Here is a 71455-nt window from a genome sequence, read left to right as displayed (position 1 = left end):
ACCGCCAGGTTTTTATATCGCTAGGTACCCCGATATACTACCCAATAATGGTTTTAACCCCCTGATTGCCGCTAGTTAACCCTTTCACCCCCTTTTGCCAGTGTCACTAAGCGATCGTTTTTCTGATCGCTGCATTAGTGTCGCTACAGTCGCTAGGTAGCTAGTTATTTTTTTAGGTTCACTGCCAGGTTTTTATAGCGCTAGGTACCCCGATATACTACCCAATAATGGTTTTAACCCCCTGATTTCCGCTAGTTAACCCTTTCACCCCCTTTTGCCAGTGTCACTAAGCGATAATTTTTCTGAACGCTGCATCAGTGTCGCTAGTGTCGCTAGGTAGCTAGTTATTTTTTTAGGTTCACCGCCAGGTTTTTATAGCGCTAGGTACCCCGATATACTACCCAATAATGGTTTTAACCCCCTGATTGCTGCTAGTTAACCCTTTCACCCCCTTTCACCAGCGATCACAGTATAAGTGTCACTGGTGACGCTGGTTAGCCAGTTAGTTATTTAGGTTCCCCGTCAGGTTTTTATATAGCGCCAGGGACCCCCATATACTACCTAATAAAAATTTGAACCCCCTGATTGCCCCTAGTAAACCCTTTCACCACTGATCACCGTATAAGTGTTACGGGTGACTCTGGTTAGTTTGTTTTTTATAGCATCAGGGCACCCACCATTTATTACCCAATAAAGGTTTAACCCCCTGATCACCCGGCGGGTGATATCAATTAGGTTTTAGGGTCAGGGTCTGCGTCGCCCCAGGCAGCGCTAGGTTAGTGCCAGTACCGCTAACACCCACACGCAAAGCATACACCTCCCGTAGTGGTATAGAATCTGAACAGATCAATATCTGATCTGATCAGATCTATACTAGCGTCCCCAGCAGTTTAGGGTTCCAAAAAAACGCATTGTTAGCGGGATCAGCCCAAATACCTGCTAGCACCTGCGTTTTGCCCCTCTGCCCAGCCCACCCAAGTGCAGTATCGATCGATCACTGTCACTTACAAAACACTAAACACATAACTGCAGCAATCGCAGAGTCAGGCCTGATCCCTGCCATCGCTAACAGGTTTTTTGGTAGCATTTTATATTCAAATCCGGAAGGCAGTGCTTGGTTTTCGGGGTCCCGTACGTGGCTAGGCTCCCAAAAAGTCCCCCACATGTGGTATCCCCGTACTCGGGAGAAGCAGCAGAATTTATTTTGGGGTGTAATTTGACTTCTGCCCATAGCATGTGTGAGCAATATATCATTTAGTGACAACTTTGTGCAAAAAAAAAAAAAGTTTGTAATATTCCCGCAACTTTTGGCAAAATATAAAATATTCCATGGACTCAACATGCCTCTCAGTAAATAGCTTGGGGTGTCTACTTTCCAAAATGGGGTAATTTGGGAGGGTTTTGTGCTATTTTGGCATTTTATGGCCTTCGAAACTGTGATAGGTAGTGAGGAGTTAAATCAAAAATTTGCACCCTTAGAAATCCTGAAGGTGGTGATTGGTTTTCGGGGTGCCGTGCGCGACTAGACTCCCAAAAAGTCCCACACATGTGGTATCCCCGTACTCAGGAGAAGCAGCAGAATGTATTTTGGGGTGTAATTTCACATATGCCCATAGCATGTGTGAGCAATATATCATTTAGTGACAACTTGGTGCAAAAAAAAAAAAGTTTGTAATATTCCCGCAACTTGTGGCAAAATATAAAATATTCCATGGACTCAACATGCCTCTCAGTAAATAGCTTGGGGTGTCTACTTTCCAAAATGGGGTCATTTTGGGGGGTTTTGTGCTATTTTGGCATTTTATGGCCTTCGAAACTGTGATAGGTAGTGAGGAGTTAAATCAAAAATTTGCACCCTTAGAAATCCTGAAGGTGGTGATTGGTTTTCGGGGTGCCGTGCGCGACTAGACTCCCAAAAAGTCCCACACATGTGGTATCCCCATACTCGGGAGAAGTAGCGGAATATATTTTGGGGTGCAATTCCACATATAACCATGGCATGTGTGAGCAATATATCATTTAGTGACAACTTTTTGTAAAAAAATTTTTTTTTTTTTTTTTTGTCATTATTCAATCCCTTAGGACAAAAAAAATAAATATTCAATGGGCTCAACATACCCATCAGCAATTTCCTTGGGGTGTCTACTTTCCAAAATGGGGTCATTTGGGGGGGATTTGTACTGCCCTGCCATTTTAGCACCTCAAGAAATGAGATCGGCAGTCATAAATTAAAAGCTGTGTAAATTCCAGAAAATGTACTCTAGTTTGTAGACGCTATAACTTTTGCGAAACCAAAAAATATACGCTTATTGACATTTTTTTTACTAAAGACATGTGGCTGAATAAATTTTGCCCTCAATGTATGACTAAAATTTAGTTTATTCGATTTTTCTTATAACAAAAAGAAGAAAATATCTTTTTTTTTCAAAATTTTCGCTCTTTTTCCATTTATATCGCAAAAAAAAAAAATCGCAGAGGCAATCAAATACCATCAAAAGAAAGCTCTATTTGTGGGAAGAAAAGGACGCAAATTTCGTTTGGGTGCAATATTGCATGACCGCGCAATTACCAGTTAAAGCAGCGCAGTGCGAAATTGCAAAAAGACCTCTGGTCCTTAAGGTGTTTATTGGTCCGGAGCTGAAGTGGTTAAGCCCACGTTGTAGCTGTCTTTCGGCTGTCTTTTCGTATGTGACCGTAAACTAGTTACGCAGGATCTTGCTGGCAGCAAGTGGTCCCTCCTGCATTTCAACTTATACAGGCATACATGCGTTTATGTCCATATGATTCGGGATGCATGCCACATTCTGTGCATGTGCAGCTGGCGCCTACACATTGTTGGTGAACTACATTGTAAATTTGTAATTTATGTGGTGGCGGCGGTGCAGAATGACCTTGGCCTTCTGTCATTCCAAGGTCATTCTTCCCCGCCTCTACATGAACAACTCACACATATTTAAAACGAAACCTTTTTCTGCAATATTCGGCTCTAATCTACAGTTTTACCCCGCAAATCTTTTTTTCTACCCAGCATCATTCAACCCATTTCATCAGAGCCCAGGATGTCCTGGACCCCACCCAGGCTTTGACTGGACAGTGAAAGAAGAAGCAGCACAGTAATGCGCTCATCTCTCTATCACTTTCCTCTCCCCTCCTATCAGCATGCTTCACTTCAGCACATGAGCTAATTGGCTCCTTGTGCTGATTATTCATCGATCATCATACACTCCAGCCCTGCTCCACAGGGGATGCAGAGAGGCCGATACCAGGTTAAATTTAGGAACTTTAGGCACTGGTTGTATTAAAAAAATAAATAAAGATAATTATCTATTAATTAATCCAAAGGAGCATTGATTTGTGTCTTTTATATATGCCTGTAGTTCAGATTTAAAATGATTGTTAATCCACTGTACTAACATAGTCTTATCCGCTCTGTATCATACTAACATTTGTCCCCGTGTCTGTGTAATGTAAAAAAACTGCAGATTTGTACCTGTATAAGCTGCACTCTGAGCGCTCAGCTGACATGGCAGCTCCCTTGTTTCTCCAGCTCAGAGATAAAGTGGGCGGGGCCGCGCCGTCCTGCTGACGTCAGCAGATGGAGGAGGGGAAGAGAGGAGAGAGAGAGTGCTGACAATCAGCTGAATGTCTGGAGCCATTTATACAATGCTACAGAGGGGAGAAGATTTATTATCAGATACAAGAGGAGCAGGACCAGGGGGGAGGGGGAGGACACAGACGCAGGAGAGCTGCAGACAGGAGAGCTGCGGCTGACCGAATGATGCAAATAGACCACGGTGTCGGGGCTCAGCAGCCATGATTATTGTGGTCTGTTTGCAGGGGGGGAGGGTATAGCCAGGCAGGATCAGACAGGTGTTTTAGTGTATACAGAGGGCCAAATGACACAGCACAAGCACTGTGCTGTCTAACATGCTTTAAAGGAACAGGATCTGTTTTTTTTTGTTTGGGTTAACAAACGCTTTAACTATCTACAAAAACAGGAAGGAGACTTGCGATTTATCACAACTACCATGCTTGGCGTGGTCGGTCGGCTCTGTTGTAAGAGGCACTTGTTCCACTTGAGATTAAATGAGTGCAGCCATTCTGAAGGCTTTTGAGAATTGAGATCTAGCGCCAGTGTGACCGATGTAAAACTGTGTGCGGGGGAGTCTGGAAAGAGTGGGCTCTCTCACTACATAGGATGTTGTTTAAAGACACACTTCACATCACTTGACAGTTTAATAAATCAGTGCTAGAGAACCTTAAAGTGTTACTAAACCCAGGACCCGGAATTCCCTATATCTGTCTCCTACAGTACACAGAACATGGAAATGCAATTATTTTAGTAAATATAAACTGTTAAATACCTTTTCTCATCAGCGGTATATAGCAGTCTTGTGACTTCTATCAGTATTCAGCCGAGCACTGGTTAACCACTTAAGCCCCGGACCATTTTGCAGCTAAAGGACCAGGCTCCTTTTTGCGATTCGGCACCGCTTCGCTTTAACTGACAATTGCGCAGTCGTGCGACGTGGCTCCCAAACAAAATTGGCGTCCTTTTTTTCCCACAAATTGAGCTTTCTTTTGGTGGTATTTTATCACCTCTGCGGTTTTTATTTTTTGCACTATAAACAAAAGTAAAGCATCAATTTTGAAAAAAATACAATATTTTTAACTTTTTGCTATAATAAATTTCCCCCAAAAATATATAAAAAAAACATTTTTTTTCCTCAGTTTAGGCCGATACGTATTCTTCTACATATTTTTGGTAAAAAAAAAATCGCAATAAGCATTTATTGATTGGTTTGCGCAACAGTTATATCATCTACAAAATAGGGGATAGTTTTATGGCATTATTATTAATATATTTTTTTTACTAGTAATGGCGGCAACATTATGGTGGACACGTTGGACAATTTTTACAAATTTTTGGGACCATTGGCATTAATACAGCGATCAGTGCGAATAAAAATGCATTGATTACTGTAAAAATGTCACTGACAGTGAAGGGGTTAACACTAGGGGGCAGTGTAGGGGTTAAGTGTGACCTAATGTGTGTTTTTCACTGTAGGGGGGCGTGGCTTGGCGTGTGACATCACTGATCGTCGTTCTCTATGACAGGGAACAGACAATCAGTGACAAGCTCACTTGGAAGCACGGGAGAGGTTTGTTTACACTTACTTCTCCCCGTTCTTCAGCTCTGTGGCCCGATCGCAGGACACTGGCGGCGATCGGGTCCGCGGGTCCCGTGGCCACGGTCATGGAGCTCAGGACCGGGTCGCGAGTGAACCGCCAGCGCCGCGCACGCGACCCACAGCTGGGCTCTTAAAGGGAAACATACCTGTATGTGCTTGTGCCCATCAGTGCTATTCTGCCCATGTATATCAGCGTGAGACAGTCCTTAAGTGGTTAAGGTGTGTAGGAAGAGTGTTCATTCTCCTCTCTGACTGTCCTATGGGGCTGCATGACTCCTGACCCTCTGCCTGGACTTTGCTGATTGGCCCTGTGCTGATCACATGCACTCTCCCAAGAAAACAAAAAAAACAACTGAGCATGTGCAGAGACGGTGGAAGAAGGGGAGGATCAGAGAAGACAGGATCAAACAGCCTTTTTTACACAATGCGGAGGATTATCCCTTAGGTTCCACAGTGAGTATAACAAGCATGCTTTACTGCACATACAGACTGATTTTACTGTTGTGGGTTTAGTAACAATTTAACATATTGTCTCAATCATTAAAGAACTAATATCAGGCAAGAGATCAGCGATAAATAATATTACAATTTAGGCCTACTTTAACCTCTTGGCACCATCCATATGCAAATACGTGGCCTATCGGCACCTAGGTGTTAAGGCTGCATATTTGTGTGAATTCCGGTCAATAGCGCTGTGCACCTGGCACAGTTACCAGCGCATAACCGAAAGTTCCTTATTGCAAGCAGCGATCACGTGACCGCCGTGACAGAGAGTCACATGATCTTAAACCCTGCCCACCCGCATCTTAAACCTTAATGGCCCTGAGCAGCAGGCGTGAAGAGGTAAAAGCACCCCTGGGTCAAAGCAACAGGATCACCTTTCTAGCGTTGCCTACAAAACCTTTTTTTGCGCTGCCATCAGGAGACATTAGTCTTCATCAAGCTTTAAAGTGATCTATAATCTTAAGGTTAAACCTTATGGGCTGCAGGATCCCCCAAGTCCCCTCCCCCTTTTTTTCTTACCTGAGCCTGATCCGATTCAGCGATGTGCACAAGAGCAGCAGGTCATGACGCTATCTCACTCCTTATTGGGCAGATTGATAGCAGCAAGAACCAGCTGCTGTCAATCAAATGCTAAGAGGTGGGGGTGGGGGCCGAGCCGCCCGCTATGTGTCAATAGAAGCAGGCAGGGTGGCTCAGAAGCGAGCACACACAGGCACCCCATGGAAATGGAAAGTGTTCTCTGATTGGACAAGATGGAAAGGTGGGGTAGTGACATCACCCTCTACATCTTGATAGAGAGATATCACCGCTCCAGGTAGGTCAAACAACAATGGAAAACCTTCTCATCCAGCTTGGAAGCCCAGGTGCCGGAAATGCATATAGCAATCAAAAACAGGAAGAAGGACAGCTGCACTCAAAAAATGCATCTTCTGAATGGCACCCATGCCAAGCAGGTGACCTCCTGTATTCAGAACGCAGGACAGCTACTCACTATGTGACCCAGAAACTAGTGGGATTCACTGTATTCGCTGTGCCTACAACAGTGACTTCCAGATTCCAGGGAACCCCACAGGTATAGTATATGCATCGCTACATTGATACAAGCTGGGCTAATTCCCCTTTAGAGAAAGAGTTCCCAGTATTGACTTGAAAGTTGATTTGTGACATAATACACCCCCCTTGCATTGATGCCACTCCCCCACCACTATAAGGCGCTCTCATCTTCTCCCCAACACTCTAGGCTGTGGGTGGGCACTCGCTTCCCAATATACAATGCAGAACTACCGGCCCTGCATTGTACTTGATGACACCGGTGTGCAACTGCTGGCCCGAGCGCCTTACAGAAGAGGCATCTGGGAATCGGTAACACAAATGGAGGGAGAATGCCAGAACAAGGAATAAATTAAAGGAGTTGTAAAGGCAGAAGGTTTTTTTTTTTTTATCTTAATGCATTCTATGCAATAAAATAAAAAAGCCTTTTGAGTGTAGCAGCCCCCCCCAGCACCCCCTAATTACTTATCTGAGCCCCTTCTTTCTGCAGCGATGTCCATGAGTGTCTAGGCCATCTGGGATACTCGTCCTGATTGGCTGAGACACAGCAGAGTCGGCGCTATTGGCTTCACATGGCTGTCAATCAAAGTCAGTTAGCCAATCAGGGGAGAGAGGGGACGGGGCTGGGTCAGGGCTTCATCTCTGAATGGATACACAGAGATCTGACTCGACTCGGGTGCCCCCATTGAAAGCTTCTGGCTGAGGGGGCACTCGATAGGAGGGAAGGGCCAGGAGCAACAAAGAGAAGAGGCAGCTCCGGGCTGCTTTGTGCAAAACCAACTGCAACAGAGCAGGTAAGTATTACATGTTTGTTATTTATTTTAAACAAGACTTTACAATCACTTTAAAGTTAGTTGTAAAGGGGTTGTAAAGCTTTGTGTTTTTTCACCTTAATGCATCCTATGCATTAAGGTGAAAAAACACCTTGCATTCTCCACCCCCCCCCCCCCGAGCCCCCATTTTACTTACCTGAGCCACGAATCTCCGTGGCCGTGATCCCGCGTTGCTTTCTCCCAGCTCCCGTGGGCTCTTCATTGGATGATTGATAGCAGCACAGCCATTGGCTCTGGTCGCTGTCAATCAAATCAATGATGTGGTGCGCCAGGGGGCGGGGCCGAGTGGTACACTCGGCGGCTATGGCTGCCGACTGTATCACATGGGAGCTCACCCGCAAGCTAGCCCCCTTGGGAGAGCGCTTCCCAGAGGGGGGTTAGCTCTTGTGGGGAGGAGCCGAGACAGCCGCCGAGTGACCCCAGAAGACGAGGATCGGGGCCACTCTGTGCAAAACGAACTGCACAGTGTAGGTAAGTATGACATGTTTGTTATTTATTTTTTTAATGAACCTATACAACCCCTTTAAGCAACACAGCGTACTGCCCCACCCCTAGACCTAATAAGCATTTTGTGTGTTTTCCGTGTCATTCCCAGATTTTGGAATAAAGATGAATGGAAAACAGACCAAAAAAATTCCAGCGCCAACGATCATTTGTTCTGGCTACAAGTACTTTTATTTTCAGGCAAACAGTCAGCGTAAACGTCTCCTGTCTATGGGTCGCCTAATGTGTGTGGCTAGAAGAGATCCATCCCCAACCCAAACTGGACGGCGGTGAATTTGGATTTGCCAAGCTGTCAGAAATCCTGAGCTTTAGCAAATCTCTCCCAAGTTCCGTATGCTATCTGAAACTATTTACATATTAATCTTCTGCTGAGAAAAGCTGCCCAGATTTCTGCCATCCATTGCAAACTAATTATTATTTGGAAAGCGTTGATAAAGGATTACCGCGCCGGATAATGGCTAGTCAGCGGTCACACTAGGCTGTTTTGTGGGCCTGGAGGAGGAAGGCACGCAGCGAGATCGCCAGAAGTACTTCCAACAATAAAAAGAGGCAGCAGAGTATGAAAAGACATTTCTTTTGTATCCAAACCGTTTTTATCTACCTGTTAAATATCAATGTACCAGGAGGGATAAGGTATGGTGGATATAAAAAGTCTACACACACCTGGTAAAATGTCAGATTTTGTAAAAAAATGGTACAAAGATAAATCATTTCCGAACTTTTTCCACCTTTAAGCTGCATTCACACTACGGCGCTTTGAATCGCGGGCATATTTGCCGCAAATCTGCCCTTGATTTGACAGCGCAGAGGTGTGAATTACAAAACACGGACTCACATTCGAGATGCCATTCATTTGAATGACACCTCAAATCGCGGTGCGGGTCTGCCACGATTGTCACGTGATAAATCGGGCTGCAATCGTGGCAACCCGTATAGCAGGACGCGTGTCGTCCAAAAGTAGCTCCTGAACTATTTTTGGCAGATGTGGGTTGCCCCAATTGCAGCGCGATTTGAGGTGTCATTCAAACGAAAGGCATCTCGAATGCGAATCCCGCATTTGTCATTCACACCTCGGCGCTGTCAAATCGTGGGCAGATCTGTGGCAAATCTGCCCACGATTCAAAATGCAGTAGTGTGAATGCAGCCTTAATGTGACGTATAAACTGTGCAACTCGTATGAAAAACAAACTGAAATGTTTTGGGGGTGGGGGGGGAGTAAAAATAAAAAAAAATTAAATAATATGGTTGCAAAAGTGTGCACACCCTTACACTAATACTTTGTTGAAGCACCTTTTGATTTTATTACAGCACTCAGTCTTTTTGGGTATGAGTCTATCAGCATGACACATCTTGTCTTGGTAATATTTGCACAAGCAGCTAGGACACCCCCCAGTCCTCTGGGACCTGTCATATGTCCCAGAAGACTTTGGGAGGAAGGAGGGAAAGGAGAACTAAGGCGACCAGAACGGATATAGGAGTGGGTACCTGTCAAAATTGTATACCTGCTCCTTCCCTCCTCCCCAAAAGGTCCATTTTACAAACAGGAGCCAGGGGGAGGAGCCCTTAACCACTTCAGCCCCAGAAGATTTGGCCCCTTAATGACCAGGCCATTTTTTCTGATACATCACTGCGTCGTTTTAACTGACAATTACGCGGTCATGCGATGTTGTACAAAAACAAAATTCACGTCCTTTTTTCCCCACAAATAGAGCTTTCTTTTGATCACCTCTACGATTTTTTTTTTTTGCGCTATAAACAAAAAAAGAGCGACAATTTTGAAAAAAAAAAAGCATGTTTTTTAATTCTTCCTCAGTTTAGGTCAATATGTATTCTTCTACATATTTTTGTTAAAAATGGCATTTTTTTATACATTTTATTTTACTAGTAACGGTGGCGATCTGCAATTTTTTTTCTTGACTGCAACATTGCGGCGGACAGATCGCACACTTTGTTGGGACCCATTGACATTTATACAGCGATCAGTGCTAAAAATAGCCACTGATTACTGTATAAATGTCACTGGCAGTGAAGGGGTTAACACTAGGGGCAATCAAGGGGTAACTGTGTTCCCTAGATGTGTTCTAACTGTGGGGGAAATGTGGCTGACTAGAGGAGGAGACAGATCATTGTTCATACTTAGTATGAACACACAGTATGTCTCCTCTCCCCTGAAAGAACCGGGATTTGTGTGTTTACACACATAGATCCCGGTTTTCCCTCTGGCATGAGCAATCGCGGGTGCCTGGCGGGTGCGCATTTTCGATCCAGCACTGTGCATGAGAGCAGCGGCTCTCTCCTCCTCCCCCATGTTTTGCTGAAAGCCATGGGAGCTATTGTCAATCAAAGCCAGTGACAAGGGATTAGGGGGCAGGCTGAGTCCCCCTGTCTGTGCCAATGGACGCAGACAGTGAGGCTTGGGAGCAAGCCCGCACAAGTGTCCTCATAGAGGGCATGTTTTCTATGGGAGCACTCTCCAAACTGGAGGAGTCAGGAGTGCCAGGAGAGGACCTGAAAAGAGGAGGACGCACAGAGTGCAAAATTATTACATGTCTGTTTTAAAAAATATATATATGTATAGCTTTGCACTCACGTCCAAATCATTCCCCGCATACCAGCTAAAAGCTTTCCAGGGATCTCAAACTTGCATCCCTCCAGCTGTTGCGAAACTACAAGTTCCATGAGGCATTGCAAGGCTGACCATTACAAGCATGACTCCCACAGGCAGAGGCATGATGGGACTTGTAGTTTCACAACAGCTGGAGGGCCGCCAGTTTAAGACCCCTGCAACACAGAACTAAAGGCATTTTTTTTTATTTTGGAACAAGTAAGGGAGAGTTATAAACCATCTTTTTTTTTTTTTTTTGTATGGCACCACTGGGAAGATCTCCCTTCACTTCCTGTCCCATAGCCAAAACAGGAAGGGCCAGTTCACACCACAGTGCATTTTTTCTGCATTAAATATGCACAGTGTGAACTATGCCATTGGTTTTCAGTGGCATAGTTCACACCAGTGCTTGCAGTTCCAGTGCATTCCAGTTCAAGAAAAAAAAAGTAGAACAGCGTTTTTTTTTGCCCCGGAACTCTGTAAAAAAACATAAAAAATGCACAAAAATGCACTTTTATTTAAGGTTAAGAAAAAAAGAGGGGGAGAAATGCACTGGACTACATCAAAAATGCACCAAAAATGCGCATGTAGAAAACCATCTGGAACGCATCCGGACTGCATTTCTATGGTGTGAAATATGAGAGGAAATCCCTCCAAAAAGGATGGAATCCCTGGTTGTCACCAGTAGTGTCCCGACTGGAAGATTTCCCTTCTATTCCTGCTCCAAAATTTGTGATTTTCTTACCACTTTTGATGGTAATGCTAAATATGAAAAATTGAGAGTGGGAATTTCCCCAGAGGGGGACACAGACAGCAAAAAAACTGACGTGTTCTAATCCCTCTCCAAAACAAAATAAAAAAAGTTTGTCAGTGAAAGGGTTAAACAATGAAAAAGAAAATGGGCTGGCATTGAAAGGGTTAAAAAAACCTTTTTGTTTTAACAAAAAAAAATCTTTTCTTGGCAATTAAAGGGTTAAATAATAACAATAATATTTAAACATTTGGGGGGAGGAGATGAATAACCGTAAGTTCCACCTTTTGGGCGCAACTCTGATTTAAAGAGGCACTCCAGCCTGTCCAAACATCCAGAGCTGTCCTCACCTGAGCCAATTCTTCAATCCCAGCCTCTTCTATATAAATCCACCAGAGCAATCCGGTAGGTTGATATAAAAGAGGCTGGGATTTTAGTTAAATTATAAGAAACAGCAGAGCTGCAGAGTACTCAGCCGCACCCGAAGGTGAAGAAATTGTCCCCTTTCTGCAGTGGCACCGCTGCCACCCCATCCCACGCCCAGCTCCCTGCTGAACTAGTGGAGCCAGGGAAAGTATTTTTTTGAATTGCTCCAAATTCTTTCAGAAGTACGGAGTCCCATTTGCTGCTGTGATGTTCAAATCTCAGGGCTGATAAATAACACACTTTCTTGGCAAAACTGCCATTTAACAAAGCCTCTGCTTAGCTGGTCTGATGATTGACAAACCCCTGCCACAATGTACAGCCAGGCAGGTGACTCCACTACTCCCTGTCGCAACTTCCTTTGTGACCCGCCCACTCACTTAACTATGCATCATCATACTGCTGAAAATACTTGTTGCTGGCTTTCAGTCATGGAATTTCAGTGGGTTGGCATAACTGCCAGGCAAACAACATTTCTATACAAAGGCCAACAACAGTTGTTCCTGTGTCACCGTCATGCCCAGTTTATTTATTGTCCCTGGCACTGGAGCTTTGAACTTTTTTCTTTCTAATTTGATGTTGTATAAAGAAAAATCTATGAAATGTAGGTGAAGATGCTAAATCTGATTCCTCTTCCTTTATTGTAGATGAAGGCGAGATTTACTGCAGACACAGCTCACACGGATGTTAAAGCTCCAGAAGGGGGCCCGTTGAGGTGGGCTGTTCAGAGTGCATCACCCCTGTTCAGGCTCCAGCAGAGTGCGTCGTCCCGGTTCAAGCTCCAGCAGAGTGCGTCGCCCCTGTACAGGCTCCAGCAGAGTGCGTCGCCCCTGTACAGGCTCCAGCAGAGTGCGTCGCTCCCATTCAGGCTCCAGCAGAGTGTGTTGACCCCGTTCAGGCTCCAGCAGAGTGCGTTGCCCCAGTTCAGGCTCCAGCAGAGTGCATTGCCCCCGTTCAGGCTCCAGCAGAGTGCGTAGCCCCCGTTCAGGCTCCAGCAGAGTTTGTCGCCCCATTCGGGCTCCAGCAGAGTGTGTCTCTCTCGTTCAGGCTCCAGCAGAGTGCGTCGCCCCCGTTCAGGCTCCAGCAGAGTGCGTCGCCCCCGTTCAGGCTCCAGCAGAGTGCGTCGCCCCCGTTCAGGCTCCAGCAGGGTGCGTCGCCCCCGTTCAGGCTCCAGAAGAGTGCGTCACCCCCATTCAGGCTCCAGCAGAGTGCGTCGCCCCCGTTCAGGCCCCAGCAGAGTGCGACACTCCCATTCAGACTCCAGCAGAGTGCAACACTCCCGTGGGCCATTCAGGCTCCAGAAGGGTGGGCCGCTCAGAGTGCGTTGACCCAGTTCAGGCTCGGAATGCAGGTCTGATTCCAACCTTTGTGAATATAGTCAGAGCAGGTGAAACTACGATAACTTAAGCCAGCCATAGATGGTTAGATTTTCAACCCGAGGTTGCAGGAAAGAAAAACGGGTAGATTCCCCCCATCAACACAGTCAGTGTTGATGGGGGAATCCATCCCGCAGAGCTATTGTGTCCTCATCGTGGGGTGAGCCACAGTGATTATGGCTAGAGGCTATAGCCGCTGGCAATGTAGCTCATGAAAAATACATTTCAGGACCTGAACCTCAGCTGTGTCTAGCAATGACTCTTCTCACTGAGCTACCTGAGATGTTGGACAGCACCCTGTCTGATCCATTAGACAACCCTACCTTGTGCCCTGGCTTCTGCTGAACCTTGAACTCTTTGCCCCTCCCATGAAATTCCTGCTATAAACCATGTCTCTGCCCTTCTTCTTTGCCAGATTATTGTGTTTTCTCAGTAAGTACCTCGCTCTTGTCTTCCTTTCCTGCTGCCGCCCATATTTTTCTACCATTCGTTATCGACCCTTGGCTTATTCCTTGACTACACTTCTGCCTGATCCCAGCCTGCAACTATTAGTTACTGACCTTTTGACTTGTTTACTAACCATGCTTCCATTTGACCCTTACCTGCTTATCTGCTACTGGACCCCAGGTGGCTCACCTCCTGGTGGGGCGATCCTGAGGACTGCGACCTAGTACTAACATGCAGCTAAATATCGGGATATCGGGGAACTGGAGAAAGTGCCGAGAAGGGCAACCAAACTGATAGGAGGCGTAGAGGAGCTCAGCTATGAGGAAAGATTAGAACTGAATTTATTCTCTCTTGAGAAGAGGAGATTAAGGCTGGGTTTACACCATTGCGAATTGGATGCGGATTCCCCACATCCAATTCGCAATAGCAGGAGATTTTGACTGTCTCTCTATGGAGCCAGATCACATATCTCCGCAGCACGCCCGGTGTGTTTTGCACAAAAACACTGTGCGTCTTTTGGTTAGTTTCAAAATTAGGGCTGAAATCTAACCTGAAACGGTGAACCAGGATGCACGAACCGCTGCTGTGAGACGAATGCGGGGATGGTGTGAACCCAGCCTGAAGGGGGTATGATCAATGTGTACAAATACATAAGTGGTTAATATAGTGAACTTGGCGTTGTTATTCACTTTAAGGTCATCACAGAGCACTAGGTGGCACTCTTTACATCGAAAGGAAAAAAAAAATGAGTTCATCTCTAAATACAGAAAGGTTTCTTCACAGTAAGAGCTGTGAAAATGTGGAATAAACTCCCTACAGAGGTGGTTCTGGCCAGCTCAGTAGATTTTTTCCTAAATGTACATAATATAACTGGGTACATTTATAGGAAAAGTTGATCCAGGGAAAATCTGATTGGCTCTTGGGAGATCAGGAAGGAATTTTTTTTCCCCCTGGTTTAGCAAATTGGAGGATGCTTTGCTGGAGTTTTCACCTTCTTCTAGATCAACTGTGAGTAAAGGATGGAGTATATGGGATTGTTTTTTGGTTGAACCACATGGACTTGTGTCTTTTTTTTCAACCTGACTATGTAACTATGCAAAAGTGCGATAGGTCACCAGGAAATGAGATGGATAATATATGCTCTTAGAACACCTGACGGTGCTCCCTGCATGTTGGGCCTCTGTATGTGGCCAGGCTGTGTAAAGGTCTCGCACGTGGTGTGGTATCGCCATACTAGTAGCAGAGTAGCAGAATGTATTTTGGGGTGTAATTGGAAGTATTCACATACTGTGTGTGGGGGGGGGAAAGAAAAAAAAAAAAAAAAAAGAGTATAACTTCAAAATACTCACCATGCCTCTTACTAAATACCGTAGACTGTCTGCTTTCTAAAAAGGGGTCAATTGGGGGGTATTTGTACTGTCCTGTCATTTCAGGGCCTCAAGAAATGAGATACATCAGGTGTGATCCATTTTTAAATTATTTGCATGATAGTTTGTAGATGTTGTAAACTTTTACGCAGACTAAATAATATTCACTAATGTGGGCTATTTTTTACCAAAGATATGTAGCAGTATAAATTTTGGCCCAAATTTATGAACAAAAATTACTTATTTGCAAAATTTTATATAAAAACGTAAACGTTTTTTTCTCAAAATTTGCACTCTTTTTTTTTACCTATATCGCCAAAAAACCCAAAAACAGTGGTAATTATATACAACCAAAAAAAAAAAGCTCTATTTGTGTGAAAAAAGTGATAAAAATTTTGTTTGGGTATAGTGTTACATGACTGAGTAATTGCCATTAAAAGTGTGTGAGCACTGAACGCTGAAAATTGGTCTGGGCAGCACTTTCACCCCCTTCCTGCCAAGGCCAATTTTCAGACTTCAGCATTGTCGCACTTTAAATGACACTTGCGCAGTCATGCAACACTATTTATTTTTTTAGACAGATAGAGCTTTCTTTTGGTGGCATTTAATAAGCACTGGGTTTCTTTTATTTTTTGCTAAATAAACTTTAAAAAAAAAATGTTTTAGTAGTTTCAGTTATAAAATTTAGCAAATAAGGATTTTTTTCCTAAAGGGGTTGTTGTAAAGGTTACCTTTAAAAAAAACGAACATGTCATACTTACCTCCGCTGTGCAGTTGGTTATGCACAGAGTGGCCCCAATCCTCCTCTTATGGGGTCCCTCAGCAGCGCTGGTGGCTCCTCCTTTTCACGAGTGCCCTTTTGGAGAAGCGATCTCCTTCGGGGACACCAGTGAGGGCATGATCCCATGTCTGTCTGTTGACATAGACAGCAGGACTCGGTTCCTGCGTTATTGAATTTGACAGTGGCGTGCTGCTATCGATCTATCCAATCAGGACACGAGACACCGGCCAGAACTGATATGCTTGTTCCCATTGCAGGAATTACAAGGCTCAGCTAAGTATAAGGGGGGCTCGGGGGTACTGCAGTAATAAAGAAGGATTTTCATAGAATGCATTAAGGTGAAAAACCCCTTCAAGAAAAGGGTATGCCCATATCTCCCCAAGGAATTTTTCTTCTACACTTATGGGCAGTTACCCTGCACAGATCATCAGGGCAGTGATGATCAGTGCCCCGATTCTCAGTATAAACAATGTACTCACTGTGCCCTGTTGGTTATTGGATCTCCTTTCCTCACAGCGTGTGAGGAAAGGAATGGCAATAACTGGCAAGTCTGTTTACATGTGATCGGCCTTAATTGGACACAGCTGATCACATAGTAAAGGGCTGCTTTGATTGGCCCTTTACCATGATCAGCTTTGTCCAAAAGGACAAAGTGGTCACAGAGCGCACCCCGAGCAGGGCACCGGAGCCACGGTTCTGGGAGGATATCCATGGACACCCTCCCAGAACTGGAGAGCCATGCTGTAGCGATCTTTTGGCTATAGCACAGGTGGGAAGGGGTTCATTGTAATGTAAAATCCCTAACAGATTCCTCCATGCACAGAGACAAGGTGGTTGAAGGAATCCCTGCCACTTAACATTGTATTCAGACAGCAGCATCTGCCACTGTCAGAATAAACCAAGCAGCGGCTACAGGAAAATTTCCCATGTCCCTTCTCTCAAGCTGGAATGGTGATATCACACACACACACAATCAGCTGAACTGTCTGAATGATGATGAGTGTATGGCTAGCTTAATGGTGCCACCATCAACTCCCTATTTTGTGGGCTCCTTGAGGGTAGGGACCGATGTGAGTGTGCAATGTACAGGGATAGGGACGATTGTAGACACTTACTCAGGTTGAACTGGATGGACTGGTGTCTTTATCAGTTGTTGATAAAACAATTAACATCCCAATTGATGTTCATCCCATTGTTAGTAAGGTTGAATAAATAAAAATTCCTGTTTATATTCCTCTTTTTATACATGTATAGTTGAATTATATGTGGATATAGTATACCTAAACCTTTTTTTTTTTTTTTTTACCCAAACAAGTTTTATTGGGGAAAGACCGCAAATACAGATGCAACTTACACGTTTTATATATTTTTATTGTAATTTGAGGGCTTTGTTAAACTATTATGCATTTTCAGTGTCCTGTAACGTCATTCTGTTAAAAAGCCACAAGATGGTGCAACGTACTATTTGGCATTAAAGCGGGAGTCCGCCGTTTTTTTTTTTTTTTTTTTTTTTTTAAAAGCCAGCAGCTACAAATACTGCAGCTGCTGACTTTTAAAATAATGACACTTACCCGCCCAGCGCGCCCGCCATGTCAGCACCCGAAGCCGATCTCTCGGGCGCTGCCGCTGCCATCTTGGGTATGGGAATCAGGAAGTGGAGCCTTTCAGCTTCATTTCCCGGTTCCCTACTGTGCATGCGCGAGTCACGCTGCGCAATAAGGATGGTCCCCGCTGTCGCTGGGATCCGTGTTTGCCAGCAGACAGCAGGGGACCTTCGGAAAGGGGCGTAGATTCTGCAGAAAGGGGCATACCTTCTGCAGAATCTATGCCGGAAGTGGGTGCAGATACCTGTACAGGTACCTGCACCCCCCTCCCCCCTGAAAGGTGCCAATTGTGGCGCCGGAGGGGGGGGAGGGTTCCAACGAGCAGAAGGTCCACTTTAGGGTGGACCTCCGCTTTAATAGCCTTTAGCTCTCTTTCACATTTGACATGTCAAATCACATGCCAAATCAGAGCCTATTACCAGTACCATCAGAACTACTTTTGGTGACTTCCGGGGACGATTTCAATAGATGCCTGCACAGATGTCAGACTGAAATGTCAGTTCGAAATTGTGCAAGTTCAGCTGAATGTGCACAATTTCGAACCCACATTCAGTGTGACCCTAGGCTGTATGTTTAAGCCATTTGCTCAATGAAAAAGATTTTAGATTGTAAGCTCCAACAAGCAGAGCTCTCTGATTCCTCTTGTAGCAAATTGTAATGTAACTGTAATGTCTGCCCTCATGTCTAAAGCGCTTCGCAGACTGTTGGCGCTATATAAAACCTGAATAATATTAATAATTTCTATTACTTAAAGCAGAGCTCCACTTTAAGTCCTCCTCCCCAGCTCCTGTTTATGAAATGGATGCCTTTGGGAGGAGGGAGTACTGGATTTTGACAGGTAACCACTCCAACTGCCTTAGACGATTGAAAGCAGAAGTTCTCCCCCCCTCCCCCAAAGTCTTCCAGGGCACATGACAGGTCTCAGAAGACTTCAGGAGCAGTCAAAAAGTGCAGGGCTGCTCACACAAGCACAGTGGTCACCCAGCTGCAAGCTGTCACAGCCAGGGGCTCATAGTAAAGCTGCAGAGGGAGGACACATGGACAAAACAGCTGTGGCGAGTACAGCGCTGGATCATGGGACAGGTGAGTGGCGTTTTTTTTTTAATAATAAAAGGAATGTAAAAGGAAGTCAGCAGCTACAGTTTGTGTAGCTTCTGACTGTTAATTTTCCACTTTTAATATAACTATGAATAACACTAGGCAGTTTTCAATTTTTTTTTTAGTCCTTTTTACCCTGGTTACTACCAGTGTTGTTACTGTGTGTAGAGCATATCAGTTAATATCAGTGTTCCCAGTATTCAGCACACAGGTTAATTTCCAGCATATAAAGCGTGCTGCTGCCATATTGTCACACCTCTGATGACATCAACTGAGAAAATGCATAAGACAGGACCTACCACATCAGCAAGCTGTACGCCATGGCCATTTTTCTTGGGTTTGAAACAAAAGCACTATTACTCCTTGAGATACGGGATCTGATTACTTTATTAAACTACTGATTTTTTTTTGCACATACTACACTATAGAGGAGGTTGTGTTTGTTTTTTTTATTATTGAAGATCTGGCCATATGCTTTGGATCTGTGTCAGCTATTAAAATGATTATTTAAGCCTTTGAGCATCTGTACCATTGGAGTTTTTGGGAGATCTGCATAAGCTTGAGCTTCTGTCACTCTATAACTTGAAGGTCCTTGATATCTTGCTAGCAGCTTGGGTTGATCACCTTGGTGCTAAGTGCAGTCTATCATCACACTGGAAGCCAGTGTTGGGTTCTTCTGTAGTGTATATGGATCCAGTCATCTGAATTCCACTGAATATATGGCCTTTTTATTATTCTCTAGCGCTGCCTACTTAGAATTTTACTTGGTTTGCTGGCTACTACTAATTATGAAATATATTACTAATCTTGGCCAAGCATAGATACTCTTTTTTTTTTAAATGGACACCATCTCTGTTGCCTTCTGATTGCAATGCACTACTATCAACTTTTAAAGGGGGTTTAAGACTTCTGCTTTCACAGCAAGCAAGGGTCCCACCCTTCAGTATGCTGGCAGATAACATCCTTTTCTAATCAGGATATGGCTGCTTTCTAGAGAAGATGAACGTCAAGACTTTACATACCTTTTGCTTTGATGCACAGTGAGTGTATTTAGCCATTTTAAACTGAAAGTGGACATTATTACAGCATTTAGGAAATACCCATCACTTCATTATAGCAAAAGTAACAGATTTGATACTGTACATTCTCTTTACTTTGCTACATAAGCCAGATGGCATTTGTTTCAGTTCTTCAAAAAAAAACAGTATCCCTTATCCTCGGTTTCCAACCAGCGATTCAGCATCACCCCCTGCACTATGGCTGTGATGAAGTTCTGCACAGTACAGGGTTTATAAATAGAGACACTTCGCAGGCAGAACAAGGGCAAGATCACAGAACACTACAACATTCCCATGGGAGGAAAGCAATGGAAAAACCCACCTCCAGAATACCCTTAAGACAGATGCTATAAACAGGACACCGGCACACAGCTATTTTTATACAAAGTCAGAAGAAAAAAAAATTTGAATATTTATTGAACAGTAACAAGCTGGTGAGCTGCCAACGTCCCTAAAGTATGGCATGGACGGAAAGGATGTCCCTTTAACCAATGGGCCTCTCGCAGAAGGCATGGTGCCAGTCAGCAGCTGTTTAAAGGCTCCTTACAAGAGTCTGTATGGCTAGGAGGCCACATAGCATTAAACTTGATACAAGTCATTGTGGTCCGACATGTCCCACTCGATCAGCTCCGAACCGTGAAACCACAAGCTGATTTCCCGCTCAGCTACTTCTACAGAATCACTGGCGTGGATGATGTTCCTATAAAAAAAAAAAAAAAGTTTTGACATAATGGAGGGGTTCCTTTAAAAATAGCATTCCAGCAAACACATCCTTCACAAGTCCCAACTCAGCAGCCAGCTCCATTGCCTGGAGAAAAAAAGTCTTCTATTCCTATGACTGAAAATGCCACTCACCTCACTGGCACCACTGGTTTAGTGACCAATTATTGAGACCAAGCAGAACCAGGCACTAGCATTTATTGAATTTGGGGTTTCAGCAATTACAGTCTGCATAAGGCTGTTATCGTTTTTCTTGCAAAAGCTAGGCAATCCATGCTTTAACCCTTTCACTGCCTAACCATTCTTGCACATTTAACTTTTTTTAAAGTTGATAAGATCCAATACCCCCCACAATTGCCATATTTGCCTTGTTGCCTGGCCCCTACAATCAGAACAAATATAGAATTTACTCCGTCGCTTTTTGACAGAGGCCCCCTGTCACAATTGGGGGTTTTAAATAAACATTTTCTGAAAGCAGACACCCTAGAAAATAGTGGTAGGTCCAATTTTTGGCACAAGAGGTTTATGAAATTCAACATTACATTTTTTTTATTTATTTTAGGGAACAAAATGCATTACCCAATTTTGGGGGGGGGGGGGAATATAAACAAGGAGGTTGTGCCAAGTAAACAGATAGCAAACAGGTCAAGCCTTAAAACTGCCTGCACCTGTGAAACAAACTCTGGTACCCTATATTTTCAATAGGCAAAGTTTTAAAAGCAAAACCAAAAAGAAAATTCCCAACTCACCAGCCAGCCTGCCACCAATTGAATTAACCTAACTTTTTTTTTTAAAAGGCAAACACAAGATGGGTTTACTTCGTACACATTTGCAAATACATGTGTAAGCTGAGGAGGCCGCAACAAGGCACCCCATCATCACCTAACTATACATTTTTGAGAGTCTCCATAGCAGAAGCACATGCATTTTAATGGATAGGCAGAGGGCAGGTGAGCCTCGATGGAGCCCCACACTCCTTAAAAAAGGCACAGGGGCACACTGAACCCCCAGCACATAACACAATGGCAGCAAAAGGTGTCCCATGCTTCCCCTCTCCAATATTGCAACAGAACCACCAACTAGCCACTGCCCCACCTACAACTGGCCTTCACAGCAAGGAGCAGTGCTGCCAGCACTTACGGGGCATTGGTGGAAACAGTTGGACAGCTGCCAGATTACTTTCATCTGAGAGCCACTGGCGGGAGAGCTCATAAAATGCCCTGCGGCGGTAAGGGTTAAAGCAGAGCTCCAGGAATAAAGACAAAATCTCCCCTTGCAGCAAGGCCAATCACCATGCACCAGTGCGGTCACATGGAAGGAAGAGGATCTGCTGAGAAGGATTATGGTACATCTGATTACTACAATGCAAAGGTGTGCAACATACACATTACTACACCACAGGCTAATAAATATTGAACGCATCACTGTGTTGTCATTTTGAATGACACCATGACAGGCTAAAGCAGGGTTTCACAACATTTTAATCATGAAGGAACCCTCCAAATAACTTTCCAGTCTCAAGGAACCCCTGCTAAAAATGACTATCTACAACTCCTGATACATTGGTGCGATGGTCATTGGGAAGAATTACCCCTTACAGATAGCTTAAGGGCCGGTTCACACAGCGAGGCGATGCGAGGCGACACGGCTCGCCTCGCTCCCGCAAGTCGCCCCCGTTCTGTACAATGGAACCGTTCTGAGAGGAGCGACTCGAGTCGCTCCGACTCAGAAAAAAGGTTCCTGTACTACTTCTGGGCGACTTGCATTGACTTCTATACAGAAGTCCTCTGCAAGTCGCCGCTGAGGTCCCCGCAGGTCGCGGCGAGGCAAGTCGGAGACGCCTCGCCGCGCTGTGTGAACCGGCCCTAAAAGATCAATGGTTTCAGTGGAAACTTACCTGAGGCAGAAATTGCTCAAGGAGGATTACCTTGACCTGGACAAGGCTTTGAAGTTCAACTTTTAGCTCCCCTCTTTCTGTCCCCCCCCCCCCTCCTCCTCCGATCTCCCTTCCACTATTTCTAAAAGCATAGGAAAGTTCTCCTCCCCCCCATCTCAAGCACTCTTCCTCAGCAAGCACTACACTCAAGGCTGCAGAAACTCCACCAGGGCCATGGTGCTTTAACCAGCGTTCCAATATCAGGAACCTTTTGGATTTTACCTGCTTACCTGTGCATATGTCATATTGATATGCTCATTGTTGCCTCTCAATTTGATTTGTGTTGTACAAAACACATGATACAGAACTGTAAACCTTTGTAATCGCAAATAAAATCAGTTGGGGGGGGGGGGGGGGGGGGGAGTGCTACACGTCATTCCAGAGGTAACATGGCTCTTACCTGCTGACATGGATGCTGAAGTCGCCACGCACAGTACCCGGCTTAGCTAGTGAAGAATCTGTTTCACCCACCATAAAACGAGAAGTGCGCACAACATTGCACCCTTCCCACACCTGTAGGGAGGGGGGGTTAAAAAAAAAAAAAAAAAAAAAAAAAGAGCATAAATGACCACATCCATTATTGTTGCAGTAACCATTTTTTTTTAAATTGCCCATTCCTACTTAGTTTTCCTGCATGTCACAGTAGAAGGAAAGAAGACACACACACACACACACACACACACACACACACACACACACACTTTAGCGCTACAAGGGTCACCAGCAGGAGGACAGAGCTCCCAATTCCACTATATGGATCTATAACTATCACTAGAGGAATCAGGTCCCGATTCTCCCATGTATAGATCTTTGACCATCACTAGAGGGATTGATTGGCTGCATGAGAAAGGAGGTCCTGATAATATAGATCTAATATAGATCTTTAGTGATCATTAGCGGGATTACAATTGGAGAAAGAAAGGCGGTCCTTATACTACCAATAGCAATCTTTAGTTCTCACTAGAGGGACCACCAATAGGAGGAAGGAGGCACCTACTCCACTATATTGATCTTTAGATGGATCACCAGAAGGAATTCGACAATCCTCATTTCACTATACAGAACTTTATATCTAATTTCGAAGAAATTACTTGATGGAACACTTAGGACCTTTTCTACTATCGATCTATGAGGTTTGCACAGGTTAAAAAAAGTAACACCCATTATGCACCTTTAATTTGATAAATGTACAGAGAGTAGCAGACTAACCTAAATTATGGAAGTCCGGTGATAACTAAATTGAATACATACCATGGCTACCACAGGTCCAGACCCCATGTACCGTATAAGAGATGGATAGAAAGGTTTTCTTCTCAGGTCGTGGTAATGTTCAGCTAGAATTCCTTCTGAGGCCTAGAGAGAAAGTGTACAATCAAAGGGTTGTTTAACATGACCTGGTCAACGCCAACAATATTCTGATGGCTTATTGCACTGCAGTTCAGGTGGATGTAAAGCCAATGCAATAAAACTCCATGCAATATTTAGTAGTTACAATTGTCGTGTCCATGTCTAAAAATGAAGTCTATAAAATCCAAAGTCTCTAAATAAAAAATAAATTAAAAAAAAGTACACAATATAATTTTTTTTTTCAAACCAGCAGTCATGTGACCACTTTAGAGGTTATAGTTGCAGGCTGGGGCATGACTACTGTAAATTTCCAGTCATGTTCGCATTAGGAGCGCCGCATCTCATCTTTGCGCTTCTCAGTATTGTGGACCGCACAGTACAAAGACTAGATTCCCACTGTTGCGCACTCTTTCGCATTAATGTGCATGGTGTCATGTATGCATTTTTTGCATCACAACACAATGTGCAAAACATGCATTTTATGTTGTGCCGACATGCGCGTTATGACATGGCAGTGTGAATTTCTAAATGCATATACGGTATTGACAGTAGGGGAAGATCAGCCGCAACCGACCACCCTCTTCCTCCATGATGAGCTAGAAGACAACACTGTTGTCACATTCTGTAGGGGTGGCTATTAGGAAAGTGTGATGACACACTGGAGTATTCCACAACCACATAACAGTATTGACACACAGAGGTAGCCGTTTTTCTATGGGAATTTTTTCCTCTCTACATCAGCAATGTGATCAACAGGATTCAGACAAAGCCCTTGTACACGGTCGGAAATTCCGACAGAAACGGTCCGATCGGATTATATTGGTCGGAAAATCCGATCATGTGGGGGCTCCATTAGACTTTTTCTGTAGGTAATTCCGGCGGAAAGAATTTGAGAGCAGGATCTCAAATTTTCAGACAACAAAATCCGATCAGACTTTTTCCGATCGTTTGTAGAGAATTCCGATCAGACAAAGCTGAACGTAGTCCCATTGGAACAAATTAAGGTCATCACGTTCCGAACGATCGGATTTTCCGACAACCATGTCCAACCGTGTGTATGCAACACCAGTTTCGGACAAAATCCATTGGAAAAAAAAAATCTGATGGATTTTGTGGTCGCAATTTGACCGTGTGTACAAGAGCTAAGAAGTAGCATCAACAAAGGGAGCCAGTAAGGCTGCCCATAGATTTGTTTGTTTCCCTCTCCCCCCCCTTCCTTAAATCAACCAGCAGCCTGATCAAAAATAAATATGGGGACATTTGCATCCCTGCTCACGCCCCATTTAACGTCTTACTTCAACGCCTAGCGGGAAGGTGCGAGACCCTCGCCAGACTCGCTGAAAGCCCATATCTCTATGATCCCAAGTCATCCGAGGAGGCCACAGACTCACAGTCCTTTCGTCCCATCTCCCTGTTGAATGTTGACCTGAAGGTTCTGGGAAAGGTTCTGAGCACGCGAGTCAGATATCTTCAGGCCCTCATTCATAGGGATCAGGTGGGCTTTGTGCCCGGTCGCCAGGCGGGGGACAATGTCCGCAAAGTGGTCCATCTCCTTCATATACTTCGTCAGCGTAAAATACCAGGACTTTTGCTATCCCTAGATATTTATAAAGCGTTTGATTCGCTCTCCTGGGATTACCTTTACTTTGTTCTAACCAAATGGGGATTTGGACCACATTTTCTACAATGGATTCAGGCCCTCTATTCCGCACCGTCGGCATCGGTGAAATATGCGGGTTTCCTTTCTGAACCTTTCCCGATACTCCGGGGGACTAGACAGGGATGCCCCCTGTCCCCGGCACTATTTATCCTGGCATTGGAGCCGCTGGTGGCGGCGATATCTCGGGAATCCCTTACGCGGGCACTCAATACAAAGTGAACCTCTTTGCGGATGACGCCCTATTGACCCTGTCCAACCTGCTCATCTCCCTGCCCAACTTGCAACTAGTATTAGACCAATTATCGGCCTTCTCAGGTCTTCAAATTAACCTCTCCAAGACCACAGCGATGAATGTTAACCTCCCTCTGGAACTGGTGCAGCGCCTTCAGGACCATTTTCCATACCATTGGGCTTCCCACTCGATTGACACCGTCTTATTCTTCCCTTTTCTCTGCCAATTATTATCCCCTGTTGCAAACGGTGTCCACCCTTATGCAAGCCTGGCAATTGCCCACTCTCATGGGTAGGCAGGATCTCTGCGGCGAAGATGACCATCCTTCCTAAAGTCCTTTATTATTTTCATACTTTGCCTGTCCGGGTACCCCCTTTTATTCTTAGACTCCTGCAGAATAGGATCCTCCAATTTATATGGGCGCGCAAACGTCCCAGGGTACCTAGAGCGACCCTTTACACCCATAGGCTCCGGGGAGGCCTGGGGGTCCCCAATATCTCTAAATACTACACAGCGGCCCAGATCGCTCCGTTGACTATGCTCCATGCAACCACGGATGTTCCTCTGTGGGTGCTCCTGGAGGTGCCTGGCTGTGACCCTTGTGCACTTCAGGCACTCCTCTGGCTCCCCAGAAATCTGCGCCCTCCCTCCCTCAGCCCCATGCTCCTACATAGTCTGCAGGTGTGGGACTCAGTTTGCTTTTCCAGCAATCTGATGTCCCCCTTTCTACCCCTACTTCCCATCACCCATAACCCTCTTTTCCCCCCGGGTCTGGAGGAGCCCCAGGCATTTTCCTGGTGGTCCTCACATGGCTACCCACGAGTCAAAAATTCTTTCCTCACGCTTATTCCCCTCCTGGGAGAGTATCCGGGAAACAAAAGGGGCGCCAGGTAGCGAGCATTGTGATTTATCCAATTAAAGCACTGGATTGCAGCGTTGCGCCGCAGGTCCACCTACCCCTTCCAAAAAACTTTTGAACATTCATGCCAACACGCCCCAGGGTCCCCAGGCCTTATTTCGGCCATTTATGCCTCCCTGAATAGCCGTTCGCCATCAGCACCCCTCTCTTATATGACTCAATGAGAAAAGGTCCTTCAGACCCCAGTGGACCCAGAGGGCTGGAGCAGGGCCTGGAAAACAATCACCAAATGCTCGTTCAACACAAATACCCTGGAGGCTGCATATAAAGTAATGCTCCGATGGTATTGGGTACCTGCCCGCACAGCTCGGGCTTTCCCTGGGAGTACGGACAGGTGCTTCCGCATCTGTGGACAGCGAGGTAATGTTATGCATACATGGTGGGCTTGCCCAAGGCTGGTGGGGTTCTGGTCTAGGATTTTTGGTTTGCTGCAGACACTTTTCCACCTAAACATCCGAAGGGACGCTAAGCTAGCTCTCCTACATTGCCCGGTACCTGGTTTGCGGGGCCCTCAACAGAAGTTGGCTACTTATCCATTTATAGCGGCCAAGCGGACCATTGCCCAAGCCTGGAAGTCCCAACGGGTAGATTTTCAAGGTGTTAAAACCCGCATGACTGCAATGTTACTTCAGGAACGTATGTCCAGTATGGTTCATGATTCTCATTCTAAATTTCTAAAAATCTGGGAGCCGTGGATCTCCTATGAGTTCCCCGCGCTCCAAGCTGCATGCCTGGGCTTGGTCTAACTCCTCTTGGCGAGGCACCCACACCCGAACATTTCCCCCCCCTTCCTTCCCCTTCTTGTCTCCATCTTTTCTTTTGTTCCCTATTTTTCTTCACTTTTTTTTAATCTCTCCCATTGCTAACGAATTCTGCTGCCCCCCCGTAGGAGGGGGTGGTGGAAGAAGGGCCTGCCCTCCGGAAACGACAAGGGAACGAGTTGCCTGGTTCTGGAACCAGTCTCGATACCATCCCCTACTCATATTCCCTCCTTTTCTTCCGTTTATTATAAGTATAATGTGATGGCTGGCCCTTTGGTTTTACATTCATGCTTTGTAGCCCCTGCGAGGGCGCACAAGGAGCAGATTGTAGTCTCTTGTTTATTCCTGTTTATTCAACTTTTCAATAAAAATATTGAAACAGAAAAATAAATATGGATTCCCCCATACACACACACACACACACACACACACACACACACACACACACACACAAGTCAATCTTCCCCACTGTACTCCTGACAGCAGGGACTCCTCCACTGTCAGAATACTCCGATTAGTGGTGCAGACGTTTGCCTGCAGTTGTTGGTTGAATGGATATTTTCCATCTGTTGAGCATGAATGGCCATAGATCAATTGAAATTGGGCTAGTCATTTTGGCCAGCTTAAAGAGGTACTAAACACACAACAGTAACAATCAGTCCATATATGCACATGCTTGCCAGAAAGATCACATCACAACAGGATAAGTGAATCATTTCGGAGTAACACAGGACCCCTTAGGCATGTGATGATGAACACGACATGCCCTGACGAAGGGGTCCTGTGCGACTCTGAACTATTGCACTTATCCTGTTTGGATGTGATCTTTCTGTAATAAAAGTTTTGGACTGAAATTCAAGATCCATGGTGTGCTGGCAAACATGTGTATTTACAGTATATCACAAAAGTGAGTACACTCCTCACATTTTTGAAAATATTTGATATCTTTTCATGTGAAAACACTGAAGAAATTACCCTTTGCTACAATGTAAAGTAGTGAGTGTACAGCTTGTATAACAGTGTACATTTGCTGTCCCCTCAAAATAACTCAACACAGCCATTAATGTCTAAACCACTGGCAACAAAAGTGAGTACACCCCTAAGTGAAAATGTCCAAATTGGGCCCAATTAGCCATTTTCCCTCCCCGGTGTCATGCGACTCGTTAGTGTTACAAGGTCTCAGGTGTGAATGGGGAGCAGGTGAGAAATTTGGTGTCATCGCTCTCTCTCACACTGGTCACTGGAAGTTCAACATGGCACTTTATGGCAAAGAACTCTGAGGATCTTAAAAAATAAAAATAAAAAAAAATAAAAAAAAATGAATTGTTGCTCCACACAAAGATGGCCAAGGCTATAAGATTGCCAAGACCCTGAAACTGAGCTGCAGAACGGTGGTCAAGACCATACAGCGGTTTAACAGGACAGGTTCCACTCAGAACAGGCCTCGCCATGGTTGACCAAAAGTTGAGTGCACGTGCTCAGCGTCATATCCAGAGGTTGTCTTTGGGAAACAGAAGCATGAGGGCTGCCAGCATTGCTGCAGAGGTTGAAGGAGTGGGTGTCTGCCTGTCTGTGCTCAGACCATACGCCGCACACTGCATCAAATTGGTCTGCATGGCTGTCGTCCCAGGACACCTCCTAAAGATGATGCACAAGAAAGCCTGCAAGTGTGTCTTGCCTACAGTCAAGCATGGTGGTGGGGGTGTCATGGTCTGAGGCTGCCGGCACTGGGGAGCTACAGTTCATTGAGGGAACCATGATTGCCAACATGTACTGTGACATACTGAAGCAGAGCATGATCTCCTCCCTTCGGAGATTGGGCCACAGGGCAGTATTCCAACATGATAAAGACCCCAAACACCTCCAAGATGACCACTGCCTTGCTATAGAAGCTGAGGGTAAAGGTGATGGCCCGGTCAAGCAAGTCTCCAGACCTAAACCCTATTGAGCATCCTCAAAACAGAAGGTAGAGGAGCGCAAGGTCCCCAACATCCACTAGCTCCGTGATGTCGTCATGGAGGAGTGGAAGAGGACTCCAGTGGTAACCTGTGAAGCCCAAGAGGGTTAAGGAAGTTCTGGAAAATAATGGTGGCCACACAAAAAAAAAAAAAAAGTTTGGACATTTTCACTTAGGGGTGTACTCGCTTTTGTTGCCAGCGGTTTAGACATTAATGGCTGTGTGTTGAGTTATTTTGAGGGGACAACAAGTTTACACTGTTATACAAGCTGTACACTCACTACTTTACATTGTAGTGTAATTTCTTCAGTGTTGTCACATGAAGATATAATAAAATATTTACAAAAACTTGAGTTTGTAGATACTGTATCTGTAATCGATCCAGTGTCCAGCTGGCAATCACTGCAGCACCCACTACAAAGACTTTAATCCAGGAACGCATGCAATGGGAATATAAACAAGACTGTATATGCAGTAAACCATGCTCATTATGCTCAATCCTCTTGTGTAAAAAGGCTGTTGAATCCTCTCCTTTCCACAGCCCCCCCAAGCCATCTCCTGATAGAACAGAGCCTTGGGGGCAAGCTGCACATGCTCAGGTCGGTGTATATTGCTTGACAGTTTTTTTTTTTGAAGAGTGCATGTGATCAGCACAGGCCCAATCAGCACTGTCCAGACAGAGGTTCAGGGGTCCTGCAGCCTCATAGGACAGTCAGTGGAGAAGGAAAATGCCTTACAAGCTTTAACCAGACACATAGAAGTCACAAGACTGCTATATATACTGCTGATGAGAAAATGTATTTAGCAGTTTATATTTGCTAAAATTGCATTTCCTGTGAATTGTGGGAGACGATATAGTGAATGTAGGGTCCTGAGTTTAGCAACACTTTGAGAGCGCAGTGATGACTCCCTATGCTGCTGCCTCTTCAGTGTACAGTTCGTAGCAGGGTGGATTTGATTTAAATCAACTAGCGATTAGAAAATTATGATTTCAAAGAACTACTGTCATCTGTCCCACAGCAGCCCCTCTGACGCGGCGACTCACCAACAGTGCAATTCACTTTAATGGATCGTCTGGTGATGCCCGCTAACAGGCAATGCTGATGGATCTGAAATGACAGGTGCTCTTTAAATGTAAGCACTTATTCTCGTAGGTTGTTAGAATCTTTAATATTTCCAAACAAAATTAAGGTTTCCCATTTGGACGAATAAGCTGTCAGGTTAGTAAAACAGCGATATCAGAACCGATTCAGTCATACAGTTTGTAGTGTATATAGATTGCAAAACAATGGAATAAAGGAATATTCCGGAAATTTGTTTTAGCTAATGGTTCCAGTCAAATTCTGTGAATGCATCAATGCAGGTTATCTCAGATTTCAGAGCTTGATTTATTGATCGAGTTTACCAAAAATGTAAATATTGCAGAATATACAGCCTCATGCTACATAGCTAAACTCAATGCATCTTAAATAGAAAACTTAGATAGATGTATACTTCAAGAGTATTTTATTAAAATAAATTTGATATAAAATTAAAGATTTAAAAAAAAAAAAAAATTAATTGATTTATATCCACCCTGGTTCGTAGGCTGGAGGTGTGTACTTGACCCCGTTTAGCTGCAGTGGAGCTCCATTACCTGGCTATGCTGTCTGACATGACCATCTAGAGTACAAAGCTGGCTAAACAGAATTACAGATCTATGGCGTGTAAGACTGAACATATTCGTTTTGGAAACTCTGTCCCAGACAATCCAGCAACTGGCTCATTACAAAGTAATTATGCATTTCCTTCCCTCGTCACATACTGTTACAGACTGTCTCCTAGAGAAAAGGAAAACACTTACTGTGTACAGAAACCCTTTCCCCTGCAATCAAATCCCTGACACTTCTGTATGCCACAAAGTGGGGGCCAGCTGAAATCACAATGGAGTACTCTGCCACTAACCTTCTACAAATCAAAAAAAAAAAAAAAAAAAAAAAAAAAAAAAAAAAAGGTATTTTACATACAGCCCTACATGTAAAATATGTTCCATTACACAGAATCGCCTATAATACATGTGGTACAATTAAATATTTCAATTTGGTTCAGCTCCAGCAGATCTGCGGTGAAACCTGGCTAATGCCGTATACACACAACCGGACTTTGACTGACTAGGTCTGACGGGCTTCCCGACGGACTTTCCAAATGAACGGACTTGGCCACACAATCACATCAAAGTCCGACAGATTTGAACGTGATGACGTACGACCAGACTAGAATAAGGAAGATCATAGCTAGTAGCCAATAGCTGCCCTAGCGTCGGTTTTTGTCCGGATTAGCATACACACAAGCGGATTTCTCCATAGGAACTAGTTCCGGATGAAAAATTTGAAACATGTTCTTTCTAAAGTCTGTCAGATTTTTGGACAGAAAAGGTCTGATGGAGCCCACACATGATCGAATTATTTGACGGATTCGTTGCGTCAGACCTTTGCTGACTAAAAGTCTGATCGTGTGTACGCGGCATTAGCGTTTAGGCTGATTAAATAGGAACAGAGGCGAATGATCTAGTAGTGTTGGCTCCGGCGAGATGTGGTGCAGAAAAACGCAGACATGCTGTGTTTTTCTGCAACAGACATCAGGTCAGCATTGTGGTGTGAACAGAGCACACAGAAAACAAATGTTTTCCATGTACCCTAGTGGCGACTCGCATTTATCCAGTGTGGAAAAACAAAAGACACCCAGTGTTAATGTTTCCCATACAAACGCCAAGATATTCCCTAAATTTGCAGGAATTTCTCCCGTTTTTGGCTATGGGGCAGGAAGTGAAGGGCGATCTCCCCAATGGGAACAGGATGCAGATGGCAAAAAACAAACATTACAGGAGTTATAACCCTTCCTTAGAGGGAAAAAAAAATAACTCAAGAGATATTCCTAAAAAAGGCAAAACTGCACTATTCTAACTCTTCTAAAGAGAATCTGTTACCAGTGGTTAGTTGTAATTTTAATCTCCACTTTTGAACAGAGGTAGGCAACCTGGGGCCCGCTACAAGTCTCATCATGCCTCTGGGAGTAATTGTAACTACCAGCCTAGCAGTGCTTCATGGGAAATGTAGTTTCACAACAGCTGGAAGGCCCCAGGTTGCCTACTCCTGCTTTAGAAGGTAAACTAGAGATTCCGACATCAGCCTCATGGCCAGATTTGCCCTTTAGCACTAATCCATTCATGTAGTGACATTACCCGCTGCCTAAAACTAGTCTCTGCAGGACATTCTGCATTAAAAATCGACAGAGCAGCATAGGCACCATCGTCAGACTTTACATCATCGCAAAGCATCATACATATTTTACAGAATAAGCATTGCTGAATCACACAGCTGGAGTACAATGCTGTCTGATGGGTAATAGTTGCACAACAAGTAGATCTTCTGGATGAGACAGTTTATGAGCATTAGAGAATACCTTTTGTGACCACATTGCGCACCAATACAAAAAAAAACAAAAAACAAAAACAAAGTGTACCTGCAACATTTTCATGCCCACTAGTTTGAACCCGCGATGTTCAAATCGCTTGACAATCTCGCCAACCAGTCTTCGTTGTACTCCATCTGGTTTCACTGCAATCAGGGTCCTCTCTCTTATATCAGGAGCCACTGGAAATAAAGAACAAAAAACAGCACGGGTTATGGTAAAGCATAGGGGATTATACAGTCTCCACTTATTTCAGTATTGAATGGGGTAAGCCATGACTAGTGCTGGCAATAATGGAAGTCTGGGGGGATAGTGTATTTCTGTCTGCAGAGTCGTTCTATCAGCATGAATCACTTCTGAAAAGTTTTCCCAACACCAAGAGCAAATAAATAAAATAAAAAGGTGACAGGTGAAGGCACAACCTGTGATGAAACTGGTAGTAAGCCACTGTAGATTGTTTTTTAACCTGCAAGGCAAAGTTAGAATGTGCTAGTTACCTTAGAACGAAGCCCACCAGTGGCACACTGTCACCCAACAGGGCTTCCATCTTCATCCTGTCCTTCCAGGTTCCCAAGCACGAGGGCTTTCACACTGGAGCGGTGCACTGGCAGGACAGGGAAAAAAAAAAAAAGGAGTCCTGCAAGCCACATCTTTGCAGCGCTGTATGCACCGCTCCGACAGTGCCCATACCCATTGAAATCAATGGGCGAGCGCCACCGGTTTCAACCCTTTTGGCCGCTAGCAGTGGTTAAAAGTGCCCTGCTAGTGGCCAAAGACATCTGCAAAAACGACGGTAAAGTGACACTAAAAATAGCAGCACTTTACCACTGACGCCAGTGTGTGAAAGTAGCCCTAAAATATCAAGAACGTCATGTACATTGAATCCAAAAAGGATTTCAGGGAGATAACGGATGCCAAGTAGAAAATGTACACAGGACGGGATGCTGAATTTTTGGATGACTGATCTAGAGCAAGACATACGCTAAGCTTCTATTGCCGCTGTAAAAATGACATTTTAGGCGAACCATTTTCTGGAGAAAATCTGTTAGGCCACTTCTCATTCTGAAAATGCTTGTTGCTTAGCTTTCCTGGCGACCCTTTAGACTAGGGGTTGGCAGCCCGCCATCGATAGACATCCGGTCATGTTCGCCGCTATGTTCATTGGACAGCAATGATATCACAGAGCCGGATGGGGTGGGAACTGCTGGAGTTAACTTTCATTACACAGCAGGCGATTGGCTGCTAGGCTCACCCTGCAACCAATTAGCAGCTGTTGATGTGAAAACTTAACTCCAGCAGTTCCTGCCCCCATCCAGCTCTGATACCAATCTCTGCACACCTGTGTAAGGTATAAGATTTTCTACCCACACTGTGTGCGGTTTTGGGGGGGGGGGGGGGGGGGGGGGGAGAACCGAGGACACTATGGGAGTGATGTGAAGGGGGTACAGAGGACACTGCAATGGGGGGCCCCCCCCCCCATCACCCCTGGGGAAGGGAACCCCATTTCCAGGCCATGCTGGCTGGCGCAGCCACCCTTGGCTGCCAGGGTGGGGGCAGTAAAATATGATCCCCAGCCACATGCTCCCTCGGAGTGAACTGGCTTTGTATTAGTGAAGCCTGTACTGTTATTTCTTTCTTAGGATATTATCTTCATTTATTAGCAGTTGATGTGGCCCTCCATGCATTGAACACGGCCCTTAAGTGGAAAAAGGTTGCTGACCTCTAGACTGAATATTGTGAGTCACTAACCCAGAATGTGCGTAGAAGGCATTCTGACTTTCCTGATCTGAATACTTGTTCTGCAAAATGACTCATGAGGGTCATCATTGAGACAACCAGCATTTTCAAAAGAAGTCTGCAGTAGCAGTTTCCATGTTTTGTTTTTAACAATAAGTCTGATTTATTCATACAAAGTGAACTTATCATATTTGCCTCCCTAACCGATGCCACCCTCTCCCTCCACAGATGCTCATTTACCAAGATCTGGCATCGGTGGCCTCCAAGGATTGTTTGCATCCCACAAGTCCTCGTTCTCCTCGTGGCTGTGCGATATGTGCTATGCAATAGAACCCAACAGAGGTCTAAAGGGCCGTCTCCTTAAGTCTCACAGATGGAGACAGAGGTAGATGAGCCCAAGAGCAGGCCAATCCCAAGGCAAAGTACTTACATCGCTAGAAGCAAATTTAATGGTTATTTAGCTCTGTAATCAATATGTCAGTTATATCTGCCAGTATTTCACTAAAAAGGCCAACTCTACCTTTTGCTAAATAAATAAAATGACATTGATATGGAAAAGTTGCATGCCCCCCCCCCCTGCTGACCATTCCTCCAGCCTAGGGCCTCACTGAGATTTGGGCCTTCGGTAATAGAACTAAAAGGAAGTATTATTGCAGACTGACTTTAAATCAGATTTTCAGCACCTTCCGTAAAGGTTCCCATTAGGGTTGCACCGCTCGCGATACTAGACATTTTCACAAGTATCTGTACTCATACAGGAGTGATACAGGAAGTGACAGCTTGGAAGCAAGCAGTCTCTGATTACATCCACAGTCTCCGATTGTCTCCTGCATCATGTCCGCAGTCACTTCCGCCTGCTGCCTCCTCCTTCCCTCCACCAGCGGTCACCTCTGCCCCATGTCTCCCATCCTCACCCCCCCCCCACCCATCACTGCCTTTTCCACTCCACAATCCCCATTTTACCCCCCCCAGCCTCGCCTAACTCCAACAAACCCCCCCCCCCCAAACCAACGGTATCGGTAACTGATAAAATCGATATTGGCGAACACGTGAGCTGGAGAAGAAAAACAAAAAAAATAAATTAAAAAAACCCTATTTAGACTTACCGGTAACAGTATTTCTACGAGTCTTTCAGGACAGCACCTGGAGAGAGCGCAGCTCCACCAACTTTCCCAGGAAACACTGCAGTCAGTTTTCTTTAAAGACCGGATGCTTCCACCATGGCCTCAGTTGTTCAAAGAGTACCTCCAGCCATGCTGAAAAATAGATAAGCAGAACATGGCAAACACTACATTTTACAATACAATTAGGGCGGGTCATCGGCGCTGTCCTGAAAGACTTGTAGAAATACCGTTACTGGCAAGTCTAACTAGGGTTTTCTCCCTTCGTCTTTCAGGACAGCACCTGGAGATAAGAGAGTACTTACTCTAGGGTGGGACCACCGCCTGCAGAACCTTTCTGCCAAACGATTGCTCTGCTGCTGATAGCAAGTCCAATCTGTAGTGGCGGGTGAAGGTGGAGAAACTTGTCCATGTGGCCGCTTTACAAATCCGACCTGGAGAAGCACCTGCTCTTTCCGCCCAGGACGTTGCTACTGCCCTTGTTGAATGGGCCACTACCCCTGTGGGAGGAACAGCCCCTAAAGCTTTATATGCTTCACTGATAGCTGTCCGCAGCCATCTACCTATAGTGTTTTTAGAAGCATCATACCCTCTACGTGGTCCTGAAAACAAAATGAAGAGCGAATTTGACTTTCTGAATTCTCTTGCCATTTCCAGGTAGTGTAGTAAACACCTTCTCACGTCCAAGCTATGGAAAGACTTTTCCCTAGGGCTGGCTGGTGTGGGGCAAAAGGTAGGAATGATTTCCTGCGTCCTGTGAAAAGCTGTCTGAACTTTTGGCAGGAAACTTGGGTCAGTTTTCAACACTACCCGATCTGGGAAACTATAACAGAAAGGTTCTACAATAGATAGGGCTTGCAATTCGCTTACCCTTCTAGCTGAAGTAACTGCCACTGAAAGGGCCAGTTTGAGCGAACATCATTTGAGCATTGCCTTCTCTGGAGGTTCAAAGGGATTTTTAGTCAAACCCTGCAGAACCAGGGATAGGTCCCATTTTGGAAAAAAATTAAAAGGCACTGGCCTAGCTCTGGACAGTGCCTTAAAGAACCTAATAAGCGGCTCCTGAGATAGACGTCTCTCCAGGAAAACCGATAAGGTGGCCACTTGGGCCTTTAAGGTGCTGGCCGCCAATCCCAACTCCATTCCCTCATGGATAAATTCTAAAACTGAAGGGATTTCCATTGGTGAAAACTTCTTTGTTATACACCAAGAATTAGAGTTTCCACGTTTTAAAATAAATTGCTCCAGTGACCTTTTTACGGCTACTTAAAAAAGGGTTGAAACCAGTTTATCTGACTAACCCTTCTCCTCTAGGATCTGTTTCTCAGTAACCACCCTGCAAGTCTGAGGTGTTCTATGTTTGGATGTTGAAGGGGTCCCTGGGTTAGGAGATCTCTGCGAAGAGGAAGAACCCAGTGAGGCTCTATCGCCATCCTCTGAATGGTTGCCAACCAGGCCCTTTTGGGCTAAAAGGGAGCCACCAGAATAATGCTTGTGGTCTCCCTCTGTAGTTTCTTTAATACCAAGGGTATCAGCTGAAAAGGGGGAAAAGCATAGCACAAACGGAAGTTCCACGGTTGTGCTAGCGCATCTAGACCCCTGGCTTGATCCTGTCCGTTTAGAGAAAAGTCGTTCTTCACTTTTGCATTGCTCTGAGATGCGAACAGATCTACCTGAGGAGTACCCCACCTTTCTTTTAGCTCTTGGAATACCTCCGCGTTTAGGCTCCACTCTGATTCCAGTATCCTTTCTCTGCTCAGAAAGTCTGCCACTGAATTCAGAGCTCCTTTTAGGTGCACCGCTGTTAGGGACCTTAAGTTGCTTTCCGCCCAGGACAGGATCTGAAGGGCCAATGAAAGCAGCGCCCTGCTCCTCGTGCCTCCTTGCTTTGTTATATAGGCCACTACTGTCGCATTGTCCGTTAACACCTGGACATGCTGCCCTCGTACCAGTCTCTCGACGGCCCATAGTCCTAGGAGAATAGCTCTTAGTTCCCTCCAATTGGATAATCTCCTGGCCTCCCTGTTTGACCAATTTCCCTGAGCCATTTGGCCTTCCAGGTGGGCACCCCAACCCCAGGAACTCGCATCTGTTGTCAGCCTCCTCCCCATGGGTAAACACCAGAGCAGGCCCCTGTCCAGGTTTGAGCGGTTCCTCCACCACCAGAGCTTCCTCTGAACTCGAGGAGGCATTTTGATCAACTTTTCCAGGGACTCCCCATAGGACCAATTTTTTTAAATTGCCTGCTGGAGATCCCTTGCATGAAGCCGTGCCCATCCTACTGCTGGAATTGATGCCGTGAGGAGACCCAGTACTGACATAGCTGACCTTATAGAAATTGGTAGGTTTGTCTGGACCCTTCTCACGGCATCTTGCACCTTCTCCATCTTTTCCTCCAGGAGAAAGATCCTCTCCTGTACAGAATCGATGGTATATCCGAGGAATTTTACTGACTGTTGGGATCATATTTGATTTCTCCATGTTTATTATCCAGCCAAGACCTTCCAGGCGACTTTGTCCCTGCTAGGTCCTCCTCTAATAGTTCCCTTGTTTTGGCAAATATTAGGAGGTTGTCTAAATAAGGGACAATCTATATGCCCTTTAGTCTGAGGGGGGCTAGAGCTTCTGCTACAATCTTTGTAAATATCCTCGGGAGGAGGATAGCCCGAAAGGAAGAGCTCTGAACTGAAGGTGCAGAGTTGAGCTTCCCATCCTGACCGCAAACCTTAGATATTTCTGTGATACTAGGGCTATAGGTACGTGGAGATATGCATCCCTCAGGTCTATGGACACCATAAAACAGCTTGGGGTCAAGAGACCCCTCACTGAAAAAAAGGTGTCCATCTTGAATTTTTTGTACCTGATTGCTCCGTTTAGTATCTTCAGGTTTAAAATAAATCTGAATTTTCCCAAAGGCTAATTTATCAGAAAAAACGTGGGAATAGCAACCATGTCCTTCTTTGGGAGGAACATTCAAGACCACCCTCTGTTGAATCAACTCCTGTAGAATTGAAGTCATGGCCATAGCCTTCTCTAGGTCTCGGGGGGCCTGAGTGACATAAAAATGAGCAGGTGGGGTCTGAGAGAACTCCAATCTGTAACCCTCCATAATCGTCTTGAGGATGTACAGACTGGTCATTATCAACTCCCATTGTGGGAAGAAGGACTGCAGCCTTGCTCCCACAATCTGAGGATGGTCATTGGCTCTTAGTATTAGGGGTAGGGGGGGCGGAAAAGGACCCCCGACTTACCCCTGCCTCTGAGACCTCCAAGGCCTTTTGTAGCCTGAATCCTTTGAGTCTGGGGTCTTTCAAAAAGTATGAAAATTTTTACTGCCTTGAGGGATCACCTTCACTGGGAAGGCTTTTTTCTTATCAGCCGTTCTCTCTAGTATGGCCTCAAGATTAGGATCAAAGACCAAGTCCCCCTCAAAGGGAAAACCACATAATTTGGCCTTAGAGGCAGAATCCCCAGACCACGTCTTAACCCATAAAGCTCTACGAGCTGAATTTACCAATGCCGAGGATCTGGCTGACATTTTCACAGATTCAGCTGAGGCGTCTGCCATGTACCCTACTGCCTTAAGTAGTACTCCAGCAGGTCCTTATGTGGCGTTCCTCCCAAGATCAAGGAAGGGAGAAAAACAGTACTATGCCCCTACAGTAATGAACAGAGATCACTGTCTCTGCCTACCTGAGGCTGGCTGACTTGGGTGGCTCCTGCTCCCGCCACGGCCGTCTGTTCCTCCTCCATAGCACGAGGTCTGAACAGCGTTCCGCACATCTATTTCAAATTTTCCCAGGTCGCTCGACGCTGCGAGCGCCGGAAATGATGTCAGCCGAGAAAGAACCGCCCCCTCCTCCTGCGTTCCAACGGCCGGAACCGGAAGCCGCGTCGCCGGAAGTTCCGCCCTCGGCCGTAATGATGCACTTGTCCACAGGACCCAGAAGGCATGAGGCTTTGGGGAAGGAGGCGCGAAATACAAACAAACCAAGCCTCCAAGCCTATGCCTCCGGTCTATGAGGACAGAAAACCTCCCGGCAGCCTGACCCTCGCCGGGCATGAAGAGGAAGGGACACCGGAGCATCCACCACGCGTAAGGGAGGAAGCTGGGCTGGTCCTGAGAGGAAAAAAAAAAAAAAAACACACCTAATACCGGTATGCCTCCATACTCTCCCCACCTGGAGAGAGCGCAGCACACTCCTGGTTCCCTGCAGCACTTCCACCATGGCAGAGGAAACACTACAACTGAGGCCATGGTGGAAGCATCCGGTCTTTAAAGAAAACTGACTGCAGTGTTTCCTGGGAAAGTGGGTGGAGCTGCGCTCTCTCCGGGTGCTGCCTGAAAGACGAAGGGAGAAAAGTTAAATCTGAATCCCTAGTTTCCCATCTCCCACGCCCTATCCACCCCCAAATCATCCTTCCACAACTACAATTTGTTTTGTTTTTTGCAGTCCAAACCTGCATGCAGAAACTGCTTAGGTCTTTCCCAGTAATGTGAAAGAGCCCCTGTGATGTGTTTGTGCATGATCTTGTGAACTGCCTCCTGGGAGGTGTAACATCTCAGGAGGTGGTTTGTGAGATCAAACACACACACACACACACACACACACACACACACGCTGCAGCATTTTACTGACAAAGTCTGGTTCTGCGAATGCACTAGAAATAGCATGCATGCGCAGATACGCCGCAGCACCCTCTGCCGGGTCCCACAGACCTGCCAGACACCAGTGACGATCGTCTGTGCATGTGCTACATTTTGATTCAGGACAGCAGTGCAAGGAGAACTTCATACACACACACTATTAGTTACACCTTGGACCCCATTTTGCCTCAAGAACTGCCATAATTCTTCACGACAGATTCAACGAGGTGTTGGAAACATTCCTCAGATTTAGTTCCATATTGACATGATAGCATCATGCAGTTGCTGCAGATTTGTCGCCTGCATATCTATAATGGGAATCTACTGTCCCACCACATCCCAAAGGTGCTCTATTGGATTGAGCTCTGGTGACTGAAGGCCATTGGTGTGCAGTGACCTCATTGTCACATTCATCTCACCACTGGTTTCTTAATGTGAGGTTTGTGACATGGTGTATTAGTCAAAGGGATGGACATGGTCAGTAACAATACTCAGGTAGGCCGTGGTGTTTAAACGATGCTCAATTGGTACTAAGGGGCCCGAAGTGTGCCAAGAAAATATCCCCCCCACCATTACACCACCACCAGCCTGAACAGCTGATACAAGGCAGGATGGATCCATGCTTTCAGGTTTACGCCAAATTCTGACCCTACCATCTGGAATCAAAGACTCGGCAACGCTTGTCCAATCTTCTATTGTCCAATTTTGGTGAGCTTGTGCGAGTTTTAGCCTCAGTTTCCTGATCTTAGCTGACAGGAGAAGCACCCGCTGTGGTCTTCTGCTGCAAGGTTCGATGTGTTGTGCGTTCAGAGATGGTATTCCTCATACCTTGGTTGTAACGAGTGAATGAGTTACTGTTGCCTTTCTATCATCTCCAGTCAGCCCATGGGATTGCAGGCTGCAATATTCCAAACAAAAAACAAACCCATTGCCAGCCCGGACACGTGTGGAGTCTGCCTAAAGACGTACATTGAGTGACCTGCTGGCGGTCGAGGTACGAAAACTATTTATTACCCGCAGTCCCAGTCCACTGGGGGAGCTGACCGGTGGGTGGCGGGGATAGGGGGGGTGGTGTGGAGATACTGGTGGTATAGAATTGGCCTGCATTAGCTCGGGGTGCGGCCTCCCGGGTGGTTCTGCTCCCCCAGCCATATCGGCGGTTGCCTGGAGGTTCTGGGGGGTGGGATGTTGGGGCGGTCTTGAATGCAGTATGACCAACGAAGCTCTAATGTATATCTGTGCACTGTATAACATCTGTGTGATTTGATTGCCGTGTTGCTCTCAATGCATTATTTGCTGTATGACCTGTTGATCTAGTCCACCAATAAACTTGTTGTTTCAAAAAAAAAAAAAAAACTTTTAAAATAATTAACAATTCAATTTAGAATAATTTTAAGATATGCATTTGAAGCAATAAATCTGCTAAGTCCTCGTGACTCAAGCATAAATCAAAATTATTAAACCGTCCCCCTTGAAACAATCACTCTTAAAGTGCCAGCGACAAAGGGTGGGATGGAGGGAAGTTTGTAGTGTTGCTACCGACCAGTCTGAGGGAAGACTGCGGAGAGAAGTCCCTTTTATAGGGAATTCCAAGATTCCGGAAAAAAAAAAATAGAAGAAGCTTTCTCAAAAGGGCAATAGAAATAGTACAACTGAAGTTGCTGCCTTAACATGGTTGTATAGTCATTTTTTTCACTTTTAGCTAATATTATAGGCTTACCTGTAGGTAAAAATAATATGTCCTAAACCTGTACGGTTTAGGAGATATTCCCCTTGCAATGAGCCATTGACTACAGCAGCGCATGCGCTCCAGGGATTCTCGGCAGATGCCAGACCTTGCCGGAAAGGAGTCTCCCACGAGCATGCACGGAAGTGATGACATTGTGGCTCCAGCCACTCACAGCGCCGGAGCCACGATACCCGGAAGACAATCCGAGGGAAAAGGTCAGCTCCCTTGGCGTGGGCCAAGATCACTTGCTGATGCCTCATTCTAAGGTGCATACTAGCTCATTATGCCTTTTGCCTTACAGGTGTAGAAAAAATAAAGTCAGGTTCTTTTTTTCAGACCATTCTCTGTAAACCCTAAAGATGGTTGTGTGTACAAATCCCAGTAGAACAGAAGTTTTTGAAATATTTAGTCCAGCCTGTCTGGTACCAACAACCATGCCATGTTCAAAATCACTTATGATTCCCCTCTCTCCATTCTGATGCTCGGTTTGATGTTCAGCAAGTCATCCTCACCACGTCTAGATGCCTAAATGCACCGAGTTGCTGACATGCGACTGACTGATTTAGCAATTTGTGTTACCAAGCAAATTAAAAGGTGTACCTAATAAAGTGGCCGGTGAGTATATAAATTACACTTACCCACACTAGGTAGGGTAGAGTTCCTCAGAGGATCTTCAAAAAAAAAGAAAAAAAAAAGAAAAAAAAGGAAGCCAAATCAGCTACAGATACGAAAGCTACTGACTTTTTATAAAAAGGGGCACTTGCCTGTCCAGGGACCCGGTGCCGTCCTCACCTGGGCCAGCTCTTCACTGGACTTTGGGTCCCCTGTACCAGAAGGTTTATTAAGGGAGGTCAGCTGAGACCCCTTGCGGCTTCACAGCTGGCCTCCCACGAGCTGCACTGTGCTTTGTGAATGGTCCCGCAGCCTCCTGGGACCCGTGTTAAAACAAGGTACTTGCCCCCCAAAAAAGGTGGTGTCAAATTGGTAGAGAAAAGAAGGAATGAGGGGGTTGGTAGAGAAAAGAGGAACTTTCCCCTTTGGGTGAAGTTCTGCTTTAAAAAGTACCCAAAATGTGAATCAAGAACTCTTCGATGTAATCAAGGTTTTCAATCGTGGACCTAACGATTAGGAAGAAACAAGACAGACATCCGGGAAGTTAGCAGTTACAGGCAGCGCCAACAATAACACCACGTACAAGAAGCAATAACAGTGCCAGGGATCATACGGGTATAATATTCTACATTATAACCTGTGCATTAAAGTAAAAAAGTTAAAATCAATGATGCCGGATGGGACATTCTCCTCCCATACATACACAACCCCCCCATGAGGCCACTGCAAACAGCGGAAGGAGGTTGGGGGGGGGGGGGGGGTTGTGTATGTATGGGAGGAGGAGAAAGTGAAGACAGAGGAACTTGAGAAGTGGGCACATACACACACAGGACACATCATACAGTCTACAAATATAGATTACATACCTGACTCAGCTGCTCAGCCTCCATGCATTCTACTGTATACACTGCAAGCAACACATACAATATTGCTAAAGCAAGCAAAGATTTCTAAACACAAGAGAAATGTTTATATATGTCACCTCGCTAGTCCTTTGATGTGGTGGACGCATTCATTTCATTTTTCCAGGCTAAAACCCTTTAGCAAGTACAGAAAATATCTGCTGATCCTTTGTGCTGGTCACTGAGTCTAAGTGGGTCCAAACATGCTACAGTCTGCTTGCACAATGTCCTTAAGTCCCCTTTCACACTGGGGTGGTTGGTGCATTGTCGGTAAAACGGTTAGCTTAGTGGTGCTTTACCATCAATTTTGCGGCGCTATTCGGCCGCTAGCGGGGGCGCTTTCACCTTCCTCTAGCAGCCGAGGTGGTGTTAAAACCACCTGCAAAGCGCTGATTTCAATGGGCAGGAGTGGTGTATACACCACGCCAAAGATTCTGCTAGCAGGACTTTAGCATCTTGCCAGTGCACTGCTCCAGTGTGAAAGCCCTAGGGCTTTCACATTGGAGACACAGGAGCAGCCCTTTGGGGAACTTTGCAGGTACCATTTTTAGCGCCTGCAAAGCGCCCCAGTGTGAAAGGGGTCCTGGTGCCTGTTCACACATCACATGGGACTCGTAGACACTGCCCTATGCGAACTGCTGGGGGTGTTTGCATATCGCAGTGCAAACTGTCAAATGGTAAAGGACACCCATGCGATCCGATTCTAGTGCGGAAAAAAAAAAAAAAAAAAAAAAAACACACACACCCCCCAAAAACAAAACATGTCCCTGCACCATTTTGGTGCAAATGCAATGCAGATTCAGCAATACAATTTGGCTGAATTTGCATCACAGACACAGCATGTGATCCGCACAGCAGTGCAAATCATATGTGATGTCCAACATCGCACCAGTGTGAACCCGGCCTTAGGCATCATTCACAGGCATATTTTCTGCACAGAACACAGGTTCTTGCAGGTAAAGCAGGCAGAAGATTCAGAATAAAATATATACACATATTCAGTGTTTTGGGATCTCAGGCAGATTCGCAGCGATCTCAAAACGTATGTTCGGGTACCATTCAATTTCAGTGGCACCTAAAACACGGGGCAGTATTGACTCACAGCAAACCGCAACACATGAAGTAGGTCACCCAAGAAGGAGCAGGAGCCCTTTTTGGGCAACAAGCGTAGCGCACTACGGTTTGCTGTGAAAGTCGTGACAAGTTTAGACCCCTGACATCTCAAAGCCATCTCAAAGCCCCCCAAAAAATAAAAGCGTAAAAACAAAAAAAAATAAAAAAAAAATACTGGCACCGTCCACTGCCACCCACCCCCACTGCGGGAAAAAAAAAAAAAAAAAAAAAGAGAAAGATTTAAATATTTTGCCACGGGGAGTGGGTGTTTTACCAGACAGGAAGTGAGGGCAAATCTTCAATAGCAGCACAGAAATAAGCACCCTTTTCTTCAGAAGACACAGAACGATGTATAGATTTATTTCTGCCTTTATACCAGCTACAGATTTCCCCCTCATGCTTATTCATCTGTAAATGCATTGTTCGGGTTGGCGCTCTCTTCTACCATAGAAATAAGGCTGCATGCACATTTGCGCATAGCAGATTTTAGGGCTTGTTTACACCATATGCAGTTGAACACACAGTGGAAACTGCTACCTAGTTAACATTGTATGCTGCATTTTAACCTCACCACAAAAAAAAATAAAAAAGCCAAAACAGTCATTCCAAAATACACTACAGACACTTAATGTGCACATGGAAGTACTTCTTGAGGGGCAGGTTCATACCACATGCAGTGCAGTTCTGTTTTGGCTACATCAGATGAGTTCCAATGGCATAGTTCACACTTAATGCAGTGCTTTTCAGTGCCAGAGGAAGTACAACATGCCACTTTGTTGCACAAAACTATTGGAATAAGATGAAAACGCATCAAAAAGCGCATGCAGAAACGCAACCTGGATGGATCTGGAGGCTGTTTTTGTGGTGTGAACTGGCACTTAGTGCTCATTCCCGCCAGAACCCAGTACAGGGAACCCACGTTCCATGCGCGTTCCTCATTCCATGTTTGAAATACACTGCAGTTGATCTCCAACGGGGGTCAATGTAAAATGAATGACACTCCAAAAAGCAGACCACAAAATGCGTTGCGTTTGCCTGCACCGGATCGCATGGTAGTACTGTAGCTGCTCTGAATTTTTCTAAAGTCATGCATGCAATACTTCTGGTGCAGTCTGGCACAATTGCAGCCTCTTCACATGAATGGGCTGAAACTGCACTGTACTCGGATCACATGTTAATAGCACAAGAACTCGCAGAGCATTTTTGTGCGATTCATTGTGTGAGTTGGCCCATACACCAAAATCTCAGTGTTAAGTGCGCAGTCCCACATGTATGTTTACATGCATTTGCAGTGCATTTTTCTTATATTTTCAGTGTTTTTTTGGGGGGGGGGGGGGAGGGGGGGCTTGTGCACATGAGCAGTCAGGGAGTAGTAATGCCAGGTGGTTAAGCCATGTTTTTGCCACCCGCCTAAACACTGACATGCAGCCACATTACTTGTGCTTTTAACATTACCAAAGCTGAACATCACCCTTGCAAGTCAGAACCACAACCGCACAGTAGTGCAGCAGTTACAAGGTTAAATCAAAAATCACATGGGGGGGGGGGGGGGGGGGGGTGTCAAAGGAAACAATCCATTTCATTTATATCCAGACAGGCTTTGGCACAACATAGTTGTTGGTGGTAAACGCTAATGGAGGTTATACAATCCAACTGTAAAATGTATGGCCATCGTGCAATCTGCCTTTAAACATGCAGTTTAATAAATAAAAAAAGTTGTACAATTCAACTGCAATGGCTGGTCATTAACTGCACAATCAGATTGTACAACCGCCTATAGATCTACCAGCAAGTAACTAGTGCAAGGGCCTGCCTGACTGGGTACAAATTGATTATAGTATGAGGACCTACCTAAACTATCCATATACACACAGTCATTTTGTTAGATTGAAAGAGTGTATAGTCAGATTGTATTCAAGAATGGTGACGCCTGACCAATCCAACTGTAAAACGTATGGGCCAATCTCAGGCTGGGTTCACAATAGTGCAAATTGGATGTGGGCTTTCTTCGCATCCAATTCGCAGGAGAGTGCCTGGCTCTCAATGAAGGCGGTTCACACATCTCCGTGGTGGCAGCGGAGCAGATTGCACAGGAATCCAGTGCGTCTCTGGCACTGTTTCAGGTCTGAATTCAGGAAAAACGTTTGGGCCAATTGGTCCCTGAAACTGAGAAATGGGGCGCACCAGAACCCTGCTGTGAACATCCGCACGAAGTGTGAACCCAGCCTAAAGGAGAGATTGTACAAGCGGCCTGTATATAGTATGGTCTGCAGGATGTACAATCAGTTTAGTGTATGTGCAATTTCTGGTAGGAGCGTCTGTTAGCGGTCTGGATCACGTACCTCTCTAGCATTTTGGGTACTCCAGTCTTCCCAGCTGCTCCCACCTGTCTGCCATCACATCTTACAATCTGTCAGATCTTTATTGCACACCATGTAGGGTGAGACTTCCCCTTCTGCACCAGGAGTGAGACTTCACAGCAGGAGAGGAATCACTGAAATCTCTGGTAGGAATCCTTCCATTAAAATATTATGGATGTAATATCTCCACTCTGATATTTAGGTGTACACAGTGGGTGTCACTTTCCCAGCAATTAGGAGGTTTCATTCATAATTCATTCATAATTCATTCATAATTGGATTGGGAGGCTCGGCCCAATCAGCTGCAAGTAATTATCAGTAATGAACATGCCGCCCGGGGTCTCTCCTAATGAATGGCTCCCTGTGTGTGGATACAACATCCGCATGATGGAGAGACTACAGGAACTACTCCAATGGAGGGCAGGGTGACTCTGCACGTGGGGCGAGTGGTCATGGCTGATAACGTGTCCCTTGGGGCCAGTTAACCCCCTCTGTACCAAACCTGCAGCTATGTTCATTAGAAAAGAACACGGGGTCCTTGCAACACGCTCTACACAATAGTAACCTTCCACCCAGCGACTGTGCCCTACAAGTCATTCCCTGCCGAAGATTTAAAGAAAGTCCGTCTGCAGGGGGTACAATATGAGGACACGGATAATTCCTCCTAGTGTGTTAAACTTTTAGGGGGAGGACAGAAGTGGAATGATGATTTCTGCGACAATACAGCACAACCAGTAGAGCCACACATACATTTTATTATTGGCTTAGATTTTTCTATATTACAAAAATGATATATATGTTCGAATATTAAATAAAATAATCATGGAAAAAAAATAAAAAAACGTGCTGCAGTAACATGAATTCTATATGGCATCTCAGCACCTACCCAGCGCATTTACACACTAGTGACCTGCAACCCCGACAATGCATGTTGCGGCAATCTGCCAAAAAGATCATGTACAGTTGTACACAATTTCTACCTCAGTGGTGCATTAGGTCAGCCATTCAAATGAACAGGCTGTCTTAACCACTTTCAGACCGGACCATTTTGCTGGTAAATGACCAGAGGTCTTTTTACAATTTGGCACTGCGCTGCTTTAACTGGTAATTGCGCGGTCATGCAATGTTGTACCCAAACAAAATTTGCGTCCTTTTCTTCCCACAAATAGAGCTTTCTTTTGATGGTATTTGATTGCCTCTGCGATTTTTATTTTTTGCGATATAAATGGAAAAAGACCGCAAATTTTGAAAAAAAATGATATTTTCTACTTTTTGTTATTAGAAAAATCCAATAAATTCAATTTTAGTCATACATTTAGGCTCCATGCACACTGAAGCTGATAAACTGCAGTTTATTGGAGTTTGGGCGTTTTTTGTAAAAGCCCATAAACTCCACTCTATGTTAGCCTATGTGTCCATGCACACATGGACGTTTTTCAGCTTTAATGAGCAGTGGAGTTTATGGGCTTTTTTCTGAACGCCAGAAATTTGCGTTCAAAGTGCCGTTTTTCAGCGGCAAAAAACGACAAACGCTCATTAACGCTCATTAACGCTCATTAACGCTCATTCATTAGTGTTCGGCATTCTATTTTTCAATGCATTGTGGGATTTTTGGAGTGTCCTCTGTGTATTTTTATAAAAAACGCCCATTAACGCTAACGCTGTAAAACGCTCATTAACGCTAGTATAAAACGCTGTTAAAAGCAGGTTTTTCAACCAGCGTTTTCTGCCAGCAATCTGGCGTCCAGAAATAGCTTTTTTGAGCTTCAGTGTGCATGGAGCCTTAGGCCAAAATTTATTCAGCCACATGTCTTTGGTAAAAAAAAAGTCAATAACTGTATATTTATTGGTTTGCGCAAAAGTTGTCACATCTACAAACTAAGGTACGTTTTCTGGAATTTACGCAGCTTTTAGTTTACGACTGCCTATCTCAGTTCTTGAGGTGCTAAAATGGCAGGGCAGTACAAAACCCCCCCAAATGACCCCATTTTGGAAAGTAGACCCCCTAAGGAAATTGATAAGTGGCATGTTGAGCCCATCGAATATTTTATTTTTTTGCCTCAAGCGATTGAATAATGACAAAAAAATATATATTTTTTTTTTTTCACAAAGTTGTCACTAAATGATATATTGCTCACACATGCTATGGGCATATGTGAAATGACACCCCAAAATAAATTCTGCTGCTTCTCCTGAGTACGGGGATACCACATATGTGGGACTTTTTGGGAGCCTAGCCGCGTACGGGGCCCCGAAAACCAAGAACCGCCTTCAGGTTTTCTAAGGGCGTAAATATTTGACTTCACTCCTCACTACCTATTACAGTTTTGAAGGCCATAAAATGCCAAGATGGCACAAAACCCCCACAAATGACCCCATTTTAGAAAGTAGACACCCCAAGCTATTTGCTGAGAGGCATGTTGAGTCCATGGAATATTTTATATTTTGCCACAAGTTGCGGGAAAATTACAAACTTTTTTATTTATTTATTTTTTTTCACAAAGTTGTCACTAAATGATATATTGCTCACGCATGCCATTGGGCATATGTGAAATGACACCCCAAAATAAATTCTGCTGCTTCTCCTGAGTACGGGGATACCACATATGTGGGACTTTTTGGGAGCCTAGCCGCGTACGGGGCCCCGAAAACCAAGCACCGCCTTCAGGGCTTTCTAAGGGCGTTACAGTTTTGAAGGCCATAAAATGCCAAGATGGCACAAACCCCCCCCCCCAAATGACCCCATTTTGGAAAGTAGACACCCCTAAATTTAGGGGTACACTAGTGAGACTAGGTAATAAATGGCGGGTGCCCTGAAACTATAAAAAAAATAACTAACCAACCAGCGTCACCTGTAACAGTTATATGGTGATCACTGGTGAAAGGGTTAACTAGGGGGCAATCAGGGGGCTTTATGCGGTAGTATATGGGGGTCCCTGGCGCTATAAAAAGCTGCGGCGAACCTAAATACCTACCTGCCTAACTAGCGTCACCTGTGACACTAATACAGTGATCAGAAAAACGATCGCTTATTAGGCTGGGTTCACACTGGAGCGATGTGGGAACGCCACGAATGCGCGGCGGGTTCCCGCATCACATGCCTCCCGGCGGCAGTTCACACTGCCCTATGCGAACTGCTGGGAGTGTCAGTGAAATGTTTAATGACACCCCCAGATCAGTTCGCATATCGCAGTGCGATCTGCAAACTCGGATCGCATGGTGTGAACACCCATGCGATCGGATTCTGCTGCGACCAAAAAAAGGGTCCGTGCGAGTTTGCGGCGGGTGCGACGGGTGCGACACGAATTCAGCCATACTATCTGTATGGCTGAACTCGAATCGCACAGAGATCGGATGTGATTTGCACTGCAGTGCGGTGCGAATCACATCCGTTCTCATAAACCGCTGCAATGTGAACCCAGCCTTAGTGACACTGGCGACGGGGGGTGATCACGGGGTTAAACCTTTATTGGGGGGGTTAGGGGGGTACCTTAGAACTAAAGGGGCTAACCCTAACTGCCCTAACAGTTATTACAGTCACAAATGACACCCGCCGGGTGATCAGGGGGTTAAACCTTTATTAGGTAATAAATGGCGGGTGCCCTGAAACTATAAAAAAATAACTAACCAACCAGCGTCACCTGTAACAGTTATATGGTGATCACTGGTGAAAGGGTTAACTAGGGGGCAATCAGGGGGCTTTATGCGGTAGTATATGGGGGTCCCTGGCGCTATAAAAAGTTGCGGCGAACCTAAATACCTACCTGCCTAACTAGCGTCACCTGTGACACTAATACAGCGATCAGAAAAATGATCGCTTATTAGGCTGGGTTCACACTGGAGCGATGCGGGAACGCCACGAATCCGCGGCGGGTTCCCGCATCGCATGCCTCCCGGCGGCAGTTCACACTGCCCTATGCGAACTGCTGGGAGTGTCAGTGAAATGTTAATGACACCCCCAGATCAGTTCGCATATCGCAGTGCGATCTGCAAACTCGGATCGCATGGTGTGAACACCCATGCGATCCGATTCTGCTGCGGACCAAAAAAAGGGTCCCGTGCGAGTTTGCGGCAGGTGCGGCGGGTGCGACACTAATTCAGCCATACTATCTGTATGGCTGAACTCGAATCGCACAGAGATCGGATGTGATTTTGCACTGCAGTGCGAATCACATCCGTTCTCAAACCGCTGCAATGTGAACCCAGCCTTAGTGACACTGGCGACGGGGGGTGATCACGGGGTTAAACCTTTATTGGGGGGGTTAGGGGGGTACCTTAGAACTAAAGGGGCTAACCCTAACTGCCCTAACAGTTATTACAGTCACAAATGACACCAATGCAAAAAAAAAAAAAAAAAAAAAAAAAAAAAAGCAATTGGTGTCACTGTGACTGGGGGGGCAGGGGTAATTGGGGGGGGTGATCGGGGGGTAAAGGGGGGGTGTGAGTGTGCCTGGCATGTTCTACTGTATGTGTGGTGTGTTGGTGCAACTCACCGAACCTCTCTCCTCGGTGTCGAACGAAAAATACCGACACGGAGGAGAGAATACATCACTTCCTCTCCTGTGTTTACATTACAGGAGAGGAAGTGATGTCACGGAGGATTTCCATTCGTCGAGAGCGATCGCGAGGGGGTGGCCATGAATTAATGGCCGCCCCCTCATCCCGGATCGCTCTCGAAGGAATGCCGACCGCCGCAGGCACCGGGGGGGGTCCCGATCGGGCCCCCCACCCGCGGGCAGGCAGGGACTTATATATACGCCCATATGCCTGCCCGTGCCATTCTGCCGACGTATATCGTCGTGCGGCGGTCGGCAAGTGGTTAAAGAGGTTGATAAAAATAAAACCACACACACCATGCAAGACAAAGGCATAATGAGCTAGTATGCTTCCCATAGTAGCTCATTATGAAATACTTACCTTACAACGATGCCCTCCAGTGCCACCCACACTCCATCCACACGGCCAACATCTTTCCAGAGTTACTTCCAGGTTAGCAGGCTCCGGCGGTGCGATTATGTCACTCCCGAGTATGCTTGCCGATGCCGCCAATCACGGGAAAGGTCCTGAAGAAAAGGCATGAGTGGGCCGTTCCTTCATGGCGCATGTCCCCCCGATTCTGTCAGTGCCAGCAAATATAGTAAAGATCTCCTAAATGGTGCAAGTTTAGGGGATAATTTACAGTACCTACAGGTAAGCCTTATTATATGCTTATCTGTAGGTACAATTATAGAGGAAGACTTAACGTGCATTGCGTTAAGGCAGAAGTAAACGTGCACTTATGGCTGGTTCACACCAGAACACTGTTCCTGTGCGTTTGAGCATTCTGGTTTCGCAGGCCATTCAGCACACTGGAACACAGAAAAAGTAGTGCAACCGCTACTTTTTCAAAACGCACCAAACCACCATGGTGATCTGGTGTCAGAAAACGCACTGCATTTTATGAGATGTGTTTTGGGGTTCCATTTGCAATTCGTTGGCATGATCATGCAGTTCCGAGAGGCAGCGCATTCACCTGTGGCATGGGAAACTCATACGGAATGTGCCTTTCCCACACCGTGTCTTGGTGTGAACAGGCCCTCAGCTCTGGTGCAACCAATTACCATCAGAAGTCACATAATTAGTGAAATGATGTCCACCTGCATGCAATCTAAGTGTCACATGATCTGTCATTACACACACACACACACCTTTTTGAAAGGCCCCAGAGGCTGCAACACCTAAGCAAGAGGCACCACTAACCAAACACTGCCATGAAGACCAAGGAACTCTCCAAACAAGTAAGGGACAATGTTGTTGAGAAGTACAAGTCAGGGTTAAGTTATAAAAAAAGAAAAAATTATATATCCAAATCTTTGATGATCCCTAGGAGCACCAGCAAATCTATCATAGCCAAATGGAAAGAACATGGCACAACAGCAAACCTGCCAAGAGATGGCCAACACCAAAACTCACGCACCGGGCAAGGAGGGCATCAGAGAGGCAGCACAGAGACCCAAGGTAGGTAACCCTGGAGAAGCTGCAGAGTTCCACAGCAGAGACTGGAGTATCTGTACATAGGACGACTATAAGCCGTACGCTCCATAGAATTGGGCTTTATAGCAGAGTGGCCAGAAGAAAGCCATTACTTTCAGCAAAAAACAAAAAAAATAAAAAAATTGCACGTTTTGACTTTGCGAAAAGGCATGTGGGAGACTCACAAAATGTATGGAGGGGGGTGTTCTGGTCTGATGAGACTAAAATGTAACTTTTTGGCCATAAAAGAAAAAAACACTGTCTGACGCAAATCCAACACATCACCCAAAGAACGCCGTCGGGACTGGGAAACTGGTCAGAGTTGAGGGAAAGATGGGATGGTGCTAAATACAGGGATATTCTTGAGCAAAACCCGTACCACTCTGCGTGGGATATGAGGCTAGGATTTGAGCAGGACAATGACCCCCAAACACACTGCTAAAGCAACACTTGAATGGTTTAAGGGGAAACATGCAATTGTGTTGGAATGGCCTAGCCGAAAGCCCAGACCTCAATCCAATAGAAAATCTGTGGTCAGACTTTGGTCAGATCGCTCTTCACAAGCACAAACCATCCAAGTTGAAAGAGCTGGAGCAGTTTTGCAAGGAGGAAAAGGCAAACATCCCAGTGGTAAGATAGGTGTGTGTGTTCGTTCACAAAAAAAAGTGACGTTCTTTAAAGTGGTTGTAAACCCTTACAACCAACTTTGACCTACAGGTAAGCCTAGATTAAGGTTTACCCATAGGTCCAATATCTCCTAAACCTACACGGTTTAGGAGATATTTGTCGAAGGACAGGCACCGCTGTCTATGGTACAGTGCTGTAGACAGCGGCACGCAGGCGCACTGAGCGTGCCGCGGTCAACGGCGATATGCCAAGAGTGGCGGCTCCCGTGCGCATGCGCGGGAGTGGCGTCATCGCGGCTTCGCCAAATGACAGCGGCGGAGCAGGAGACCCACCTAGAAGATGGATGCGCCGGACTACAGGGGACAGCAGTGACTTCGCTGGCTCCTGTGTCAGGTGACACATAATGGACTACTATGCAATGCATAGTAGCCCATTATGCTTTACCTTTGCAGGGAATCAAAGAGGAAGTAAACTAATCAAGGTTTACTTCCTCTTTAATTGTGTAGTATAGCTGGCTAATCTCAGGGCAGCCATGTAGGCCAACCCAAGGGTGGGGCCAAATCTCAGGGCAGCCATGTAGGCCAACCCAAGGGTGGGGCCAAATCTCAGGGCAGCCATGTAGGCCAACCCAAGGGTGGGACCAAATCTCAGGGCAGCCATGTAGGCCAACCCAAGGGTGGGACCAAATCTCAGGGCAGCCATGTAGGCCAACCCAAGGGTGGGACCAAATCTCAGGGTAGCCATGTAGGCCAACCCAAGGGTGGGACCAAATCTCAGGGGCAGCCATGTAGGCCAACCCAAGGGTGGGACCAAATCTCAGGGCAGCCACGTAGGCTAAACCAAGATTCAGACCAATCTCAGTGTGAACCTGTAGGATACATTCACTGAACCTGTGGAATGAGCTGAAACCATGGAATCCCCCACCCCACAAGTTACAAAGGGGCGGAGATGCTGGTGACTTCAATGACCCAATATGGGTACATTCCAGGAGTTCCCAACTTCTGCCCCCAAGTACCCCCCGCAACAGGTCATGGATTGCTTTCACCTGGCACAGGAGCTTTAAATCAAAGCCAAGGTTTGGGATCTGAGAGCGCTCCTGTATCTAGAGCTGGCCATACACTATAGAATTTTATTTGAAAATGTTTCTTGTAAGAAAATTTGTTTAATTTTTTAATCATTAGTGGGGTCGAACATTTGTTTTTCAGCCACAGTGATGAGAAAATTTGAAGGAGCAGGGTGGAAGATGTTTCTGGAACAACAAACTTTCCAACACTGAGTATAAACTAGTAGAATTTAAAGCGGGATTCCACCCTAAAGTGGAACCTCCGCTGATCGGATCCCTCCCCCCCTCCGGTGTCACAATTGGCACCTTTCAGGGGGGAGGGGGGTGGAGATACCTGTCAAAGACAGGTATTTTCACCCACTTCCGGGCATAGACTCCCGTGGGAGTCTACGCCATTTCCTGCCCTGCCGCGCTGGGACACACACGGGTCCCAGTGACAGCGCGGAGATTTCCTATTGCGCGGCTCGCGCATGCGCAGTAGGGAACCGGGAAGTGAAGCCGATTAGCTTCACTTCCTGATTCCCTCACCTAGAATGGTGGCGACAGCAGCCGAGAGATCGATCGGCCTCGGCATCGCTGGAACCCGGGACAGGTGAGTGTCCATTTAATAAAAGTCAGCAGCTGTAGTATTTATAGCTGCTGGCTTTTAATATTTTTTTTGGTGGAATCCCTCTTTAATTGTAAGAACATTGGTTTGATTGTCTATACATTAGTAGGGTTGCCACCTCATCCCTTTAAAACCGAAGCACACATTACACAGGTTCTGAGGCCAATTTAATGCAGATAAAGCACCAAGTGAATTAATTACCACCTTAATCAGCCACAGAACCTGTGTAAGTAATATGGGTTATGTTTTATAGGGATGAGGTGGCAACCCTATTAGTGGGGTCAAAAGCGATTTTTGTATTTTACTGCAGTGATGAGAAAATAAAAAAAAAAGGGGGGGGGGGAGAACAGGATGGAAAAATATTTCATTCAGTAAAGTCCATTCATTCCAAAATGGAATGTTAAAAGCAAAACTAAAGCTTTCTTTTGAATGACAATCGATTGCATTGAGAATATTCATTTTCCTAAAAAATTTTGTTTGAAATTCTACCGGTGTATTCCCAGCTTTACAAGTTGGTTGGCTTTCCTTCGGGAAGTCTATGCATTCTAAAAGTACGAATGTTAAAATGCAAACTTTAAGTACTTTTGAGCAAACATTCACCAAGCCATCAAATGTTCCCATGAGAATGTTCAAACATTCATTTAAAAAAAAAAAAAAATCCCCTGTGAATGGGCAGCTTTAGGGAAATTACCAAAAACATGGCCCATTTCGAGGGGGGGGGGGTGGCGCGACTTGAGGTCACAGGTTGGGAATCACATCCATAGTTGGTCATCATTCGCAGCTTGGCCAACATTCGACCCGTCTCAGCATGGCAGGTCTATGGATGCAGCTGGTCTCAATGTGTTGCAGTCACATGTATGCAGCATCGCATTTGATTGCGTCGGCGACATTGGTCAATAACGCACGTCTACCCCACACTGATTGTCCAATCCATAAAAAAAAAAAAAAAAAAATGTATGTATGTATGTATGTATGTATGTATGTATGTATGTATATATATATATATATCTCAATTTAATGGATTGGACAATCTGTGTGGTCTAGACTTGCGTTATTGACCAATGTTGTCGGTGCAATTTAATAATTATATAATTTAATATATATTAAATGATATTGCACTGGCCACATTCGTCAATAGCACAAGTCTACACCACACAGATTGTCCAATCCATTAAATTAAGAAATATATTATAATATAATCTCTATATACACACACACACACACACACACACATACATACATACATATATACACACACACACACACACACACACACACACACACACACTATGTGTTTTTTGTTGTTGTTTTTTTTGTTTTTATTATACTAAATGATATAATTATTTCCTCAAAATTTGATTAATTTAGCATTTACCCCAAAATTAGATTTTGGGGTAAATACTAATTTGAGTAAATAATTCTATTTATTTTTTTTAATAAAAAATAAAAGTAATTTTGGGGTGTAAGTGATGTCATATTTTAGGGAGCACAGCCCATAGGCACCCCGTTGATCAGTCCTAGCAGGCTCTGAACACAAGGGGTTAACCATGGACCGGGGCGCTCCGCTCTGATCACATGGCTCCCCGGGTCGGTCAGTACAGTTGGCATCCCCTCCCCCCCCAGATCTCGCTCACCTGAGCTGTAGCGCAGCCCCGGGGTCCCGGCCGGTTGCAGGGCTCTCCTTGCTGGGATCAGACTGCGGAGGATGAAGTACATGGCGGCCAGCACACCGACTTCTCACCCCGGTCACTTAAAACTTCTCTGAGACAGTGGGCGTGGCTCTCTACAAGACATGCCCGCCCTCCCCAACCCTGAACTTCACTGGCTCGGGAGGACACGCCCACGATGCGGACTGTACAAACAGGAGACCACGCCTACTGATGTATAAACCACGCCCTTCGGAGAATAAGCGCAAGAGATACAGAGCTGAGCAGAACTCCAACCAGATAGAACTTTATTGGGGAGGGAAAAGCTCAATTGGGGTGCTGCAGACATAGGAAGTTCCCCAAACCATTATAAAAGTTTTTTTTTTTTTTTTTTTTAGGGCCTATTAACCTTTTCGCTGCCAGAGACATTTTTCCAATTTTTGCACACATGCTTAACCACTTCAGCTCCAGAAGATTTTACCCCCTTCCTGACCAGAGCACTTTTTGTGATTCTGCACTGCGTCGCTTTAACTGACAATTGCGCGGTTGTGCGACATTGCACCCAAACAACATCAACTTTCTTTTTTTCCCCACAAATAGCGCTTTCTTTTGGTGGTATTTGATCACCTCTGCGGTTGTTATTTTTTGAGCTATAAAAAAAAAAAGTGTCAATTTATAATAAATATCCCCCAAAAATATATAAAAAAACTATTTCTTTCTCAGTTTAGGCTAATATGTATTCTTCTACATATTTTTGGTAAAAAAAATCGCAATAAGCGTATATTAATTGATTTGCGCAAAAGCTATAGCGTCTACAAAATAGGGGATACATTTATAGCATTTTTATTATTCATTTTTTTTTATCAGTAATAGCGGCGATCTGCGATTTTTATCATGACTGCTACATTATGGAGGACACATCGGAACACTTTTGACACTATTTTGGGACCATTGTCATTTATACAGCGATCAGTACTATAAAAATGCACTGATTATTGGGGGACGATCAGGGGGTTAAGTGTGTCTAGGGTTGCCACTTTTTCTTCAATCCAAACCCGAACACTTTAGCGGTGCACAGAAAAAAAATATTTTTTAGCATTCACTATAGGATTGTAAGAGACCAGAGACACCTTTTGGGCACTCCAAAGAGAATAGTACTGCAGTGTGCATAGTGTCCCCCCACTCTCCTGTCAGGCCCTGTACCAAGCCACATTCTTGTCTGAATGTTGTGTCCGGGTTTCAGGTGGACTGAAACCTGGACACATGATTCAAAACCCGAACTGTCCGGGTGAATCCTGGACAGGTGGCAACCCTAAGTGTGTCCTAGGGAGTGATTCTAACTGTGGGGGGTGGACTACCACTCACATGAATGAGATCACTGCTCCTGATCACAAGGAATAGTGATCTCTGTCATGTCACAAGGCAGAATGGGGAAATGCCTTGTTTACATAGACATCTCCCCGTTCTACCGCTCCGTGAAGCGATCGCGATACACCAGTGGACCATGGGCACGGTCACGGAGTATGCATGCGCCTACAATGCCGCATCTTAAAGGGGACGTACAGGTACGCTCCATTTGCGCAGCCATGCCATTGTGCCGACGTATATCGCTGTGCACTGGTCGGCAAGGGGTTAGAAAAAATCTATTTTGGGCCTGAAGATTAAATAAAACCCCCAAATATTATACATTTTCTGAAAGCGGACACCCCTAGAGAATAAAATAGTTGTAGTTCCAAATTTTTATGTCACTTGATAGTACCACACAGGCCTAGGAAATGCAAAAAAAATCAGTAAAAAAAAAACACACTAAAGTGAATTTTATCAGAAACAAATGCAAGAAACCACTTAAAAATTATAAAATATAAAAGATGAGGTGACACCGAATAAATAGATACCCAACATGTCAAACCTTAAATCTGCGTGCACAGATGAAATTGCAACAACCTTTAGTACCCTTTATTTTCTATCTGTGACAGGGGCGGATCCAGGGGGGGGGCAACGGGTCAATTGCCCCCTCCGAGAATACTGGCAGCTGATGACAGCAAAGCCGGTTCCGCGGGTCCAATCGCGGCCGGTTCCGCGGGTACCCGCGGGCCGGTTCCGCGGGTCCAATCGCGGCCGGTTCCGCGGGTACCAGCGGGCCGGTTCCGCGGGTCCAATCGCGGCCGGTTCCGCAGGTACCAGCGGGCCGGTTCCGCGGGTCCAATCGCGGTCGGTTTCGCGGGTACCCGCGCGGTCGGTTCCGCGGGTACCCACACGGCCGGTTCCGCGGGTACCCGCGCTGAGTGGATGGGTGAGGGGGGGGCAGCTGGGCAGCTTAGGAGGGCTGCTGGCCAATCAGGAAGCCAGCAGGCAGGGGAGCAGGGAGATGACATCAGCTCTCACTGCCCTGCATCCCTCCAGTCCTGCCCTCACTGTGTAGGAAGCTGTGTGCAGCAGAGAGATTGCATCATCTCTCTGCTGCCTATCTTCACTCTGGGACCCAACAAAAGACCACCTTAGCAGAAAAGTGACACAGTAGGTGACAATCCGCAATGTGTGGCAGGCTACGTGGCGAGTGGCAATCCGCAATGTGTGGCAGACTACGTGGCAAGTGGCAATCCACAATGTGTGGCAGACTACGTGGCAAGTGGCAATCCGCAATGTGTGGCAGACTACGTGGCAAGTGGCAATTCGCAATGTGTGGCAGGTGACGTGGCAAGTGACAATCCGCAATGTGTGGCAGGTGACCTGGCAAGTGACAATCCGCAATGTGTGGCAGGTGACGTGGCAAGTGACAATCCGCAATGTGTGGCAGGTGATGTGGCAAGCGACAATCCGCAATGTGTGGCAGGTGACGTGGCAAGTGGCAATCCGCAATGTGTGGCAGGTGACCTGGCAAGTGACAATCCGCAATGTGTGGCAGGTGACGTGGCAAGTGACAATCCGCAATGTGTGGCAGGTGATGTGGCAAGCGACAATCCGCAATGTGTGGCAGGTGACGTGGCAAGTGACAATCCGCAATGTGTGGCAGGCTACGTGGCAAGTGGCAATCCACAATGTGTGGCAGGCAACGTGGCAAGTGACAATCCGCAATGTGTGGCAGGTGACGTGGCAAGTGACAATCCGCAATGTGTGGCAGGTGACGTGGCAAGTGACAATCTGCAATGTGTGGCAGGCTACGTGGCAAGTGGCAATCCGCAATGTGTGGCAGGTGACGTGGCAAGTGACAATCCGCAATGTGTGGCAGGCTACGTGGCAAGTGGCAATCCGCAATGTGTGGCAGGCAACGTGGCAAGTGACAATCCGCAATGTGTGGCAGGTGACGTGGCAAGTGGCAATCCGCAATGTGTGGCAGGCAACGTGGCAAGTGACAATCCGCAATGTGTGGCAGGTGACGTGGCAAGTGACAATCCCCAATGTGTGGCAGGTGACGTGGCAAGTGGCAATCCACAATGTGTGTCAGGCAACGTGGCAAGTGACAATCCGCAATGTGTGGCAGGTGACGTGGCAAGTGGCAATCCGCAATGTGTGGCAGGCTACGTGGCAATCCGCATCTGGTGGCAGGCGACGTGGCAAGTGACAATCCGCAATGTGTGGCAGGTGACGTGGCAAGTGACAATCCGCAATGTGTGGCAGGTGACGTGGCAAGTGACAATCCGCAATGTGTGGCAGGTGACTTGGCAAGTGACAATCCACATTTGGTGGCAGGCGACATGGCAAGTGACATCCTCAGGGCTCCCACTGATTCTGCATTATGGTGAGATGAACCATTTAATTTTATATTACAATGTATTAATAGAAATAATGCGCTTCAATCATCCTGACACCATAACAACCATGGTGTTGTAATGATTGAAGCGCAAATACCAGCCATTTCCCATATAAATTGCCCCCAAAAAAACATATTTTATAGCAGTGCCCCTCCCGAGACTAGACTCTGGATCCGCCCCTGATCTGTGACATAATTTTTTTGACGTTTTCAGGGATATGCACCCCCGACACATACGTTTACATTCATACATGTGGGGGTGTGGGGCCTCAATATTTTTTTTTGGGGGGGGGGGATTTTATGTGTTTTGGTGAAATTTTTTTGCTTAACTTTTTTTCAGGATAAAAAGTCCTGTATGTGACAGGTTCTCTTTAACTGCTTGCTGATTGTATACTGTATATATACGGCAGCTAGGTGGCTCTCGTGGGCAGGATTATGTACCTGTACGTGATCCTGCACTTCTCCCGCTGTGTCCATTGTTATTGGACACAGCGGGAGCCAATAAGCAGGGTCCGGAGGACATCCCGCCAATCGTTCGGGACACAGTCAGAATGGTGGTCTGTGGTAAACAAGGCAGATCGGTGTGAGAAGGGAAGGTTGTGATCCTGTGTTCCTACAAAGCAGGAACCCGGATCTCTGCCTTCCTATAGTACAAGCAGCCCCCCCCCCCCCCCATGCAGTTAGCAAGCACCCCCTAGGCACACATTTAACCATTTGTTCTCCCCTGATGTTAACCTCTTGCTTACTGGGTACCTAAACCCCCCTCCTGCCCAAACCAATTTTCAGCTTTCAGATTTCAACTCTTTGAATGACAATTGCGCGGTCATACAACACTGTACCCAAATTAAATTTTTATCATTTTTTCCCCACAAATAGAGCTTTCTTTTGGTGATATTTGATCAACTGTGTTTTTTTATTTTTTGTTAAAAATTTAAAAAGACAATTTTTTTTTTTTTTAAATACAAAACCATTTTATATTTTGTTAATAAAGTTTGCATATATAATAATTTTTTGCATATAATAATTTTTCTCCTTCGTTGATGTACGCTGATAAGGCTACACTGATGGCCACTAATTGTCACTGAGAGGTTACACTGATGGGCAGCACTGAAGGGCATTGATACGTGGCACTGAAGGGCACTAATAGGTGGCACTGATAGCTGGCACTGATGGGTGGCATTGATGGGCACTTATTGGCACTGGTAGGTGACACTGATAGGCAGCACTGCTAGGTGGCACTGATGACGCACTGATTGGCACCACTGGTGGGCATTCATAGGTGGCACTCGTAGGCATTGATAGGTGGCATTGATTGCTGGCACTGATGTACTGGTGGGCACTGATTCGTGGCACTGGCAGGCAGTACAGGTGGACACATATGAGGCGGCTTCTCCTCTTCTTCTTCGGGACGGATGTCCCTTCAACAGAAGCCGGTGATCAGCTTTTTTTTCTCCTCGCGCTGTCAGCGTGAGAAGAAAAAAAAAGATGACCGATCCTCTGTTTACATCATGTGATCAGCTGTCATTTACTGTGATGACCGCCGGCCACCCACGATCGCTCCTCAGAGAGCCAGAATGGGGATATGTCAATGTAAACAGACAGACACCCATTCTGATAGGGGAGGAGAGAGATCCGCTGTCCCTAGTAATCAGGAACAGCGATCTCTCTCTACTCCCAGTTAGTCCCCCCCCCCCCACAGTTAGAAACACATCCCGGGGAACACACTTAACCCCTTGATCGCCCCCTAATGTTAACCCCTTCCCTGCCAGTGACATTTATACAGTAATCGGTGGCTATTTTTAGCTCCGATCAGTGTATAAATGTCAATTGGTCCAAAAAAAGTGTCAAAAGTATCCGATCTGTTTGCCACAATGTCGCAGTCCCGCTAATAATCGCTGATCAATGCCATTACTAGTAAAAAAATAATAATAATAAAAATGCCATAAATATATTCCCTATTTTGTAGATGCTATAAATTTTGTGCAAACCAATCAATATACACTTATTGCGATTTTGTTTACCAAAAATATGTAGAAGAATTCATATTAGCCTAAATTGATGATGAAATGTGTTGTTTTTTTTTTGTTTTGTTTTTTGAAAATTTTAGCAAAAAGTTAAAAATATTGTTTTTTTTTTCAAAATTGTTGCTCTTTTTTTATTTATAGCGCAAAACATAAAGACCACAGAGGTGATCAAACACCACCAAAATAAATCTCTATTTGTGGGGAAAAAAAAAGGACGTCAATTTTGTTTGGGTACAGCACAGTTGTCAGTTAAAGAGACGCAGTGACGCATCGCAAAAAATGGCCTTGTCATTAAGGGGGAAAATCTTCAGGTCCTAAAGTGGTTAATAGAGTGGTGGCCAGTATGACCCAGAGAAGGGGGGGGGGGGGTCGGGCGGATTCTGGTGCGGCTCAGGACTCAGTATCTGTCCTACGCTTGCAACATCCACTCTTATGCCTCGTACACACGGTCGGATTTTCCGACGGAAAATGTGTGGTGGGATCTTGTCGGAAATTCCGACCATGTGTAGGCTCCATCGGACATTATCCACCGGAATTTCCGACATACAAAATTTGAGATCTGGATCTCAAATATTCTGACAACAAAATCCGTTGTCGGAAATTCCGATCGTGTGTACACAATTCCGACGCACAAAGTTCCACGCATGCTCGGAATCAAGCAGAAGAGCCGCACTGGCTATTGAACTTCAATTTTCTTGGCTCTTTGTACATTACCGCGTTCCTAATGTTCGGAATTTCCGACAACATTGTGTGACCGTGTGTATGCAAGACAAGTTCGAGCCAACATCTGTCGGAAAAAATCCTATAGATTTTGTTGTTGGAATGTGCGACCACGTGTATGTGGCATTAAAGCAGAGTTCCAACCACATAGCGACAATTTATTTTTTCAATTCATATATTTACATAATAATGGCAAGCATTATTCCTAAGCATTGCGCCGCTAAAATTAATATTTTATAAGAAAAATCACCTTATAATTTTTGTTCTTGGCATTTCCCACCTTGCTTGTGGGTATGTGAAGCCCACAAGCATAATCTTCCAGGATTAGGTACTGCTGAATATCCAGCATGCACTGCCCTGCCTAGTGCATGCGCAAGATGCTACACTCGCAGCGCAGGAAACAAGTCAGGTTGGGGCATCATTGTCTGAAGTACCCCCCCCCCCCCCTGTTGTGATGGGCGTACAAGCCTCGTGTACCGGCACTGTAGTAACAATGGCAACTATACACCGGTTGCCCTCTTTTTAAAGTGGAGGTCCACCCTAAAGTGGAGCTTCCGCTCATTGGAACCCTCCCCCCATCCGGCGCCACAATTGGCACCTTTCAGGGGGGAGGGGGGTGCAGGTACCTGTACAGTACAGGTATCTGCGCCCACTTCCGGTGTAGATTCTGCAGAAGCTACGCCCCTTTCCGCAGAATATACGCCCCTTTCCGAAGGTCCCCCGCTGTCTGCTGGGAAACACATGGATCCCAGAGACAGCAGGGACCATCCTTATTGCGCAGCGCGACTCGCGCATGCGTAGTAGGGAACCGGGAAATGAAGCCGCAAGGCTCCACTTCCTGATTCCCATAGCCAAGATGGCGGCGGCAACACCCGAGAGACGATCGAGAGATCGGCTTCGGGTGACGACATCGCGGGCGCGCTGGGCGGGTAAGTGTCATTATTTTAAAAGTCAGCAGCTGCAGTATTTGTAGCTGCTGGCTTTTAAAAAAAAAAAAAAAAAACAGCGGACTCCCACTTTAAATGGAGTTTGGCAAGACCTTGTATCGCATCACTTCTGTCACTGCGTCACTTCCGGTTTTCGAATCTCGCGATGATGAGTGGTGGCGATCCACACTGACTCCTGGGAATTATGACACTAAGCTCCCAGGAGACAGTGCGCCACAGGAAATGACGGGATTAGCCGTGGGTGGGAGAAGGCGCAAGTGAAATTGAACAGCTTACAATCATGGTAAGCTGACAGAAAAAAAAAAATAATGACCAATGAAGAAAATATTGCCATTTATATATTGATTAAGATGAAGTTTAATAAGTGGATGGAACTCCGCTTTAAGGCTGGGATTTCCCCACATCCAATTCGCATGACAGCAGAGTGTGACCATCTTGCAATGGAGCCGGTTCACACATCTTCAGGGCAGCCGTGGTCCGCATTTGGAAAGGATCCTGTGCATCTTTTGGTTCGATTCAAGTGCGATTTCAGGCAAAAATCCAGAACGTGAATTGGTGAACAGTTATGCATGACTGTAGTTCCGGCAGCACTATACAGCGACAGTGAGGCCAGGTTCACACCTATGTGAATTAGATTGCGGGTTTCCAATTCGCATAGCAGGAGAATGTGACTGGCTCTCTATGGAGCCTGTTCAAATATCTCCGCAGCAGGTCCGGTGTGATTTACTGAGAGAAACGTTGACTTTTTTTGGTGCGTTTTAGGTCTGAATTCAGCCCATAATTTGGGCTGAAATTGGACCAGAAACGGTGAACCAGCACACATCGGATCCCTGTTGTGCTACGGATGCGGCAATGTTGTGAACCCGGCCTTAGTGTTGGAAAGTGCAGCTGCGGGACTTCCTGCACACAAATGCCTCTGCCTTATATTCTGCTAACCAAACAGACAATATTAAATCCTCTCTATGGTCAAAATGTAAATCATATATTCATATCCACCTTGTATTACAATTATTTTTTAACCTACTCCTATTAATGTGACTGATCTTGAAGTTGGAAACCAAAGCCTCGTACACACGATTGGTTTTCCAGCAGACAAAGCATCAGACTTTTGTCTGAAGAGTGTGAGCCGTGAACTTATCTTGCATACAAATGGTACACAATTGTCAGCCAACAAACACGAATGTAGTGACGTACTATGAGCCGATAAAGAGGAAGTTCAATTGTCAGGCACCACTCTTTGGGCTCCTTCGGCTAATTTTGTGTTATTAGAAGTTTGGTGACTGTTGATTCGCACTTTTCATTTTGCGCTTTTTAGTTCGTTTGTGAACGGCCATTTGTCTACCAGCAATGTTGTGGAATCGAAGGAGATATCGTGTTTTTATTATTGGCCTTGGAGTTATTGCTTTGACCCAAGTCCAGTTTCTGCCAACAGCCTGTCATTACACAATTCCCGTTGGAAAATCCGATCGTGTGTACAAGGCTTTATAGTACTCTTTGCACATTTCAATTAGTTAAAGTCCATGACACTAAAGTGGGATACACACTATGAGAAAATTGGATGAAAAATTCCATACGAGACACAATCGTTCGATTTTCATATAGCATGTACACAACTTTCGACATTTGATGCCGACTTTGCAAATGAAAATTTCCAAAGAAACAAACTCCTAATTTTTATTTTCATATGTGAATAGAACAAATTATTTTTGCTTAACCACTTCAGTCCCTGAAGATTTGGCTGCTCAATGACCAGGCCATTTTTTGCGATACGGCACTGCATTGCTTTAACTGACAATTGCGCGGTCGTGCGATGCTGTACCCAAACAACATCAACGTCCTTTTTTTCCCACAAATAGAGCTTTCTTCTGGTGGTATTTGATCGCTTCTGCAGTTTTTATTTTTTGCACTATAAACAAAAGAACAGCGACAATTTATAAAAAAAAACACAATGAGGGTTATTTACGAAAGGCAAATCCACTTTGCACTGCAATTGCACTTGGAAGTGCAGTCGCTCTAAATCTAAGGGGTAGATCTGAAATGAGTGGAAGCTCTGCTGATTTTATCATCCAATCATGTGCAAGCTAAAATGACGTTTTTTATTTTCCTTGCATGTCCCCCTCGGATCTACAGCGACTTTACTTCCAAGTGCACTTGCAGTGCAAAGTGAATTTTCCTTTAGTAAATAACCCCCAACATCTTTTACTTTTTGCTATAATAAATACCCCACATTTTTCATAAAAAAAACTATTTTTCTCCTCAGTTTAGGCCGATATGTATTCTTCTACATATTTTTGGTAAAAAAATCGCAATAAGCATATATTGATTGGTTTGCGCAAAAGTTATAGCGCAGTTAATGTGTACTGTTTTTGTATGGTTTTTGTACAAGAAAAATAGGATAGGAAAGACTGAATGAAACAACGAAAAAAAAAAAAGCCTTTGTCGTTTCAAGTACTATCCTTGCTTTCAACCTGCTGTGAAACATCGAGGAAAACCTGATGATGGTTCGTCCCATTTTCCTGTGTGTACAGGAATCACAGGTTGCAGGTAGCAAGGTACCATGGGATATGTAGTCCTTAGAAATTAGAGCGTAAACAGCAGAGGAGAAGCTGAAAAGCATGCAGGGAATACAAAAGGTTGTGGAAATAGACAGTCAGCAGACAAGGAGAACTCACAATATAAAAGGAGGTGCGCTTACATTGGATTGTGAAATGAAAGTGTCTGCTGTGACTATGGATTTCTTTTATAAGAGAAGTATGGCCAAAGCTTTTTTGGCCATACTTCTCTTGTGGGTCAAGAGCAAGCTGCTCCTCCTACCTTCTCTTGTTTGGTGCTCCAGTGAGTTCTGAAGGGGCAGAGCAGAGAGCAGGGACTGACCATTACCAGCTCTCTGCACAGAACTGACTGGGCTTAGAGCTGGCAGGGGACAGCTGCTGCATCAGACTGATGCTGCAGCATGGAGGTGAGTACGTATGTTTGTTTATTTGCATTCCCGCACTTCTCCTTTAAGTCCCTTAGTCCCCATTGCCACAGCCTGTTTCCACTATTACAAAAATACTCCTAGCCAGACTGAGGGATAAGCTGGAGGAGCATGACCTGGTCTGGGGGAGATGGCGGCTGCTGGAGGATTGATGGCGAACCGGTTTGGATGTGGTGATGTAGACCGCTGGCGCCCTAGCTCCTTTTCTTTTTCCGTTTCTTCTTCCTTGTCTCACTCTCTTCTTCTTTTCTCCGTCCTTTTTTTTTTTTTTTCTTTGTGTATGTTGTTGATGGTCTTTGTCCTGTTTCCCGTGTGGCATACGAGCTGAGCAGTAGACCCTGGGCGGCTTCGGGGTTTATTGTGCGGCCGCTTGACTTTCTGTGTCTCTCGTCCCGCTCTGCACCCCCTGGTCGAACCGCCTGTTTTTGCTATACCGCCCTATACCAAGTTACTATATGCTGTATCCCTGTAATGGGCCCTCCAGATTTTGGGAGCCTTGCTGTTTTTGCGGTATGCCTGCACTGATATCTCTGTTTTACGACCATGAAAAATAAAATTGTTATTTGAAAAAAAAAAATACTCCTAAATATACTTCCAAATACCCCTGGGGGTACTTGTACCACAGGTTGGGATCTGATTTACCCAATCCTCCGCTCCCTTAGCAGGCGGCGCTCCATTTTGATGTGGCCGTGGACTGACCTGCATGGCTCTGGCTGAGCACTGGGCCTTAGAGCCAGTTCACACAGGGGCAACTCAGATCCGACTTCAGGTCGCCCCTAGTCGCCTCAAGTCGCGCTACATCTAAAAATCAATGTAAGTGAATGAGAGCCGTCTTAATGCACACTACTGAAGTCACTCCGACTTCAGAAAAGGTTCCTGTACTACTTGTATCCGACTTGTAGGCGACTGGTACCCATTGATTTCAATGGAAGTCGCCTCCAAGTCGGATCTCCGTCTATATTGAGGCGACTCTCACTGAATTATCAGCTCTCGAGAGGGAACTCCACGCCAAATTTTTGGCGTGGGGGTCCCCCCCAGATCCATACCAGACCCTTTTCCAAGCACAAAACCTAGCCGGTCAGGAGGGGTCAGGAGGGGGGTGGGGACGAGCCAGCGCCCCCCTTCCTGGACTGTACCAGGCCGCATGCCCTCAACATGGGGGTGTTGGTGCTTTGGGGAAGGCAGCCCCCCCACCCCAAAGCACCTTGTCCCCATGTTGATGAGGACAAGGGCCTCTTCCCGACAACCCTGGCCTTTGGTTGTCGGGGTCTGCGGGCGGGGGGCTTATCGGAATCCAGGAGCCCCCTTTAATAAAGGGGTCCCCCAGATCCTGGCCCCCCACTCTATGTGAATGAGTAAGGGGTACATCGTACCCCTACCCATTCACCTGGGGGAAAGAATGTCAATAAAAAACACAACACAAGTTTTAAAAGTCCTTTATTAAGCAGCTCCGGGGGTATTCTTCCGACGTCGGGGGGGTCTTCTGATGACTTCTGCGCTCTGTTTGGCCTCTTCTCCCGGTGTCCGGCGTCTTCTCCCACTCTCCGGCGTCTTCTCCCGGTCTCCTCCTCTGTCTTCTTCCAGCTCTTTTACTAGCGGAGGAGCCCGGTCTCCTCCGCCCTCTGTCCTTCTTCTCTGTGCGGCTGTCCAGAGTTTTCCCACTTTCCAGCTACTTGGTTTGTGCAATCAGCCTGCACCTGGGGCCCCTTTTTTGTCTGGAGGACAAGCAGTTTTCTGGTGGACTGGCCTGGAGCGGTGGATTTCCATTTTTCTTGTCGAATCTCTAAATTCCTATTTTTATATGTTTTCCTCCTCTGCAGTGTCCTCAAATAATGCACTTTTACATGGCAGTCCCTACTAGAGATGTAAAATTTCCCAGAAATTTTGAAGCCATGAGAAAAAAATGTTTTTTTCATTGTTATTTTCTGAAAAAACAAAAATCTTGATTAAAACTAAAATCCAGTGTGGAGTAGTTTTACAAATGTAATGTAATTTTGTTACACTGGGAAGTTGAAATGCAGTGTATTAAGAGTATATAAGAGTATATTGCTAACGTTCAGCTTATTCAGTAAATAAACAAAACTTGCTATTTAATTTTTTTTTTTTATCACAAATGGACAAATGGATTAACAAGGACTGTAAATGTTAAGAAAATGTCAACTATGCATGAGAACAGGTAAGCCGCCCCCCCCCCCCCCCCTTTTCCGTGTAATATTTTTAAAGCTTCCTAACAATATTTCAGTTATTGACAATGCTGATCCAGAAGCATATATTGTTCTTGCAAGAGCATGATCAATTTTCTCCTGACTTTCAGGTGACATTTTCTCTATAAATAAAGAGATTGTGTATATTTTGGGAGGCCGTGGAACATGGTCACCCTCTTTTTCTATGCTATGCTCCCCCACTCACATCTCTCTCCCTCTCATTGATCCCATTCACCTCTAAACTTCTAGAACACTTGGTATATAACTGTCTTAGCTCCTACCTCAGTGAAAATAACCTTCTTGACCCCTTACAGTCTGGCTTTCGCTCACAGCACTCCATGGAAACTGCCTTACTAAAACTCACTAACGATTTACTAACTGCTAAAACCAAGGGCCACTACTCCATACTCCTACTACTTGACCTCTCTGAGGCCTCTGATACTGTTGACCACCTGCTCCTTCTCAATAAACTCCATTCCCTTGGCCTCCAAGATTCTGCTCCATCCTGGTTCTCTGCTTACCTATCACAGCGTTCCTTTAGTGTTGCCTATAACTCTGTCTCCTCCTCTCCTTTGCCCCCCAGGGCTCTGTTCTTGGACCCCTTCTCTTCTCTATCTACACCTCCTCCCTTGGTCACTTGATAACTCCCCAGACCTTCCAATACCACTTATACTCTGATGATACCCAAATCTATCTCTCGACTCCTCACCTCACTCCTTAAACTAAATCTTTCTAAAACTGAGCTATTAATATTCCCCCCGCCCATGCCTCCCTCCATGACTTTTCCATCAAAATCAACAATGCAACTATCAGTCCCTCCCCTCACGCCAGGGTACTAGGTGTAATCCTAGGCTCTGACTTGTTCTTTCTGCCCCAAATCCAATCGTTGTCAAAAGTTTGTAGAATTCACCTCCATAACATCTATAAAATTTGCCCCTTTTTAACAAATGAAACCACCAAGCTCCTCATTCACCCTCTTGTTACCTCTCGCCTTGACTATTGCAACTCCCTTCTCATTGGCCTGCCTCTCCATAGTCTATCCCCTCTTCAGTCTATCAAGAATGCTGCTGCTAGGTTTATCCACCCACTGTTCAGCGTCCACCAACTCTTTCCTCCAATCCCTACACTGGCTCCCAATCGCCCAACGAATTAAATTCAAAATACTAACTACAACATACAAAGCCATTCACAACTCTCCCTCGAGCTACATCACCAATCTTGTCTCCAAATATCACCCAAACCATCCTCTCCACTCCCAAGACCTCCTACTCTCAAGCTCCCTCTTTTCCTCCTCCCATGCTCGTCTCCAGGATTTCTCCAGAGCATCTCCCATCATCTGGAACTCGCTACCTCAACCTGTCTGGCTATCCCCTACTCTTGCTACCTTCAGGTGATCCCTGAAAACTCATCTCTTCAGAGAAGCCTATCACACATCCAACTAATCTTTTACCACTTCCATCAGCTCATTCCCCACAGTTACAACCTTTTGTACCACCTGCCCCACCCTATTAAATTGTAAGCTCTTCTGAGCAGGGCCCTCTTAATCCACTTGTATTTTATTGTATTAGAACTGTATTGTCTCCCTTTTATATTGTAAAGTGCTGCGTAAACTGTTGGCGCCATATAAATCCTGTATGATAATATTTAGAAATCAAGGTCCCCGAGCATGGAGGCAGAGTGGAGAGGCACACAATTCAAGTTGCATGAGGTCCGGTGTGAACTTTCCACAGTCAGTGATGATTTGGGGAGCCATGTCATCTGCTGGTGTTGGTCCACTGTGTTATATCAAGTCCAAAGTCATGCTTCCCTCTGCTGACCAGCTTTATGGAGATGCCGATTTCATTTTCCAGCAGGACTTGGTACCTGTCCACACTGCCAAAAGTAAAAACAGGCAGCTGAGCCTGACAGGGCTGTACACATTTTGCAGCTGCAATGCTTAAGATCAATGGAGCTGCACCGAAACCGCAAGCCAAATGCTTGCCTCACAGTTGCTGTGTGGTTCTCATAGGTGTGTGCAGCCTATTGCACTAGGGTGTGCACCCCAAAGTTTACATACATAAACACACAGACACACGCTATT

At 45.5% G+C, this 71455-nt stretch overlaps 1 protein-coding gene across 1 annotated transcript; it reads right to left on the bottom strand.

The window, feature by feature from the left end:
• Window positions 1-19992: 19992 nt before the first annotated feature.
• On the bottom strand, window positions 19993-56905 carry NME4 (NME/NM23 nucleoside diphosphate kinase 4). The gene is made up of 5 exons (XM_077449291.1): window positions 56741-56905; window positions 32627-32757; window positions 23501-23602; window positions 22650-22762; window positions 19993-20293 (listed from the first exon to the last, which is right to left on the bottom strand). Exons 1-5 carry the CDS (start codon window positions 56820-56822, stop codon window positions 20173-20175), a joined length of 549 nt encoding a protein of 182 aa, XP_077305417.1. The 5' UTR covers window positions 56823-56905; the 3' UTR covers window positions 19993-20172.
• Between the last annotated feature and the right edge of the window lie 14550 nt (window positions 56906-71455).

Source organism: Lithobates pipiens, unplaced genomic scaffold, assembly GCF_037356315.1.
Source record: "Lithobates pipiens isolate NorthernLeopardFrog02 unplaced genomic scaffold, aLitPip1_a1.2 Scaffold_22, whole genome shotgun sequence".
NCBI classification, from domain to species: domain Eukaryota; kingdom Metazoa; phylum Chordata; class Amphibia; order Anura; family Ranidae; genus Lithobates; species Lithobates pipiens.
Note: the sequence above shows the minus strand (reverse complement) of the source record. Positions and strands in the feature narration are given on the sequence as shown.

Coding starts and splice junctions, on each gene's coding strand:
- NME4 (XM_077449291.1), bottom strand. CDS start 56,822: ATGTACTTCATCCTCCGCAGTCTGATCCCAGCAAGGAGAGCCCTGCAA. Junction 32,758..56,740: donor GGGGCTGCGCTACAGCTCAG/GTGAGCGAGATC, acceptor CTTTATTTCCAG/TGGCTCCTGATATAAGAGAG. Junction 20,294..22,649: donor TTCAGCATCCATGTCAGCAG/GTAAGAGCCATG, acceptor TTTTTTTTATAG/GAACATCATCCACGCCAGTG.